The 64,918-nt window shown below is 38.1% G+C and overlaps 1 protein-coding gene across 1 annotated transcript; it reads left to right on the top strand.

The window, feature by feature from the left end:
* Positions 1-21,872: 21,872 nt before the first annotated feature.
* Positions 21,873-51,371, top strand: BET1 (Bet1 golgi vesicular membrane trafficking protein). Its single transcript, XM_006207630.4, has 4 exons — positions 21,873-22,033; positions 26,545-26,669; positions 29,342-29,398; positions 50,192-51,371. Exons 1-4 carry the CDS (start codon positions 22,015-22,017, stop codon positions 50,345-50,347), a joined length of 357 nt encoding a protein of 118 aa, XP_006207692.1. The 5' UTR covers positions 21,873-22,014; the 3' UTR covers positions 50,348-51,371.
* Positions 51,372-64,918: the final 13,547 nt, after the last annotated feature.

A 64,918-nucleotide genomic window follows, 5' to 3' on the forward strand; every position in this document is an offset into this window, starting at 1 on the left:
ATTAGCCTGGTGAACTAAAAATCGTAAGTATTAAATTGCATATCTATGTTCTAAAAATTGTAACAGGAAATCTAACACCCTGTGTTTCTGCTATATGGTTAATTTTGCAACCACAGCTCCAAAAAATGTTTGTTTTTCTTTTTCCCCTTTAGACCAAAAAAAAAAAAAAAAAAAGTCAAGTCATCCTATCCGGAAAAATCAAGTGGCCAAGTCTACCAGTTCCTACATAATTCTAGAAATGACAGCAAATCTGATCCTCAGATCAATCTTACAAGAAACTTTATACAGACACAATCAGGTAAGTCATGAAAGAAGTATTGGTAATTTGGCGCTGCAACATTTTAGAATTGTCATTTATCTCCTATTCTGTCACAAGGTAAGAGTGTTTCCTCTATTTTTCCACTGATGCCCTTTTGAATTCATTTCTAAACATCTTTTAGAAGTTGGGAAAATGTGTTTGCCAAGTTTATAATTTACTCATTTTCATGGTTATAAGTTTAAATCAGACTTGTCTTTTCTACATGATAATATTCTAATCCTAGCACATAGTTGAAAGGAAATTGCTAGATTTACCTATCCTCGGTATTCATGGAATATTAATGCACTGGATTTCTTCTCTGCGTTTCTCTTGAGTTCTCAGGAAAAGCAATGTGAACTTTAATCAGACCACATTGTATAGGAGGTATGAAAAATTTTCAACATTGAATGCTATTTGGTAGAGTTTATTCTTTTGCTTGGTGTAATATCTAAAATTGCATTTGGAAGCATAAACTCAAAACAAAGATATCTCAATAGTCACCCCACAAAAGGCAACAGTGTATTTTCTACAATCTAAAGATGGGAAAAAATATCCCCCAAAATGGAAGCTAAACCAAAAGACAAACCTTGACCTTGCAGTCCAGATATCTCTTCTTCCCTGTGCCACCTGAATATCCCTAATTGTATTAATTGGGGTTTTGCAGAAAACACAGAATAATATTTTATATGTATATAAATATAAATATGTGTGTGTATATATAGAAAGAGAGATTTTGAGAGTGAAAGCCATGTAATTATGGACTCTAAGAAGTCCCAGGACCTACAGCTGGCAATCTGGAGACCTAGGAGATCCAGTGAACCCAGGAATGCTGAAGGCAGGAGAAGTAGATGTCCCAGTTCAAAGACAGTCAAGCAAAGAGAATGAATTCTCCCTTACTCTGCTTTTTGTTCTATTCTGGCCTTCAACAGATTGGATGAGACCACCTCCCCACCCCATTGGGGAGGGCAATTTGCTTTACTCAGGGAATTTGGCAAATATCTGGGCACCCCGTGGCCCAATCAAGTTGACGTAAAATTAAGCATCATACTAATCAAATCATGGTAGGATGTAGGTTGTCACATACCTTACAAGCTACCTTGATATTTGGCCTCAGAAGAGTTCTAATGGGAGACAACTTACAAATCAAACTGGAGCATCTGTAATTTCTACCATGTAGCATACTTACCTTCTCTCTGATTCCTTGGAAAATACTTCCTCCATTCTGTATGTTTCTGACAGGATATCAGTTATGCTTTAGTAGTGGTCCATCCCAGTACTGCGTCCCCCTGGACACACTGAGGAGAAAGATAAGCACATAATGCAGGCAGGACCAAGGAGAGTCTTGCCTGGGGTTGATACACAGCTGTAGAGAACAACACTGCTTTCTTTTTACTGGTGGTCAAACCAGGATGGTACGTGGCTGTGGCTGCAAATGGCCATCTTCTCTGGGCACATGGAGGAAGCTGTAGCAAAAATAAAGAGCCTATCATGCAGAGAGAAGAGACCAACAGAAACATGACATGGAAGGGGAGAGAGACTGTGAAAGAGAATATTTGAGACTATGGATTTATACCTCCGCCAGCCTCTGAGAAATCAGCCAGTGTCTGATTTCATAGCTCTGTGCTGCAGGAGGGAGGGCCGAGGCTACATGATTAGTAAGCAAAGCTGTTACAATAGTTCTTTTGCTATCTAAAAAGGAAAAGAGGGGTTCTGAAAGGCATAGAATGGCATCTGGGTCCCAGGGGCGGGTCATTGCCTCTTGCCTCCGGCCCCTCTGCCCCACATCCCCTGCATCGTGGCGTGGCCTTCCATCACAGCACACACTTCTCCTTGTCCTGGTGTGACACCACACTACACCACATCCCGTGAAGGGGTCTTGGTCGGACTGTACTCGTCAGAAACTTAATACAACCAGAAAAGACATAGAAATAGCTGTATAATCTGAGGGGGTGGGAATAGTCATTCTATTCTGTCCTAGTATTAAAAACTGAAAAATGTTATCAAGATGGAAGTTAAAAATAAAGGAAAATGAGGAGCCTCATTCATGGAGTGACCAGCCTCCCATTACAGATTTTGCCTTCTCCCATCCTTTTTAAGTTTATTCCATGTCTCTGCCCAGAAGGTCCCTGTGTAGCCAGACTAAGGAATTCAAAGCTTTCCCATCTTCTAGATAATCCTAGGAAATATAATATAGTTACGTTAAAAAAAAGACACATCATTTAAAGTCAGATTTGGGCCAAGCATTTTTTTTTTCTGTGACTCGCATATTTTCTTGAATCCTTTAGATTCACTGAATAGCTAACCAGAACATAAGGCTCTCAGCCATGCCTCTCGAATGTACTAGCAAAATAAGCAATAATCACCCCACGCTCTGTAAGTTCATTGCAGCCCAACCCCCTGGATGTAGAGGGATGTCACGGGGAACACCACCTTTAACCCAGCAGCTCTTCCGACGCAGCACAGAGCTCTGGCTTCCACTCACCCCAGAGAGGTCCCTCAGCAAACCCCACAGAATCTACCAGACAGGGACTTTGAAGGAACGCTTCTTTAAGGATTACAATCAGTGATTTTAGGAGAGGTTTCTTCTGAAAACAGGAAGGTTTAGCTCCTAAAGATTTCATCTTCCTTTCTGTAAACCTCAGGATTTTCGTGTGGAAATAACCCATACAGATTTAATGTCCTCAGCATTTATTCATGTCTGTGGATTTCCTTCCAACTCCCACACACATTTCCCACATCCTGCTTCTCTTGAAAAGTAGAATATTCTAGGTCTGCTCAGAGTGGAGCATAATGGAATAATGGTTCCACAGTTCCCATAAACTCTGCTTTCAAGTGGGTCCTCAGACTCGCCCCTCAGTGGTGCAGCGCGTCGCGGTCTCCTGAGGTCCAGCTACACTCACATTCTTCCTCCCTCCTCTCACGTGGCCTGGTGCCTGGACCCTGTCCCCTGCCGTTGAAGGCTCCTCCTTCTCTTTTCTTGTATTTTCCAGTCATTCCTTATCCTGTTGGTCTTGATCGTTTGCCAGCTCGTCATGCTGGTGGAATTCTAATCCTCTCCAGATTTAAACTAATGAACGTGCTCTCTCTCTTACCACAGAGGAGAAATTATTTTTGCCTTGACATCAAATGCCTTAAATAGCTACTTCAGAAATCCAAAGGGATAAAGGTAAAAACCTAAGCCAAAAAAACTTCCCTGAAACCATCCCTCAAAAAACCCCCGAAAAATCCAGAAACGCTTACAAACAGCAAGGCAAGGGTCAAAAGGTTGACCCTCTCCTATTCAAACTTACCTGTCTCCCTATTTTCCCCATACATTTGAATGTAATTTGTTTTCCCTCCCAATGTAGTAGAGCTTTTCACGCTCGATGGAATTTACTTCTAAAATAATAGCATCAATGTTATCAAACGTTGCTAAGTCCTGCTTTATAGATTTTATATATATAATTGCATTTAATACATGTATATGATTCATAAATACTTCAGTAGACCCCAGACAAATACTCATTTATTCAACAAAATATGCACTGAAAACTCCAGATTCCAGAGGAAGAGGCAGTGACAAAAGGCCGACAATTTGGGATATTCTTTGAAAAGTGGCATATATGGTGCAAGAGGGGATATGTGTAAAATAATTAGAAAGCTGTTACAGTGTAGGTGAGATGGCGTGGACTACAGTGGGACTGGTCTTGGTGGTGAAGGAAGAGAGGAGAGGGATTGAGATTTAGGATGTAAAAACCTTAGTCTGTGTTGATAAATTGGATTTGGGGTTTGGGCAGGGTATAATTTCCAAAGTGTGAGGTGTAGGAACTCCTGAGTTTCTGGGTTTGTTAATTGGATGGATGAAAGTATACTGTTCATGAAATTAGGAAACAGTGGAAGAGAACATTCAGACAAGGTAGATTAGAAGTTTGGTTTTAGATGGGTTGAGTTTGAGATATGTCTGAATTATCCCAAAGGAGATATCAGATAGGCAGTTGGATAGACATGTCTGAAAGTCCAATGAGTGGACTGTTTTGGAAATACAAACATGGAAGTTGTCAGTGTGTGGCTGTTATCACCATGAAAATAGATGAGGTCCTCTGGCATGAAGTCACAGAATGATCAGAGTCCCTAGAAAAGTGCTTCCAAAAGGAGAAACTGTCAAGAGACTAAGAAGCTAGGACCATAAAGCTAGAAGGCATCCAGAGAGATTGCAATAAGACAGATAGTAAAACAGATGCTATCAACTTAAAAACAATGAAAATATGGCTAATGATACCAAGAAGTCACATAAGAGCTTTTTGTACTTACAGACATGGACTTAAAAGCTGCTTTGTGTATGTGTGCCATAAGTTTCAGAAAACTAGAAGGGACAGGTTGAGTGGAGGGGCTGAAGTATTCATGTGCCAGACAACTTCCAAGTGCTTTGCAGGCATAATCATATTTCATCCTCACAGGAACTCTTACAGATGAGGAAACTAAAGTTCAGAGAAGTAAGCCCCAAGCTCATGCAGTTCTGTGAGGCAGCAGAGCTAGAACTCAACACCTAGGCTTAAAGATATTTGATTGAATTTTGTTGTTGATAATTTCTCCTTTTGAAAAAGAATCAAGGATAAACTGTCTCTTTGTAAAAGTGAAAGAAGAATATATTTAAAAGTCACTTTTGAAATATTCAAAACAAAGAAAGAAAGCATCATAGTCTTTATTTGAAGGTGTTCCTTCTCATTTTATCAATGAACATGTTTTAAACGAGTCGTTATAAAGGCACTTGCACCCTGCCCCGTTCACCCACCCTGTTTCTACTCTGCAGAGCCATCGCTGTGAACACTTTCAGCTGTGTGGTTGCTCTTAGTGATGTTGTATTTATTTTCATATTTCTAACCGAAATGAGAGGTGGATATAGTCCTTTTACATACATATGCCCACTCCCCCTTCTCTTCCCGGCCAATATAATTACATCATGATTTCAGTTATAGAAAATCATGTTACACATTAGCAGTGCCTTGTAAGTATTGTTCATTAGAGACAGATGCATCATGTTTCTATATTCTCTTGAGTTCACAATTGCCTCATTTTAGCTTGTATGCTTTTTAATAAACCTGTTCTTAATTTCCCACCCTAATTACCTCCTTAGTGTCACCAAAAGCCAGACACTAGTTGTTTCAAAATGCCCAAGGTTGCCAGCTAAGCACCCCCGCCGTCTTCTGGCATCTTCATGCCTAGTTATGTTTTCATTCTCCCTCTGTTTTCTCTCTTCCCGTTTTCCCTGGAGCTGTGCTCTTCTCTTAGGCTCTCACCCCGTCCTCTTTCAAATGGAATCCGTTATCAGAGGGTGGGAAGCAATCTGATACCTGTCCCAGATCACTGCCACACTGAGCGTCAGATCAACTGTGAAATGTAAGGCCTTGCTCCCTACAGAAGGCAGGTGAATCAAGGACAGAGAGATCCTATTTGCACCTTGAAGTCAGCCTAAGAGGCCACCACGTGTCACTGAGGTGTTGCCTCGTCCATCTCACAAGCTCTGGCATGTTGATTTAAGACGATAACTTAACTTTCCACCAGGACCCTCCACAAGACTGGTGTCACAGTCATTCTTAGTTACAGAAATACTCAAGTGAAGGCTGACTTCAAAACAATCTTTAAACTCTATACATTAATTAATTAATCTTTCATTAAACTGAATCATTCCTTAAAATGTAATTTGTGCTTAGTACATTGTTTTTCCTAGTTGTTAAAGCACATTATTAAATATTTTATAAGCAATTGCTGTCACTCTGTCAGAAATACAACATCAGGGAATTTTACATTCATTCTTAGGATAGTAATTATGCAGTAAATTTTAGAGCAAAGCAAACTGGTTTACAGTCACTATTTATTTTTGCAAGGCTTATGGCTATTTTAGAAAAATCAAGCAATTTTAACTTTGTACAGTTGAAAACTAGATACTCTTAGATATTTCTGTTGGATTGTTCAACCTAATTGCCAATCACTTTACTATAAATCCAAGCTGGACTTTATTAGGAGCCATGTTATCTTGCTCTGAAGACAGTGATAGCCTCTGGTTAAGGATGGCCATAAACCACAAAGCAGTAAGTGATGAAGCCTCTATAAGGTGTGGGATGTCTGCTGGCCCAGCTTCACAGACAGAAGTCCCCTGGCCTACCCACGGGCTAGGCCACTTACTCCCAGAGTGAGGTCCCAGCACTGGCAGCATCAGCATCTCTTACGAATTCATTAGGAAAGTTCTTAGGCCCCACTTGCTGTGAGCAAACTATACCATGACTTGAGTAAGAAGTGAAGAAGAATGTGATAAAAGAGGAGGATGGTGTTAAGGAGGTGGGGTCTCCAGAAGAAATAAGTTTGCAAACAAATTAACTAAGATTATCATTTTGGCAGAACAGACGAATGAAAACAAAAACAAGCCACTGGAAAGATGCTGGAGTCACACTAGAGCAAACATACCCCAAAACTTTTACCTACATAATGTGCAAACATATCCAACCCTCAATTTCAAAGTGAATATTTCACTTTGTAATAATGATTTATGTATTGCTGGAGATGCTTAAAGTTATACTCAGGTTTCCAAGATTTCTGCCAGAAACATCCGTAGAAGAAAGGTCACTGTTCTTGAAAGCTACATGATAGATGAAGAGCTTTTCGTAGGAGAAAGAAAAGTTTGCATGTTATCTTTCTTACCCAGGCAAACTAGTTTTTATCTATTTAATATGAGAATAATTTTTAAAGGATAATTTATCATTATAAGCAAACGTTACATGGAAATGGAAATGCAGAAATATGTTCTTTCTGGCATCTAAAATGTCCTGAGAGACACCCAGGAAGATCATTAGTACATAAGATAATTAATCTATTTTGCCCTTTGGAAGATGCCAGGAGGGACTAGTGTTCTGAGTCTCATGCAATTCTTGGTGCTGGAGCAGAGTCTCCCTTAAGCAGCCTGAAACTCCTGAAATCACCTACAAAGTTATCCACATAGGTCAATTTTCCAGGTCCATTTTTTTGACTGAGAAAGAGATAGTGGCTTTAATCAAAGAATTCTCTGATTATAAAATGCATACAATTTTTAGGGCAGTAAAACTCTTCTCTATAAGAATATAGTGGTAGATGGATGTCATTATACATTTGTCCAAACCCATAGAACGTACACCAGGAGTGAACCCTAATGTACATTACAGGCTTTGGCGGATAATGATGAGTCGACGTACGTTCAAAGAGGCATAAGCATGAAAGCACGAACACCATCATGACTGTTCACATTCTGGTAAATACCCCTCCAGATTCTGTCTCTCTGTCTTTACACACACTCACACGCTCACGCACACACACACGCACACATGTTAAATATATATATTTACATGTGAATAAATAATTTTTCATAGAATACTCCAAATATGTTATAAACATAGTTTTATGATGCTAGCACAATTTATATATGGTTAATCTCATGGATGTTACTTTTATTTTGATATTTTTAATATTGATGAAATGAACATTATGGTGGCTACATCCTTTTACACTTGTTTTCTCCTTGGGAAAAGTGTCAGGGTGTTATTTCTGCCTCAAAGCATAAAATCACTTAACATCTTATTTCAACATCAACAGCATATTTCTCTCATCAGTCAGCTCTGGATACTTTAATTAAGAATTTTTCCTTTGCTAATCTCATAGGCTATATATTATGCCCTGTTGTTAAGTCATGATTTTAATATCAGTAGTTAGTTTAAACATCATTGTTAACTTAATACCTTCTTTTGAGAGTTGCCTTTATTCTAATAATTATTGAAATATTTCCCTTTTATCAACTGAATCTTAAAGCTCATTTCAGATTGTAATAATTTGTACCTGTGGACAATATCTATTTTCAGTTTATAATTTTTTAACCGTTTGTATTAGCCAGTGTAGACTAAATTTTTATAATGACTAGACCTCTAAATTTATGATGGCTCATTCAGTGAAGTGGTTTTGAGACCCAGGTGCTTTGATCTTGTGGCTTTACTGTCAGCTCCTGCTTTGCGATCATCTACCTGCAGCTGGAGGTAGAAGAAGAGCATGGAGGTGGCGCACTGGCCTTGCTAAGCCTTGGCTCGGGTGTTAGCATGCTCTGCTTTCACTCATACTTCATTGGCCACACCTAGTGGCAAATGGGATGGGGAAATTTAGTCCCTGACTGGGCTGGTACTTCCCATCTACAACTGTTTACTATAGAAAAGATGAAGAAAATTTAAGAAACAGATATAATTTCTGATATAACTTGTTTGAACTATTTTGGCACGCAGAGGTTTTTAAGTTTTATCAGTCATTCCTTTTCTTGGCAAATTATTTTCTAATGCACTGCATAGGAGCATGGTGACTGAGCAGACAGTGGTCGCCTGGAACTTGCAGTAGTCTTCGCATTGGGCTGGGAGCTAGAAATTGGCGTTCAGAGCCTCAGGGCTTGAAGGACTGAGATCCCAGAAAAAAGGAGATCTGCAGAAAAGGAAGTCCACGCTTCTGTAGATAACCTGCCCTCAGTGCTGACACCTAACTCGTGCAAATGTGGTGAGAGGCTCTGAGAAACCATGCAGAAAGCAGCTTCAAAAGGGCTAAAACTTTAAGCAAAGAACACAGTGTTTAGATGGTGCCAGGAAGACAGAATTTTGAGTTCACCAGGGGGGAATGGCCCAGGTGCAGGAGGAATGAGAGCCCCAAGGGGCTATGCTCTAGGAGTCAGGGCAGGTCAGTAATAGAATCTCTTAACCGGATACAGCTGCCTCCTGGAGTAAAATCTCTTAAAAAATAATATCTGGTAATTCCACTAAAAAGCTCTCCGTATCTGTTTATGACTGGAGTGATAAACTCGTTACAGGCAACTGGAGTGATTCAGTATTTTCCCTTCTCCCTTCATCTTTTGGTTTTACTTGAAACACTGAAAAGAATTTTGGCTGGCTGCCTGCCTTAGAGATGTAAGTTTGTCATGATTAGTTTATTCGCTTTTTTTTTTTTTTAAGAGGATATGATTTGCTTTTCCTGCCATGAGGTAAGCAGCCTCGGTGGATTACTAGGAAAAAGTTTTTCTTTCTCTTCTTTTATCTCTTGTGGGCCATAGAAATCCTACAATTCTGGAATAGGTGAATAGATGATTCACATTAAACTTGGCTTTGGTTACAAATTGGAATTTGTACAAATGAAGAATTTATTACTGCCATTTTAAAACAGATTGTAAAACAAGTAATTGCTTTAGGTATTTGATATGGAAATATAGTTCTAACCCTTTATTTTAATATTACTATATAATTGGGGGCAAAAATACATTCTGCTTCTCAACTGTACGTGCTCCATACTTGTTCTCTGTCGTTAACACTAAACATGCTAATTACCTTATTATTAAATCACTTTTTTTAACTTAGAAAACTAATTTTTCTTACACTCTACAAATATCTTCCATTTAAAAATTTTACCAAAAAATCTAAAAAGGGAAAAGCCTTCAAAGCTAAAACTTTTTATACTTCTACCAAATAAGAAGGGAATAAGCCCATCTGTACAAAATGTTTTAGAAGAAAATTAATTTCTAATTATATCTTGGTAAATAGACTTCATTTCTTGAGCAAAATGGGTCTTTAAGAAGTGCAATGTGAGATTCTGGCAATGGAGGGTGTAGCAACAGGAGCAGAAGCCTTTTGTGCCATTATATTGCCATCCCATTGTACTAAAGCTGTGTACAGTGTGTTACAATTACCTTGTGGGAGTGCGTGCACAAAAGCAAGGGTCCACTTTACAGTTTAAGTTCATTAGTGGCATCAAAACAAATTCTCTTGTCTGAAACAGAATCCTCCCCACCCCGCTCTCTGCCACACCCAGAAATTAGAATATCTAAGCATGTCAGATATAGCTTAAAATAGCTGGGCATTTATACAAAAATAAAAAGTATGTTCTGTAAAAGTGGACTAAGTCCTGTGGGGCATTTGGGGAGAAAATAACTACTTTTGCTCTATACTTCCACCTTAAGGATATTCGTGAAAGAGTTTTTTAATTTTGCATTTATTTGAAACATTTCATAATTAGTTTCTGAAAGAACTGTTAGATTCACCAAGAAGTGGAGAAAATAAATACATTTTTAAGCTCTGGATTTTTGCTGTGTTTAGATTTTAAAACTTTAATCAAAGTTTGCTAATATCACTCCATTCTTTTTGTAAAAGAACCAGTTCAGAAACTTGTGGTGGGTTCAGTTCCAGAATGGTTTTATTTTACCTGAACAGATTTCAATTTTATGGGTATTTTACTTTTCAAATGTGTGATAGATATGCTCTGTCTTTATACTAACTTATTCCATTTTAATTTTTTCTGAGACTCTCCTCTGTTTGCCTAAATCTTTGATGCTTCAGGCCCATGCATATTTCCAAGCAGAGCTCATTTTGTGCTTTAAAAGCATTGAACAAACCAGAAAATGCATCAGATCATATACTGAGATGGAGAGTGCTGAATTTGTGTGGGTTTTTTAGTAAAAAACGTTTTAAATTTTATGAAGTGACATTACGTATACTCTATAATTCATTAAGAGTTAATGAAGATGCTAAGAAACAAAGAGTAATGACTAAAAAGAGAGAAAAGACAATATAAACAGACCCATAGGGGATTCAGATAATGAACCCATACACTAGTAAACCATAAAGAATATTTTTAAGAAAATAGGTTAAAAAATCATCAGATCCCAATAGCTTCACCAATGAATTCTTCCAAATATGTAAGGAATTAGGTTAGCATAACCTTTACTCCAAAACCTTACAAGTCATTACAAGAAAGGAAAATTACAAGACAAACTTCCCTCACAAATAAAGATATATACATCTTTAACAAATGTTGTCAAATCAAAGTAAACAGTGTATAAAAAAGGAATACTAGATCATGATCAAGTTGAGTTTATTCTGGGAAGCAGAGTTGGTCTAACATTTGAAAATTAACTCACCACATTAAAAGATTTTAAAAGCTGATCATCTTAATAGATTTGGAAAAATAATATGATAAAATCCTATAACCATTAATGATTTTAAAAAGTCCTCTTGGCAAAATAGGAATATAAACTTCTTGAATCTGACAGTGTTTATAAACAGTATCTAAGAACACATTTATACTTAATGTTATAACACTGAAAGTTATCACCCTGATTTTGGAAATAAGTTCAACACTACTGGAGATCCTAGCCAGTACAATAAAGAAAAAAAATAATAGAACAAGAAAAAGGATTAGGGATTATAAATGAAGAAATTGTCTACTTTTTTATAGGTAATTTGCTTGAATCAGTGGATCATCTGTAAGAATTTACTTTTATTTCATTTTTAAATACCAGCAGCAGTTAAAAAATGAAATTCTCAAGGAAAATACCATTTATAATAATATCAAAAATATCAATACACAGGGATACATCTAGCAAAAATTTTGCCAGATCTCTACACAGAAAACTATAGAACATTATTGTGATAAATTGAGGAAACCCAGCATCATTAGAGGAATACACTGAGTTTAAGAATTAGAAAACTGTGTTGTAAAGGCATCATTGTTCCCCTAATGCAATGCAACCCCAGTCAAAATACGTATAGGATTTTTTTTAAGTGAAAACTTGACAAGTTGTTTCTAAAAGTTATATGGCAATGCAAAGGGGGCATAGTTAAGACGTTCTCGAAGAAGAACATTGTAGGAGAACTTGTTTTGTTGAATGCTAAGTCTTATTATAAAGCTATTTAAGAGTGTATTTATGAAACAAGGTTACAAGAATAGACCAGTGGAATAAATAGAGAGCTTACAAAAAGGCAACAGATACAGAGGTGCTTGGCGCGGGGGAAAGAACTGTAGTTTTAATAATAATGATAATGGAAAAATTGGGTCTTCATATAGGAGTAAAAATACAATTTGTTTACTATCTCATACCATCCACAAAAACTAATTACAGTTAAAATAGAGATATAAATTGAATGACAAAATACTAATAGAGTGCTGAAAAGATTCAGATGTCTACTACACTGTTCCTCAAAAGCATGACCACTGAAGACGGTACACAGCCACCACCTTTAGGGTATCTCCAGATGACTTCAGGGGAACTAAAACATAACTCTTCACCCCTCCTCCCAATCAACCATGCAGAATTCATCAAATGCCATTAAATAGTCGTAAGACAAAGTTCAAGTTCTGGAAATTTTAATCTGGTGTATTTGAGGGGAGTAGACCTGAAAGCAAGGAAATTAAGAAGCCTCAGCAAGATTTGAGGTGCTTGGAACTTATATGCTGATGTTGTTAGTTTTGAAATGAAAAGAAAGGCAAATCCAAAAGACATTTCAACAAGGCTTGGCAGTTGGGTTGATGTTGTTGTAAAGTGGGGAAAAGTCATATGACTCAGCGATTTTGAGGCTTAATGATATCACTAACAAAGATAGAACATCAGAAAGGCAAGCTGCTTTGGAGAGGAAATGATTGAATTTGAGCTGATGAGGGGTTATCCAAAGAGAAATGCTCAAAAGAATGGTAGGAATAAGCTACTGGAAGAAAAGAAAGGGGCCAGGCCTAGAGGGATAGACTAGGATGTCAGTAGTGTTGTGCATAAGTACACGTGGCTGGCTGTTCACCATCTACCCTGATTCTCTCACATCTGTTCATTGGGATACAGCTGCGGTGGCATCTGCATCTGGGTTGGTTTTGGAGGGGAGGGAAAAGGATGGTGCTGGTATTAGCAGAGACTGACAGTTCTTCAGAGCGCTGCCTGTGAGCGACTCTTAAGTCACACAGACACCGAGCAAAATTTGAACCAACTCCACTCCATTATTCTATTAACATTAGAATATGTGAGATACTTTGTTTCATCAGTTCAGTTAACCCTCACTTAGTACAATATTAGTGGGATATGAAGCCTCACCTGAAGACCAACCCACTGAATTCTTTCAGTTGAGCTGAGGAAGGACACCAGTCCCCAGGTACAGAAGAAAAGCCTCTTCCTATACTCTTTGCCCAGTCTCTCCAGTCCAGGGATAAGGCACCAGATAAATATTCATGGCCATGCGTGATGGATGTCATTGGCCACTATTCCTCTAATGGATGGCAAAAAAGGATTTAATGGAAGAAAGTTCTAAATGATCCAGATTTCAGAGCACTACACAATCATGAATATTTATGTAACCCATTATCATTTAAAAAACACTTTTTAAAATCTTTTCAAAGCTTTCTAATTGAGGAATGATAATGCACGCTAGCCTGGAACTAGGCATCCATGCTGTGGGCCCGGAGGTGCCGTATTAACACTGTAATACAGTTTGAGGGGCTGGGCTGTGACGGCAGGTTCTCTCTCCCCTGCTCCTATGAAATCGATTTTTCTAAGTTTCTCTGTAAGACTTCTAATTTCCACATCAGTCCTTGCTAATAGTTACTGCTCAGACTACGTTTCTGACCTTGAGGCCCTATTTATAGAGAATTTTAGTCAGGGGGAAAAGTTTGGCAAGAGAAGAAACAAATTCCTAGTGTTTCCCGTCTGGCAATAACAGCTTTAAAGGTGGGTGAACAATGAAACAAAGGTAACATTGACTTTATAACTGCAAAGAGTATAAATTATGACTCCATTGTTATGCCAGAAATGGTCTTCCTATATGGAAAAGAAAAAAGCAAACACTTGCTACAGAAGAAATTGAAATTAATGAAATGCCCTATTTCCTTCAAATGTGAGGATTTGACTTGATTTCTGAGTCTCTGTCACTCACGACGGGTTACTAAAGACACGTGAGGGAATGCTGACAGTCTGTGTGGAAGTCACAACTGAAACCTGACCTTCACGACAGGACAGGGAGTGTCAGGGAACTCAGTGTGCTTCAAACAAGATCAGGTCCTTATCCTTGCCTCCCAGAAGAAGATGGTCTTCTAACCCCAATAAAGAAAATTCAATAAAATAAACAGGAGGGAAGGCACATGGCCAAACTCACCTGGGTTAGGAGCACAAATCATTGCCCTAACAAAAGATAACTTTCATGGCCAGTGATAAAGACCTCAGTGATGTGAGTGAGCATATAGCCCTAAACTGTTCTGTGAAATCTTTATTGCTCACCACAGAGATCAAGAGCTTTTATGCAAATGGTCATATCGCACACATGCTTTAATGTACTCATCAGTAATCTTTTCCCCTGTCCCTGTGTCCACTTAGAGAATCTGCTTTGCCCAAAGGTCTGAAATCCCTATCCCTCAGCCTCAACTGATTGGCTCGACCAGGGATGGACCCCTTACCCACGTTTGACCAGATTTTCTCTTCCAGAACACTGAGATTGGGAAACAGTTTGCTACAGGGAACAAACTGGAAGGTCAAAGAAACATGGGGCAGAGGCTTTCATTCTGGAACAGTTATGGGAATCCCATGTTCAGAGAGAAGAGTAAAGTGGGTGAGAGATGCAGGGAGAAGACATCACGTAGCCCCAGAGGGACCAAATTGGCTGCATCAAGGCTTTCCACAAAGAAGCCAGGCTCTACTCTGTGCAACTGGATTCCTTGATGTCCACCTTGAAATTCTGTCTTTCTACTTGTCCATCCCAAAGGGCAAAAAACAAAAAGCCCTGCAAAAAATGTAAAATTATGCCAGCTTTACTCATTGGTAACTTTAGTGTTCATTAAAAAAAATTACCTTTTAAAGCAGTTTGTAAATTGGATACACTGGTTTCCAAAGTATTTCTGACCATGAAAGATTGTCAGTTCATCATAGTCAATTGCATGGGTTACTCTTAGTCTAAGTAATTCATGTGAAAGTAAATTACAAAAATCCTTTAAAAGTTGTATATGTAAAATACTTATTTAATGAAATTTTTTTGTGTTTTGATAGTGAAATGAGTATTGGATGTGAATATTTTTGAGGCGGGATAGAGCCTCTGAAATGAAGAGATTTGAGGACCTATGACGGTTTGGAAACTTCCCTGAAGATTTCAAGGCCCTCTCAGCTGGTGTGGTACCACAGGGAAGAATGCTGGGCCAGAAATGACATCTGAATGGTAGGTAACCCCGATTTCTGCTGTACATTTGCCACAGAACTTGAGTGAGTCACTTCCTCCTAATCGTTGGTTTCTTCATCTATGACATGAGATGGTTGGATGGACTGATACTGAAAGTCCCTTCCAGGTCTCCAGATAATTGAATTTCTATTAACTTGTTCACATATTCTGGGGAAATTTTGCTGGTTTTTAAGTTATTTGCCCCAAAGCAGTAGGTCCTAGACTCTACTTCCACCTTGCTCACTATCTCTGTGAGAAGAATGTGACTCTTGGGATAAAGAAAATTTAGGCCTGTTTCACTGGATATAATGATTAATGAGCACTTTTTTTGCAGAGTTCCTTTTTTTTTTTTAATTGAAGTAGAGATGATTTACAATGTTGTGTTAGTTTCTGGTGTACAGCATAGTGATTCAGTCATACATATACATTTTCTTTTTCATATTCTTCTTCATTATAGGTTATTACAAGATATTGAATATAGTTCCCTGTACTGTATGTAGGACCTTGCTGTTTATCTATTTTATATATAATAGTGTGTATCTGCTGTGATTAATGAGCTTTGATGATTCCTGTAGACCTGCATATCCAAATTAACTTTCTTTACTGTGCACACCTTCCAAACTGTACACCTTGATCCTCACACTGAGAAACACACACACACAAATCTCCTGTATCACACTTGCTTCTCTTTGTAGGTTCTCTCTCTCTCTCTGTGTATCTCTTGAAATCTTACTTTAACTCAGTACTCATATCCCCAGAAGAAACGCTGCAAACCTCCAATTATGTCTCAGTTGTGAAACCCTTAGTCTTCCTTATTACAACCAATAATTTCTTTGCATCAAGGCTTTATTTAATTAATTTTAATGTTTTCTTCTGGGATAATTGTTCCATTGCGGTTCTTCAAGTCAAATCATAGTGTCTCCAAAAACGTTCTGTGAGAAATGACACAGACACTTTTGTCCTGAGGGGCTGGCCCCACGCTGAAAGAAGAGTGGTAGACATGAAGCTGCTTCAGGACTGAAGGACTTACTTCCCTACGAGCCATCCGCCATCAGCCCTCTGGGGACATTGCCTTCAGTTTTCTAGTCTGAGTTCAGACCCACTCCCAAGGCAGCCCGTACCTAATTAATCATCATCAGGGATAACTTTAAAGAGTCAGGTCAGTTCCAATGCTCACTGTGTCCCCAGGATGACTGCATCACAGCTCAGCTTTTTCTCCCTCTGCTCAGTTCAACCTCCTCCCTTCATCCAGGGTAGCCCATCCCAGCAGCGCTGTCCAGAGAACTTCCTGCTGGCTCACCCCCAGCTTGGAGGTGGCTTCCCAGGGAACCTAACCAGGAGTGTGTTACAGATTGAGACATCGTTTGACATCTGTTGTCGAACAGATTGGAGAAAGCGGAAAAAACCATGGTTTTAATTACGGGAGCGATGACAGGCGAGGACAGTCTTTCAATTTACAACATTCAGATCACCGTTTTATAGTCAACCAGCTCTACACATCGCTGTCATCCAGCATTTGTCTGGTACAATCTGCTGATTTCTTCAAGACAGTTCCAGTAATATGTCCCTAGGCTGATTTAATTGGTCTGAGGTGAGACCCAAGCCTTACTAATTTTTTTCTTTTTTTTTTCCCTAAACTTTTGCATTGTTTATTTTGTACTCCATATTGACATAAGAAGCAGCTTAATCCTGGATTTCCTTTTAGTTAACTTTTTATCATAGCATAAATATACATACAAAATGTACACAAATGATAGGTGGACAGCTTAACGACTTCACAAGATTAATGCTCTATGTAACGTGCTGAAAATAGACATGCAGTACATTCATTACCAGTGCCCCAGAAGCTCCTTCTGCCACCTCCTAGTCGTTCTAAAAGCAGCCTATTTCCTGACTCTTGACACCTAAGTTAGTTTTGCCTGTCTTTGAACTTTGTATCAATGAAATCATATGTTCCAAATGCATTTTGTTTCCATCTACTTTCTTTCACTGAGTATTATATTTGTGAGATTCATCTCTGCTGTTGTATGCGCTATGAGGTTTTTCACTCATTCCATGAAATTCTGAAGTACACATTTACTATAGTTTATTTATCCATTTTTTTCTGTCAGTGGACAACTGCACTGTTTCTGGTTTGTAGCTTTTATGCATAGTACAATCATGACCGTTCTTTTGTGTATGTCTATACACCTTTCTGTTAGTATATGCCTAGGAACAGAAGTGCTGGTTCATGGGCACATATGTATATTTCAGCTTCAGTAGGTATTGTGAAACGGTGCCAAGGTGGTCATACCAATTTACACATCCATCAGCAGCACTGGGAGTTCTGGTTGCTCCACACCTCCATCAACACTTGGCTAGATGTATATCAAAGCTGAGATCTGTTGATATGATGATGTACGATAAAGCAAATCAAGAAGAAGAAGTCAGTATAAATCAGATACAGGAAAAAAGTCACCAAAAGCACAAATACCAGACTTGATTTGATCCTCCTGGAATGTGGATGTCAAACAACAATGATTCTTGGTACAATAATTAAATCATTTTAATGCTATCTAGTGCTCTGAAACCATTAAATTCATTCTGTAGGAATAAAAAGAACCAAATATTGAACATATACAAATTTTACCATCTCAGATAACTGTGAGATTTAACAGGCAAGGTGACAAATTGGGTTTTTGGGTCTCTGGCTGCAAAGTATTTCTGTGTAAATAAACTAAGGCAAACTGAGCTAAGACAACTTGGATACATCTGTGATATAGTCTTGGCCCAATTCTAGAAACCAAGAGTGGTAAGACCATTGTGGGTAATGAAGCCAAAAAATTAGGTGAAGGTCTCCTACATAAAAACAGATAACATATTTCATTGCCTGAAAAACTTGTTAAAATGTTTTCTCTCTCATATATACATAACTAATATGCACTATTGGGAAAAAACAAGTCAGTGAGTGGAGTAATAAAATACCATCTGTCCAGCTGTCTAACTCTGCTGTGCAAAAACAACTAAGTCGTGTTTCATTTCTCCTTTATACGGGATGTATCAATAGGTAATTTTGATACATCCTGAATAATAAATGCTATTAAAACAAAGTTATCAACTTGACTAAAGCAGTCTTGATTGAGAGGTAATCCAGAGCCTTTTAAAACATACAACACCAATATTTTCTAAACAGTGGAAATTAACCCTATTATCTTTAAAATGATGTTTTAGAAGTGTTAAAGATGTCTCTAAAATTGGAATATTAAAAGGCAGCCTATGCAAAGTACCCATTTTGAAATTTTGCTCTCCTCTGGGTCCAGATATTCAGAAAAAAAAAAATCAAAGCTCCCGATTAACTGACATTAAGAAAGGAGTCATTTCCCAGAATGAGGTCTTAGAAATACATCAAAATTGCCAGAAGAATGAAACATCTTGGAGTGAAACGCAAGAAAAAGCCTCATTCCTGAAATCACACCCTATCACACAGGTTTTCTGGGATCAAGCCCGCCTTGAGAAAATTTTTTCTACCGCCTGTACATGCCAAGTCACAAGAGTTTCACTCATCTATGGTTCATTAACCACTTACTGAGACAGAAACCAGCTGGGTGGTGGTTTGGGAGAACAGTGCAACCTAAAACCTCTTTCCTTCCTTCTTTCCTTTTGCTTAGGCCATCACATGCATACTCTAGTTTCTTGTTTCCCTATGACTTTCACTGCTCAGTTATTTCACCTTGATCAATCTCTCCCTGTGGATATATTTGTCCTCTCTATTCACTCACTCTCTTCATTTTCCTCTACCAAGTATGTCCCCATTACCTTGGAAGATTTCTCCCTGCAGGCTAGGACCAGGTTCGCTGGTGTGCAGTCTTTGCAGATGCATAGGACTCTTGGCTAGAAGAACACCATGTTTGGCTTAATGCTCTGTGGTCACTGTCTTGACATTCTTTATTTTATCTTTGAATTTGTGTTTTGTAAATGAAGTCTAGTGGAACTGTGGAGCATCCATATGAGTAGAGGAGATGTGTGCAGTCTGCATGTTTATCGTTCCCTGCCACCTCATTCCCATGCAACATCTGCGATGCCCCATGAGCACAGAATTCCAGTGGACTCAATGCATGGAAGTTCAGCAAAACTCAAAGTGAGTACAAGGTAAGTGTATTCAGTCTGCAATTGAGTAAGTGTGGGCTCTGAAAGACCACATGTTCTTGAACTAGAACTCCTTTTGCCAAAAAAAAAAAAATCCAAGGAATCTTATCATACTCTTTTTTGTATTAGCCAGTTATATGAAAATTGATGACATCTAAGGAAGGGAAAAATAGGGCAACCCAAAATTCCTTTTCTTTTCAGTTCCCCCTAACTTATCAGTAAGCTGAAGGTTAAGTGATGATACGGTGCATATCAAGATGCTGAATAAAAACAGTTGAGTTAATTTTGTGCCATTTCCACAAAAATACTCATTTATGAACTATGAAATTTGAATTGTGTAATTTTGGCGATTTCCCATATGAGTTAAATGTTTGCTTTTAAAATTGTCACTGCACAATCTGAAGAGTGAAATTCATGCTAATAATTTTTTTTTTCACTTAGAAGGACATTAAATAGCAAATAAAACACCATGACAAGTTGATGGGGAGAGATCATGACAAAGGAAAAAACTTTTTTACTACCTTCAGTTGCACTTATTTCCTGCTTTTCAAATGAGGAGTGTTGCATTTTCATTTTGCAGTGGGTTCCATAGATCACACAGCTGGCTCTGCTGAAGTCTCTTCAGCTAGAATTGTGTGCCTCATTTTTACTAATTATAAGAATATTACTAATCTTTGTTAGGTAAGAAGAGTTAGGGATTTTAATTTTAAAAAGAAAAGAAAAATAGAAAATGATAAAAATGAATTCCCTCTAGTCTCTCTGTCAGTTGTGGGCACATCAGATAATTATTTTTCTATGCATTAAATCCATCTTTCCACCTCATTTTTGAATGCAAAATCTTCTTGGATGAGATCATCCTAATTTGAGACTGGCAATGGAAGTAATAAACAACTGTTTGGATTTTTACTTTTATTTTTTTTCCTTTTTCAGTGTTATTAGGTAGAATTATTACAATCCAACTGCACATACACATATTGCATGTAAATGCATACATACTGTATACTGCACATTTTTTTTAGTTTATATGTATGTACTGATTATTGTTTCTAAGAACAGATTAGAGCTTTAGCTTTTTAAACTTACACTCTGAATTTTTAGCTCATAAGCTCAATATAAACCAGCTTTGCCTGTCTTGAGTTATATTCTTGGTACCCTTTATTACTTTATTTTCTTCCTTTAAGTTATATTTTATTACTATATTTCCTTACCATGTAAGCAAAGAAGATTATAAGAGGGTAAGTACTTTTGTAATTTAAATGGTTTATTTTGGTAAAATTAACATTAGATTTAAAAAACTACAATTATATGAGGAAGCCTTCGTTAAGGAAGATGATTTTTCTAATTATAGAACATGTGTACTTTTTACAAAAGAAGGGACTGTCGCAGATTGTAAGTTAAAAAGGGAATCCTTGGCATCATTTCTCTTACTGAACCTTCAGTGTTTATTTGCAATAATTGTCGCTGGTACAATCTTCACTTAATTCCAATGTTTTTAGAGAGGGTGGTTTATTTTTATGAAGAGTGTTTTCCTCTCAAAACGCTATTGGATTTAATTTATTTCCCAGGTTAATAGCTTTTATTAAAAAAACTTTTTGTGTGTGTATTTTACAAAAACAACCTTAGGGCAGAGATTTACTCTGTTGCTACTATAGTCAGTTTCATATTGGGAAACTATGAGGGAACCACTAAATGATCAGAGAGAGTATTTTCAGAAATCTCTAGTATGGAGATTATCCCACTGTTACAGCAGCAACCCCCACCCAAACTGCAAACACTCAGAGGTTTTTGAGCTCTACTAGGTATCAGATTTTTTTTTAAGTTATTTCATTTAATCCTCACGATAATCCTGTGAGATAAAATGAAATTCTAGGACTAACCCCGATTCCAGTACCACTCCACCCCCTCCAACAAATTTTTCAACTTTTAAATTCACATTACTATACGTAAACAGTATTTCGGTATCCTTCGTGTAAGTTAAAAAAGGTCTAAGTGGGAGGGACCTTATGGGTTCCTTCTGTCCCTTAACAACTAATAGCCATTGTTCTCTCTAGAAATGCTACCAATCCAGTAACAGGGAACTAAATCTTCAGTCTCATAAGATTTATGTGTGAGATCAGAAATTTTATCCAAGTTTTTTTTTTACTTTCCCTGAACTAACTCGAGGTGAGAGGCGGAATCGGGAAAGAGAAGTTAGTCATCCTCCCTAGGTCTGGGAAGGTTTAACTGGGTTAAACTCGGGGTCGGACAGCTGAGAGCAAGCCCCAGGGGGCGTAGCCCCAGACCCGAAGTCAGACGCGGCAGTCCGCGCTCCTCTCGCGGAAGCCCCGCCAGCTCCTGGAGCCAGGCTCACACCACGCCCCTGCCAGGCTCCCGACCTCAGCCTGGTACTACATTTCCCAGAATGCCATTCAAGCCGCCTCGCAGAGCGCCGATAAGCGCCTTGGGTGACGCCATCAACCAGCGCGATGTTTAGACGCCACTGATGTCGTGGCGTTTCGCGGGAAGAAGTTGGTGTTTCGCCGGGCCCTGGTAGTAGGACGCGGTCCGGGTGGCCTCTGGCCCTTTCCTACCCACTGCTCCGCCTGCCTTTTCTCCCGCTCCTCTAGCAGGATGAGGCGTACAGGCCTGGGTAAGAAGAGGGCAGAGATTCGAATTTCGGGGGCCCTAGAACTGGGGGTGCTGGGCGCGGGGACGGGGAAGGAAATCAGACCGGTCTCACGTTAATGAAATCTGAGCCAGAAAGCGGGGTGTATGGAGGTGTCTTAGGAGGCGGTGCCAAGTGGAAACACATTTGTCCCAGATCCTGGGGGTTTCCTTAAGTTTGGTTCAGTCCCAAGTTTGTAAGCCTAGTGGAGGAGGGGAGGGTACGTACAGGTGCCAATTTAGTAGTCGAGTTTGTTAGTATAGTTGACTGAGCATGATAGTGGAACTGCCGAGTTTCCCAAAGTCCGTCTTCGGTTTCTCTTTACTGGACCTGGACGTTAGTTTCTTCAGGAGTGAAATTTAAAGAGAGTGTTTCATGTGAAGCACACTAATAATAATCTTACTAGTCTGATAACAGCGAGTTACAAAGGTAAACGTACTTGTCATTACTGTTACAGGCCTTGGTATGTAATATCGGGGCCAAAGGCCATTTTACTCAGAACCTTTCTTATCTGAGCCTTTTTTCACTGTTAAGGCAGTAGAATGTGGTAATGCTTGGTGATTTAGCTTTTGTTCTTGACCTTTTGGCATAGTAGGCAGGTTCGACAAGCAGCAAGACTAAATTAGGCACAGGCACTTTTAATGGGCTGTTACAACAGCCCTTAAAACAGCATTTTTTGGTTCTGAAGCTATTAAGAGACAGTGGCGGGGAGGGAACCCTGCTAAATCAATATACCTGAGAAAATATATGAAATACTTGAAAAAAGTTAGTTACCTTTTTCAGTTCTTATAGTAAGATGGAAAAAGAAAAAGGTTTTCAAAAGTTTCAGGTGTTCAAAATGAATGAAAATTGCCAGTAACTCTAGGGACATACATTGATTGGTAGATTGCAGTATGAGAAACAGCTTTTGAAAAGTGTAGTTTTTATGAATACTTGGATCCTAGAAGGAAAGTTGGCCAAGTAAATTGTGGAGAAAAAAAGAACACATTTTGAGCAAGTTGAGTTTTATATGCTGAAATGTTTTTCCTTTTTATCAATACTAATGACAACAAACATTTATTGTGTACTTGCGTAAGCTCTAGGTATACAGTCGTCCATGGCCCTGTTGGTGCTCCCCAAAGCTTCCAGTCTTGTTGAGGAGTAGGAGCATGTACAAGTGGTGGCTAGACATCCAAATACCAGATAAGTTGCTACAGACAGGGAACGTCTCAGGGGTTTCCGAGACAGAGCACTCGGTACTCTGTGGAGAGTTGGTAACTTGAACTAAAACTTGAATAATGAAGAGTAGGAGAGGTAAATTCCAGTTGGAGGGATGACCCTGTCCGCCAACAACAACAACAACAACAGAAACAGTTGTAGGACTAGAATCTAGAATTATGAATGATGTGCTTAAGGGATTATGATTAAGCCAGTTTGGTTGAAGTGGGAGACAAGGAACCAAACCACATTGTGGAGACCTTTGAGTGCCAGGCCAAGCAGCGTGAGTCTCGTCAGTAGGTCCTTGGGCCCCTCTGAGTGTTTTTGCGCAGCAGTGTGCCGTGATAGAGTTCAGGAAGGGGCCTCAAGAAGTGGCGGTTCTCAGCTGACTGTACATTAGAATCACCTGGAAGCCTTTAAGGCAGTTGATACCCTGGCCCCAGTCCTGACTAATTAAATTCTCTAAGATTGAGTTTGTGCTTATTTTTAAAGCTCTTCTGTAGTGGAGAGGAAAGGTGATTACTTAAGTGGCTGCTGCTGCAATTTACCTTGGTATGATGTGACATGATGTGACAAGGGCTTTTTTCCCTTGCCTTTTATTTTATTTTTTTAAGTATCAGTATATATTGACCTGGAATTTTAAACTTGGAATTGTGAATCCAATAGTTGTTCATGTAGAGAAGCTTCCACTTTTCACATGACTCTAAATGATTTGGTTCAGGTATTCATAGAAACTATCCGGAAGTAGCATTTGTCTTATGGACCAGGGCTGAGGATCATCTTTGGCACTCATTAGCTTTCCCACAGCTCTTCATAGCAGTAAGTCACACAAATAGAAGTGGCTAAGTTTGGAATAACAACTCCTATTATTTTATTTATTTGTGTCTTTATTTACTATTGGAGGTGGATGATGGTGTGAGGGAAAATTGTCTATTCTCTATTAAATAGAAGAAATGTGCATTGAAAAATTTCGGGGCAATAAGTAAAATTAGAATTCAACTTTTAATACATGTAATAGTATGGAAGAACTCTAGAAATTAAAACAGGCCAAAAATAATGATAATAAAGGAAATAAAACAAATAGGCATTAATTTGAAAATAAAGTCCTTGGTGAAGTTGTCAGGTGATTCAAATCAGCCATTCAGTATGACTTAATTGGACAAGTGCTATATATGCAGAACCTTAGTCACATCAAACATGAAGACATTTTCTTTTAAGGATTTTGTTACTTATTAGAGTTTGTACAGAGAATCACTGATGAATACAGTGAGAATGCATTCTTTAAATGATTATTTTAATTGTGAAGTGAAGGAAAATATGTCTAGTGACTTGAGTCCTTTTCTAAAAGCACATTTCGAGAGCTTTGTGGATAGTGTGTCAGCAGTTGAGGCAAAATTTGAGGAATGTGACTCTCCTCAGGAACATACTTGTTGAACATCTTGTTGTGGTTTTTGTGGTGGTGGAGATTGTGTGTCCGGTACACGTAAAGTACTCATTAGGTACAGAGGGATCTAGAAAAGGATGAGACACTGCCTCTGCCCTCAGAGAAGCTTATGACTCCATTATTGACAAAGACAGGCACATTCAAAGTTGAATAACAGTAAATTCAGTTTCTGTTCATTAATAGGTATTTATTGAGTGTGTCTTACTGTGTGTATGTGTATGTTTCTGGGGGATATATAGCCATGAGCAGAATTTAGTTTTTGCCCTTTGAGTACAGTCTAGTGTGATATTAGTGTTATGTATAGTCACAGCTATAAGAATTCAAAGGTGAGAGTTTTACTTTTTAGAGAAAGTGAGACTTGTGCTGTGCCTTGAAAGAGCTTCAGTTTCACCCTCCTTCAGTAACCAGTGCTGCCTGCTACTTCCTGTCCTTCCATCTCTGTCACTGCCATCCATCCATCTTTTGAGTTTATGGAGACACTAGTTTCTGTATCATCCCTTTCCTCTATATTCTCAGGTTTCTGTTGACACTACTTCAATCCTTGTCCAGTCTAGTACCCACATTCCACATCTTCACCCATTCTTTTGGCAAGGAATCTGAATGTCTTGGGGCTCTGTTCTTCAGCAGCCCCAAAGCTGTAGACCTCCAACTCTCGATGAATCAGTCCAACCATCCAGCTTCTGGACTAACTCAAGCTCGTAAGTTCTTCTGCAGAAAAATCATGCATCTGGGAGAAAAATCACTCTACAGCATATTGCCTCAGCCAGGATTGTTTTATTCCTGTAGTAATCTTGTGTAGTCCTAGTCACTTTCCTCCGTTGTTCTCTTTACTGGTTTTTTTCCCCCCAAATGACCACCATTCTTCAAAGACAGGCTTTTCTTTTAATGAGAAAATTGATAGTTTCAGTTGTTTTTTAAAAATTGCAATTAGATAACACCCTCAAGTATGCTTTCCTCTCAGTCCTCCAGCATGTCAGCATTCACTGTTGAAAGCTCACTCCACCTGTTGGATTGCCTGATGAGTATCAAGTACCATATTGGGCAGTGGCTAGGACTATATTCCTGTACTCTCAATGCTGTGCCCTAGAAGATGAGCTCCAAAAAGTAGCACCTAGAAAGAACAATGAATGGATCTGATGCATGATAGCTTCTCAAATACTTGTTGAAGAATGAATGAATTGCCCTCTTAAGTCTCAGCTAATAGTCTCCATGAGTTATTCCAACTGTCTTATGTTTAAAAGGAGCAGATGCCAGTAAAGGACTCTCCCTTTGCCATGAGCTCCATCCCGCTATATTATCCTTATATTTTATTTATTATTTAATTATTTTATTTTGGTGGAGGGAGGTAACTAGGTTTACTTTTAGAGGAGTTGCTGGGGATTGAACCCAGGACCACATGCATGGTAAGCAAGCACTCTACCACTGGAGCTATACCCTCCCCCCATCCCACTATATTATCCTTTCTCCCTTTCCCTTCACAGCCAAGCTTCTTCCGTAGGTAGTTGATGTTAGTACTTTTAGATCTGTTAAAGGTTGTGTAGTTTTATGGAATAGGGAATGTATCCTGAGTATCCTTACATATCAGTGCCTGTTTCATTGTCTTGTGGGCAGTCAGTAAGCAGTCAATAAATGTGTTTTGAACTGAACTCAGTATTCTTTGCTTAAGAGATGGTATTAGAATTGTTCTGATCTCTATTTGGTTATGAATTTTTAAAGTTCATTTGGAGTGTGAATATTATAGACATACGTGCTGGTCTGCAACGCCCTCCAGGGGTCTTTTTCGGTTCTTTCCTGTCAGGGTTTCCAAAGTGGCATATTTTTTCTATAACTCTGCTTGTGACTCTGATCCTTGCAGGAGAAGGAGTACCTCCCGGCAACTATGGGAACTATGGCTATCCTAACAGTGGGTACAGTGCCTGTGAAGAAGAAAATGAGAGACTCACAGAAAGTCTGAGAAGCAAAGTAAATGCCATAAAATCTGTAAGTGTATAACATATACTTCTTAATTTATGTATTTATATACATATATATTTTATACTTAGAAGTTCATAACTTTTATTGGTATCATACTAAGAAGTACAGTTCCCCACATAGTGTAGTTCCCCAAAGTTAACAATTCAGAGATAATAAAGCAGCTATGGAACTAGATAGCCCAAGTCACCTGACTACTTTCTACAACTGCCATTCACACCGGGGAAGGAAATTTCCAGGAGAAAAATGCTTTCTTCTAACAAGGCACCTAAATTATCAATATTTTAGGTTAGGAAAAAAATCATTTAATCCTTTCCCTCTAAATGTTGTATTTTCTAATATTGCTTAGTTCGTAAATCAGTGCCTTTTGTTTAAAATGACCTTGAAAAACAGTACTCATTTCAGAATGTAACAGTCTCTGGACTGAACACAATTCCATTTTCCAAAGACTAATGAAATAGCAATTAAGGTTTAGCAACATGACTCAAAATTAGATATGATTTGAGCACAAGTTAGAAAATGTGGGCAATCAAAACATAGGGTATGCGGTTTTTAAACTGCAGCTGGTTCGAGTAGTGACAGTAACGTCCCAGAGCAGTCCTCCTCCCACCCCAAAGCAGCGCTGCTTCTGACTTTTCTTCCCGACTTGAAAGCTACAGATCTCAGTCTTTCATGTTTCTGCCTTTGTGCTTCATTCACATCAGCACCAAGTTCCAAGCTTCCTTCTTTCTACTCTTTCTATTTCTATCACCTGGTTGTCTTCGGTGAACTGTTGAGAAAGCCTGTTAACCTGTCTGTTCCTAATTTTTTGCACGTTCTGGTCTGAGCTGCACCCTGTGACCACAGTCGTCTTTTTAGAGTAATTTTTTAAATTGCATCCTATGCTCCCAGTAGTCTTCATTGGCCTCACATGATGTAAGAAATGAAGTTCACACTGTGTAGCGTGATCAAATAGGTTCTGCAGAGGTTGTCCCCCGCTTTTCAGACCTTACCTCCCACGCTTGCAGAATGTGGACATGCTTGCTTTCTGCCAGACAAATGAGAGTGCTCCTGTGTCCTGTGCACGCTGTCATTCTCCTGCTCCCGTAACTGGGGTCGTGCTGTCCCTTTGCTTTAGGTACCCTGTCCCCACTGACATCGGCTGAAGTCTTGCCCATCTGAAAGGCTCCTCCCCATTGCACCATCCCTTTTCTAGGCTTTACCTGATCACCACATTAAAGTGTCTTTTTCCTTATGAACATAAGACCATTTGTACCACTCTATAGTTCTTACTGTATAACGGTCTGCACTGGAATTATTTATGTGTAAAAGAAATTTACCAGAATGTAGGGTATTCTGTTGTACTTATTTTTATATTCTACATAGCACTAACGTAATTCCTTACAGTTATATATTGAGTTAGTATGTGTTAAATAAAGGAATCATCAAAAGATAATTCTAACAGTGATTATTGTGATTGAGTCTGCGTTGAAATAAACATGCTATATATACACTTAGAGAGCATTCAGTAGAAGCTTATGTTGCCAAAGCTTAGTTGGCATTTCATTAGTCTGTGGAAAACAGAATTGTATTCAGCCTGGAGACTGTTACATTCTGAGACGAGTCAAAGTCATATTAAATCAAAAGGAGTTGATCTATGAACTAACCACTAATGTATAATGTTAATCATTTAGAAAACATAACATTTAGAGGGAATTAACAATTGAAAGATTTTTTTTAAAAAATGTAACACTGATAATTTAGCCTCCTTTTTAAAAGAAAGCTTTTTCTTCCCTGAAAATGTCTTTCGTTGGCACGAATGACAGTTGTAGAAATAGGTGATTTGGGCTGTCTAGCTTTATAGTTGCTTTACTTTCTCTGAATTGCTAAATCTTGGGGAGAAGCTCATATTCTGATCTATAGAATTTTAGTACGTCTTTGTGTCGGTATTATCCCATATGCTTTCCGCATAAAGTAAGTTGAGGACAGTATTTGCAATGGTATGCCAAGATTTTTAGTAGTGTTACTTATTCAGATATCTTAGATGTGAAGCCTTTGATGAATTTGTCATATAAAATATTAGATAGGTTTTGGTTTGAATAGCAGCTGTAATCATTTATAGTATTTCATTCAGATTCAGCCTCTTTCCTGCATAGATTCAAGATGTGGATAGCACTAACTCGTAATTTTTTTTCTAATTTATTATCATATTTTAAAGAAAAATAGCTTTAGAACTTAAACAAATAAGCAATTTAGGTATATACTCAAAGTTAATGTCACATTTCATTAGGAAAATACTACTTATATCTGGATCTGAATTGATAATATGGCAATTTTTATACATCTTTTAAAATGTAAAGGGGGAGAGATACAAACAAATGCTATTGTGTGAATAATAGAGAGAAAAAAGACTGCAAGGGTAAGAGAATCAGAGAGAAGTATGTACCAAAATTGAAAGATGGAATTGAATATTAAGATGAAATCAAAATGAAGAGCAGGGCATGTCCATAGTTGGGAAGGAATAGAAATTCTTAACTTTATTTTCCATTAATTTCAGTGGGAAAAGCATCAGAATAAGAGAGTATATTTTATATTTTTTGAATACAGTTTTATTTGAGAAAATGTTTATGCTTAGAGTGGCATTTTTTTTTTACTTTAACACTTAAATACATTTATATAATTATATGCTTTCTTCTTTGCAGCTTTCTATTGAAATAGGCCATGAAGTTAAACATCAAAATAAATTATTAGCTGAAATGGTAAGTGGTTAAGATTTTAACTTTAACAAACTTGATCTGTTTATCTTTTTTTGTTAAGAGGGTTAACAAACTTGATCTGATGTTCTCAAATTTAGTCTGTTACTAAGGAATAAGTTTTAACTTTTATCCATATTGAAATAGATTTAAAAATCGTAAGTCTTGGATTCCTATCCATTTATTAATTGGTTTGAAATAGCTCTTGAGATTAATTCTTGCCATATTTTTTACATTTTGCGTCTTGCCTAACACATACAAGTAGGAGGAGGATGTGGAAGCCACTGTATCTTTAATCCTGAGTTTAGAAGCGCTGTTAGAGCTCAGGACAAATGACTGTTTTGAGCCTTGTTAAAGGTCTCAGTGGACATAGACTGCCAGGTAATCAAAAGCACTTTACATTCAACCAGCCAAATGTCTTTCACTTAATGTAAACCTGTTTCTTTTGCTTGATCTCCTAAGGATCACTTGGAACAAGTCAGTAAGATTTGAACATAGTAACATCCCCAAGCCTTTTTCTCTAGTCTAAACAAGCTCAGTAACGTACACCTTTTCTTGTTGGAGGCTCTTTCCATTCTCTAATGCTTATGTGGGATGTCAGACTCCTGAACCTTCCCTACTTTCTCGACATTCCTTTAGTATTGTACTATTCAAAAACAAATGGCACTGAAAGGAATCTCCTTGTGAAGGTCATGCATTAGAATCACTTGAGGAACTTTCTGAAAATATAGCTGGTTCTCACTCTAAATATCCTACGTCCCTCCCTCTATTTAGGGAGGGACCTAGGGATATGTATTTTGAAAAAAGCATCTGAGGTGATTCTGAGGTATAACTCCAGTAAGGTGATGCCTCATTCTAGTTTTGATTTGCATTTTTCTGATAATTAACTATATTGAGCATCTTTTTATGGGCCCCAGTTGGCCACCTGTAATGTCTTCTTTAAAGAAGTGTATATTTAGACATTTAGAAAAATGTTTTTGATATTAAGCTCTATGAGCTATTTGTATATTTGGGGTTTTTTTATTTTATTGAAGTATACTCAGTTGACAATGTTGTGACAATTTCTGGTGTACAGAACAATACTTCAAACATACATCAATATAAATATATTTATGTTCATATTCTTCACCATAAATTACTACAATACATTGAATATAGTTCCCTCTGCTATACAGTAGAAACTGGTTGTATATCTATTTTATGTATATTAGTTACTATCTGGAAAACTTGAAACTGATGCCTTCCCAACCCTTTCCCCATTGGTAACACTAAGTTTATTTTCTTTGTATATGAGACTGTTTCTGTTTGTAAATGAGTTTGGTTTCTTTTATTCCATTTATATGTGATATCAGATGGTATTTTTGTTTCCTTTTCTGGCTTACTTAACTTAGAATGACAATCTCCAGGTCTAATAATGTGCTGTTTCCTAGCTCTGTAGTAAGGTCTGAAGTCTGGGAGGGTTATTCCTCCAGCTTCACTCCTTTCCTTCAGTAATGCTTTGGCAATTCTGGGTCTCTTGTGATTCCATATAAATTTTACCACTATTTGTTCTCGTTCTGTAAAAAATGTCCTGGGTAAGTGGATAGGGATCGCGTAAAATGTGTAGATTGCTTTGGGTAGTATGGCCATTTTAAGAATGTTAATTCTTCCAATCCAAGAACATGGGATATCTTTCCGTTTCTTTAAGTCATCTTTAATTTCCTTGGTCAGTGTTCTGTAGTTCTCTGCATATAAGTCTTTCACTTCCTCAAGGGTCAGATTTATTCCTAAGTATTTTATTTTGGGGGATGTAATTTTAAAAGGGATTGTTGCTTTACGTTCCTTTTCAGATATTTCATTGTTAGTGTAAAGAAATGCCACTGATCTCTGTATGTTAATCTTGTATCCTCCTACCTGGCAGAATTCTTTTTTTTTTTAAGTTGAAGTACTGTCAGTTTACAATATTGTGTCAATTTCCATTGTACAGTGCAATTCTTCAGTCATACGTGAATATGTATATATTCATTTTCATATTTTTCACCCTAAGCTACTACAGGATATTGAATATGTTTCCCTGTGTTGTACAGTATAAACTTGTTAATCTATTTTATATATACCACTCAGTATCTGCAAATCTCAAACTCCTAGTTCATCCCTTCCCACCCCCGTGGCATCCTCAAGTCTGTATTCTATGTCTGTGAGTCTTTTTCTGTTGTATATATAAGTGCATTTCTCTTTTTTTAAGATTCCACATATGAGTGATATCATATGGTATTTTCCTTTCTCTTTCTGGATAACTTCACTTTGAATGACAGACTCCATGTCCCTCCATGTTGCTGCAAATGGCGTTATTTTATTACTTTTTAGGGCTGAGTAGCATTCCATTGTATAAATAGACCACAGTGTCTTTATCCAGTCATGTGTCGATGGACATTTAGGCTCTTCCCATGTCTTGTCTATTGTAAATAGTGCTGCTGTGAATGTTGGGGTGCGTATATCTTTTTGAATTACGGTTCCCTCTGGATAGATGGCCAGGGGTGGGATTGCTACATCATGTGATAAGTGTATACATAGTCTTCTGAGGAGTCTCCATGCAGTTTTTTATAATGGCTGCAGCAGACTACATTCCCACCCAGAGTGTAGGGGAGGGAAGGGGAGAAGTCCCTTTTCTGCACAGCCTCTCCAGCATTTATGGTTTGTGGACTTTAGAATGATGGCCATTCTGACTGGTGTGAGGTGGTAGTTTTGATTTGCATTTCTCCGATCGTTAGCAATATTGAGCATTTTTTCCTGTGCCTATTGGCCCTTGGTATGTCTTCATTGGGGAATTGCTTGTTTAAGTCTTCTGCCCATTTTTGGATTGGCTTGTTTTTTCCTTATTAAGTTGTATGAGCTGTTTATATATTCTGGAAATTAAGCCCTTGTCGGTCTCATCTTTTGCCAATATTTTCTCCCATTCCGTAGGTTGTCTTTTTGTTTTGCTTATGGTTTCCTTTGCTGTGCAAAAGCCTGTAAGTTGAATGAGGTCCCACTTGTTTATTTTTGCTTTTATTTTTATTGCCTGGGTAGACTGCCCTAGGAGAACACTGCTGAGATTTTATGTCAGAGAATGTTTTGCCTATGTTTTCTTCTGAGAGGGTTATAGTGTCTTGGCTTACGTCTAGGTCTTTAAGCCATTTTGAGGTTTTGTGTGTGCGTGTGTTTGTGCGTGGGCATGGGGGTATTAAGGAGTATTCTTAACTTCATTGATTTACATGCTGCTGTCCAATTTTCCCAACACCATTTGCTGAAGAGACTGTCTTTACTCTCCACTGTATGTTCTTGCCTCCTTTGTCAAAGAGTAATTGACCAAAAGTTGGTGGGTTTATTTCTGGGCTCTCTGTTCTGTTCCACTGACCCATATGTCTGTTTTTGTACCAATGCCATGCTGTTTCGTAGCTCTGTAGTAAGGTCTGAAGTCTGGGAGGGTTATTCCTCCAGCTTCATTCCTTTCCTTCAGTAATGCTTTGGCAATTCTGGGTCTCTTGTGATTCCATATAAATTTTACCACTATTTGTTCTCGTTCTGTAAAAAATGTCCTGGGTAAGTGGATAGGGATCGCGTAAAATGTGTAGATTGCTTTGGGTAGTATGGCCATTTTAAGAATGTTAATTCTTCCAATCCAAGAACATGGGATATCTTTCCGTTTCTTTAAGTCATCTTTAATTTCCTTGGTCAGTGTTCTGTAGTTCTCTGCATATAAGTCTTTCACTTCCTCAAGGGTCAGATTTATTCCTAAGTATTTTATTTTGGGGGATGTAATTTTAAAAGGGATTGTTGCTTTACGTTCCTTTTCAGATATTTCATTGTTAGTGTAAAGAAATGCCACTGGTTTCTATATGTTAACCTAGTATCCTGCTACCTGGCCGAATTCTTTCATTAGCTCTAGTATTTGTTGTATATAGCCTTTAGGGTTTCCTGTATGTAGTATCATGTCATCTGCATATAATGACAGTTTTTCCTCTTCTCTTCCATTGTGCATCCCTTTTGTTTCTTTTCCTGGTCTGATTGCTGTGGCTTGGATTTCCAGTACTTTATTTAACAGAAGTGGTGAGAGTGAGCATCTTTGTCTTATTTGTGATTTTAGCACCAAAGCTTTCAGCTTTTCATCATTGCGTATGATATTAGCTGTGAGCTTTTGATATATCTCCTTCATTATGTTGAGGTAGGCTCCCTCAAGCCCACTTTCTGGAGAGCTTTTTCATTCATTCTGTTGAATTTTATCAGGAGCTTTTTCTGCATCTATTGAGATGACAGTATGTTTTTACTTAATTTGTTAATGTAGTTGATCACATTGATTGATTTTCAGATATTAAAAATATTCTTCCATCCCTGGGATAAATCCCACTTGATCATGGTGTAGGATCCTTTTCTTTTCTTTTTTTTTTGCAATTGAGGTTCAGGTGATTGTACGTGTTACCTTACATATGCTAAAATCACTGAGCTATATACCCACTCCTCTGTGATCCTTTTAATATTTAGTTGTTGTCAGTTTGCTAGTATATTGTTGAGGATTTTTGCATCTCTGTTCTTAAGTGATACTGGCCTGTAATTTTGTTTTTTGGTAGTATCTTTCTTTGGTTTGGTATCAGGGCGATGGTAGCCTCATTGAATGAGTTCAGAAGTGTTCCTTCCTTGGCAGTTTTTTGGAATAGTTTCCAAATGACAGGTGTTAACTCTTCTCTAAATGTTTGGTAGGAGTCATTTGTGAAGCCACCTAATCCTGGACTTCTGTTTGTTGGGCATTTACTGATTCAGTTTCAGTACTGCTGACTGGTCTGTTCATATTTTCTATTCATGATTCAATCTTTGGAGATTGTACCTTTCTATGTATTCGGACAATTTTTCAAGGTTTTCCATTTTATTGCTGTATAGTTGCTCATAGTAGTCTCTTATGATACTTTGTTATTTCTTTGGTGTCAGCTATGACTTTTTAATTTCTGATTTTATTTTGGGTTTTTCCCCTTTTTTGTTGGTGAATCTAGCTAAAGGTTTATCAATTTTATCTTTTCCCAAACAAGCTTTCAATTGCATTGATTCTTTTCTTTTCTTTTTATGTCTCTATTTCATTTATTTTTTTCTGATTTCTTTCCTTCTACAAACTTTTTAAATTTATTTATTTAACATTTTATTGATTTATACTCATTTTACAATGTTGTGTCAAATTCCACTGTAGAGCACAATTTTTCAATTATACATGAACATATATATATTCATTGTCAACATTACTTTCTCTGTGAGCTACCATAAGATCTTGTATATATTTCCCTGTGCTATACAGTACAATACTGTTTATCTGTTCTACAATTTTGAAATCCCAGTCTATCTCTTCTGACCCTCCACCCCTTTGGCAACCACAAGTCTGTATTCTATGTCTATGAGTCTATTTCTGTTCTGTATTTATGCCTTTTTTTTTTTTTTTTTTTAGATTCCCCATATGAGTGATCTCATATGGTATTTTTCTTTCTCTTTCTGGCTTACTTCACTTAGAATGACATTCTCCAGGAGCATCCATGTTGCTGCAAATGGCGTTATATTGTCGGTTTTTATGGCTGAGTAGTATTCCATTGTATAAATATACCACATCTTCTTTATCCAGTCATCTGTTGATGGACATTTAGGTTGTTTCCATGTGTTGCCTATTGTAAATAATGCTGCTATGAACACTGGGGTGCAGGTGTCATCCTCAAGTAGGGTTCCTTCTGGATATATACCCAGGAGCAGGATTCCTGGGTCATATGGTAAGTCTATTCTTTGTCTTTTGAGGAATCTCCATACTGTTTTCCACAGTGGCTGCACCAAACTGCATTCCCACCAGCAGTGTAGGAGGGTTCCCCTTTCTCCACAGCCTCTCCAGCATTTGTCATTTGTGGACTTTTGAATGACGGCCATTCTGACTGGTGTGAGGTGATACCTCATTGTTGTTCTGATTTGCATTTCTCTGATAATTAGTGATACTGAGCATTTTTTCATGTGCTTTTTGATCATTTGTATGTCTTCCTTGGAGAATTGCTTGTTGAGGTCTTCTGCCCATTTTTGGATTGGGTTGTTTATTTTCTTCTTATTGAGTCATATGAGCTGCTTATATATTCTGGAGATCAAGTCTTTGTTGGTTTCATTTGCAAAACTTTTCTCCCATTCTGTAGGTTGTCTTTTTGTTTTACTTATGGTTTCCTTGGCTGTGCGGAAGCTTTTAAGTTTCATTAAGTCCCATTTGTTTAATTTTGCTTTTATTTCTTCTAGGAGAAAAATTTTGAGATGTATGTCAGATAATGTTTTGCCTATGTTTTCCTCTAGGAGGTTTATTGTATCTTGTCTTATGTTTAAGTCTTTGATCCATTTTGAGTTTATTTTTGTGTGTGGTGTAAGGGAGTGTTCTAGCTTCATTGTTTTACATGCTGCTGTCCAGTTTTCCCAACACTATTTGCTGAAGAGACTGTCTTTATTCCATTGTATATTCTTGCCTCCTTTGTCGAAGATGAGTTGACCAAAAGTTTGTGGGTTCATTTCTGGGCTCTCTGTTCTGTTCCATTAGTCCATATGTCTGTTTTTGTATCAATACCATGCTGTCTTGATGACTGTAGCTCTATAGTATTGTCTGAAGTCTGTGGGAGTTATTCCTCCAGCCTCTTTCTTTCTCTTCAGTAATGCTTTGGCAATTCTAGGTCTTTGATGGTTCCATACAAATTTTATTATGATTTGTTCTAGTTCTGTGAAATATGTCCTGGGTAATTGGATAGGGATTGCATTAAATCTGTAGATTGCCTTGGGCAGTGTGGCCATTTTAACAGTATTGATTCTTCCAATCCAAGAGCATGGGATATCTTTCCATTTTTTAAATTCTTCTTTAATTTCCTTCATCAATGGTTTATACCTTTCTGTGTATAATTCTTTCACCTCCTTGGTTAGATTTATTCCCAGATATTTTATTACTTTGGGTGCTATTTTAAAGGGGATTGTTTCTTTGCTTTCTTTTTCTGTGGATTCATCATTAGTGTAAAGAAATGCAACTAATTTTTGAACGTTGATCTTGTAACCTGCTACCTTGCTGAATTCTTCGATCAGCTCTAGTAGTTTTTGTGTGGACCTTTTAGGGTTTTCTATATGTAGTAATATGTCGTCGGCATATAGTGACACTTTTACCTCTCCTTTTCCAATTTGGATCCCTTTTATTTCTCTCTCTTGCCTGATTGCTGCAGCTAGGACTTATAGGACTATGTTGAATAGGAGTGGTGATAGTGGGCATCCTTGTCTTGGCCCAGATTTTAGTGGGAAGCTTTTGAGTTTTTCACTGTTGAGTACTATGCTGGCTGTAGGTTTGTCATATATAGCTTTTATGATGTTGAGATATGTTCCCTCTATACCCCACTTTGGTGAGACTTTGTATCATAAATGGGCGTTGAATTTTATCAAATGCTTTTTCTGCATCTATTGAGATGATCATGTGGTTCTTGTCCTTTCTCTTGTTAATGTGATGTATTACATTGATTGATTTGCATATGTTGAACCACCCTTGTGTCCCTGGGATGAACCCCACTTGATCATGATGTATAATCTTTTTTACGTGTTGTTGGATTCTATTTGCTCATATTTTGGTGAGGATTCTGGACTCTATGTTCATCAGTGATATTGGCCGATAATTCTCTTTTTTGGTAGTGTCTTTGCCTGTGTGATGGTGGCTTTATAGAATGAGTTTGGGAGTATTCCCTCCTTTTCAATCATCTGGAAGAGTTTGAGAAGGACTGGTATGAGTTCTTCTTTGTATGTTTGGTAGAAATCCCCAGTGAAGCCATCTAGTCCTGGACTTTTATTTGTAGGGAGGTTTTTTTATTGCTATTTCGATTTCATTTCTAGTGATTGGTTTGTTCAAGTGGTCAGTTTCTTCTTGATTCAGTCTCGGTGGACAATATGTTTCCAGAAACTTGTCCATCTCCTCTAGGTTATCCAGTTTGATTCCATATAGTTTTTCATAATATTCTTTGTATGACATTGTGTATTTTTATTTTATTTGTTGTAATTTCTTCATTTTCCTTTCTTATTTTGCTAATTTGTGCTCTCTCTTTTTTCTTCTTTGTGAGTTTGGCCAGAGGTTTGTCGATTTTATTTACTTTTTCAAAAAACCATCTTTTGGTTTGGTTGATTTTTTCTATGGTCTTGTTAATCTCTATTGTATTTATTTCCTCTCTAATCTTAATAATTTCCTTCCTTCTGCTGCCTTCTGGGGCATTTCTTCTTTTTCTAGTTGATTCAGCTGGTGGGTTAAATTGTTTATTTGAGATTGTTCTTTTTTGAGGAAGAGCTGTATCGCTGTAAACCTCCCTCTTAGCACTGCCTTTGCTGTGTCCCATAGATTTTGAGTGGTTGTGCTTTCATTGTCATTTGTTTCAAGGTATTTTTTAATTTCAGCTTTTATTTCCTCATTGACCCATTGTTTTTTTAATGACATATTGTTTAATTTCCATGCTTTCATTTTTTTCTCCTTTGTTTCTCTGTTGTTGATTTCTAGTTTCATGGCATTGTGGTCAGTAAAGATGCTTGAAATAATTTGTATCTTCTTAAAATTGTTGAGGTTTCTTTTGTGCCCAAGTACATGATCAACCCTGGAAAATGTTCCATGTGCACTTGAAAAGAATGTATATCCTATTTTTGGGGGTGTAATTCTCTGAAAATATCCACCAAATCTAATTTTTCTATTGTATTATTTAATTTCTCTGTTGCCTTATCTATTTTCTGTCTGGAAGATCTGTCTAGTGATTTTAATGCAGTGTTAAAATCTCCAGCTATGTTTGTATTCCCATCAATATCCCCCTTTATCTCTGTTAGTAATTGTTCTATGTACTTAGGTGCTCCCTTATTGGGTGCATGTATATAAACGAGTGTAATATTCTCATCTTGTATCACTCCATTAATCATTATAAAATGTCCTTCTTTATCTTTCTTTATGGCCTTTGTTTTAAAGTCTATTTTGTCTGTAGTCAGTACTGCAGCACATGCTTTTTTGGCTTTTCCATTTGCATGGAATATCCCTTTCCGTCCTTTCACTCTCAATCTATATGCGTCCTTCTCCCTAACGTGGGTCTCTTATATGCAGCATATTGAAGATTCTTGCTTTATCTGCCAGTCTGCCACTCTATATGTCTTTTGACTGAAGCATTTAGACATTAACATTTACATTAATTAATGATAGATGTGTGTTTATTGCCATTTTGAACCCACCTTTGCAGTTGATTTTGGTATTTCCTCTTTGTTCCTTTCTTCTTCCTTTTGTGGTTTAGTAATATTCCTTTGTGTTATCATGGATTTTATTTAGTTTTTGTGACTCCCTTGTAAGTTTTTGGCTTGTGGTTACCCTTTTTTGTAAATCTATTAGCCCATTACTATAACTTTTTAAAAAAATTTTTTAACATTTTTTATTGATTTATAATCATTTTACAATGTTGTGTCAAATTCCAGTGTTCAGCACAATTTTTCAGTCATACAGGGACATATACACACTCATTGTCACATTTTTTTCTCTGTGAGCTACCATAACATTTTGTGTATATTTCCCTGTGCTATACAGTATAATCTTGTTTATCTATTCTACAATTTTGAAATCCCAGTCTATCCCTTCCCACCCTCCACCCCCTGGCAACCACAAGTCTGTATTCTCTGTCTATGAGTCTATTTCTGTCATGTATTTACGCTTTGTTTTTGTTTGTTTTTTGTTTTTTTTTTTTTAGATTCCACATATGAGCGATCTCATATGGTATTTTTCTTTCTCTTTCTGGCTTACTTCACTTAGAATGACATTCTCCAGGAGCATCCATGTTGCTGCAAATGGCATTATGTTGTTGGTTTTTATGGCTGAGTAGTATTCCATTGTATAAATATACCACATCTTCTACTTTAACTGTTTTTATTAAAATGATAGTAACATGATCTCAAACCAATCCTACTGAGAACAAAATTTTTTTAACATTTTTTATTGATTTATAATCATTTTACAATGTTGTGTCAAATTCCAGTGTTCAGCACAATTTTTCAGTCATTCATGGACATATACACACTCATTGTCACATTTTCTTCTCTGTGATTTATCATAACATTTTGTGTATATTTCCCTGTGCTATACAGTGTAATCTTGTTTATCTATTCTACAATTTTGAAGTCCCAGTCTATCCCTTCCCACCCTCTACCCCCCTGGTAACCACAAGTCTGTATTCTCTGTCCATGAGTCTATTTCTGTCCTGTATTTATGCTTTGTTTTTGTTTGTTTGTTTTTGTTTTTTAGATTCCACATATGAGCTATCTCATATGGTATCTTTCTTTCTCTTTCTGGCTTACTTCACTTAGAATGACATTCTCCAGGAGCATCCATGTTGCTGCAAATGGCATTATGTTGTCGGTTTTTATGGCTGCGTAGTATTCCATTGTATAAATATATCACCTCTTCTTTATCCAGTCACCTGTTGATGGACATTTAGGCTGTTTCCATGTTTTGGCTATTGTAAATAATGCTGCTATGAACATTGGGGTGCAGGTGTCATCCTCAAGTAGATTTCCTTCTGGATACAAGCCCAGGAGTGGGATTCCTGGGTCATATGGTAAGTCTATTCTTTGTCTTTTGAGGAATCTCTGCACTGTTTTCCACAGTGGCTGTACCAAACTGCATTCCCACCAGCAGTGTAGGAGGGTTCCCCTTTCTCCACAGCCTCTCCAGCATTTGTCATTTTTGGATTTTTGAATGACGGCCATTCTGACTGGTGTGAGGTGATACCTCATTGTAGTTTTGATTTGCATTTCTCTGATAATTAGTGATATTGGACATTTTTTCATGTGCTTTTTGATCATTTGTATGTCTTCCTTGGAGAATTGCTTGTTGAGGTCTTCTGCCCATTTTTGGATTGGGTTGTTTATTTTCTTCTTATTGAGTCATATGAGCTGCTTATATATTCTGGAGATCAAGCCTTTGTCGGTTTCACTTACAAAAATTTTCTCCCATTCCGTAGGTTTTCTTCTTGTTTTACTTCTGGTTTCCTTTGCTCTGCAGAAGCTTGTAAGTTTCATTAGGTCCCATTTGTTTATTCTTGCTTTTACTTCTTCTAGGAGAAAATTTTTGAAATGTATGTCAGATAATGTTTTGCCTATGTTTTCCTCTAGGAGGTTTATTGTATCTTGTCTTATGTTTAAGTCTTTAATCCATTTTGAGTTGATTTTTGTATATGGTGTAAGGGAGTGTTCTAGCTTCATTGTTTTACATGCTGCTGTCCAGTTTTCCCAACCCCATTTGCTGAAGAGACTGTCTTTATTCCATTGTATATTCTTGCCTCCTTTGTCGAAGATGAGTTGACCAAAAGTTTGTGGGTTCATTTCTGGGCTCTCTATTCTGTTCCATTGGTCTATATGTCTGTTTTTGTATCAGTACCATGCTGTCTTGATGACTGTAGCTCTATAGTATTGTCTGAAGTCTGTGGGAGTTATTCCTCCAGCCTCTTTCTTTCTCTTCAGTAATGCTTTGGCAATTCTAGGTCTTTGATGGTTCCATATAAATTTTATTATGATTTGTTCTAGTTCTGTGAAATATGTCCTGGGTAATTGGATAGGGATTGCATTAAATCTGTAGATTGCCTTGGGCAGTGTGACCGTTTTAACAGTATTGATTCTTCCAATCCAAGAGCATGGAATATCTTTCCATTTTTTAAAGTCTTCTTTAATTTCCTTCATCAGTGGTTTATAGTTTCCTGTGTATAATTCTTTCCCCTCCTTGGTTAGATTTATTCCTAGGTATTTTATTACTTTGGGTGCTATTTTAAAGGGGATTGTTTCTTTGCTTTCTTTTTCTGTGGATTCATCATTAGTGTAAAGAATATGCAACTGATTTTTGAACATTAATCTTGTAACCTGCTACCTTGCTGAATTCTTCGATTATTTCTAGTAGTTTTTGTGTGGACCTTTTAGGGTATTCTATATATAGCATCATGTCATCAGCATATAGTGACACTTTTACCTCTTCTTTTCCAATTTGGATCCCTTTTATTTCTCTGTGTTGCCTGAATGCTGTGGCTAGGACTTCCAAGACTATGTTGAATAGGAGTGGTGATAGTGGGCGTCCTTGTCTTGTCCCAGATTTTAGTGGGAAGCTTTTGAGTTTTTCACTGTTATATATATAAATATATATAAATATATAAATATATATAAATAAATATAAATATATAAATATACCACATCTTCTACTATAACTGTTTTTATTAAAATGATAGTAACATGATCTCAAACCCATCCTACTGAGAACAAAAAATTTTTTAAAGGAAAAAAATATATTTCCCTGCCTCCCTCTCCCACTCTCAATGATTTGTATGTCTTCTTTTATAATTTCGTGTTTATTTGTAATTCATGAGTTATCACCTTTCCAGTTGTGAGTTTCTCATTGCTGTACACATCCTGCTGCTTTTCTATTTAGAGTAGACCTTTCAATATTTCTTTTAGCATGGGTTTAGTGTTGCTAAACTCCTGCGGCTTTTCCTTGTCTGTGAAATTCTTTCTCTCTCTTTCTATCCTAAAGGATAGCCTTGCTGGATAAAGTATCCTAGGCTGCGTCTTTTTTTTCATTCAGGACTTTGAATATATCTTGCCACTCCCTTCTGGCCTGTAGTGTTTGTGTAGAGACATCAGCTGAGAGCCTTATGGGGGTTCCCTTGTAACTTACTCTTCGCTTTTCTCTTGCTGCCTTTAGAATCATTTCTTTATCCTTGACTCTGGCCATCTTGATGATGATATGTCTTGGTGTGGGTCTATTTGGGTTCTTCCTGTTTGGGACCCTCTGAGCCTCCTGTACTTGGATATCTGATTCCTTCTTTAAGTTTGGGAAGTTTTCAGTCATGATTTCTTCAAAAACCTTTTCAATCCCCTTTGATCTTTCTTCCCCTTCTGGGACTTATGTGAAGATTGGCATGCTTTATATTATCCCATAGGTCCCTTATGCTATTTTTGTTTGTTTTTATTTATTTTGAAGCTCTTCTGATTGGGTGCTTTCTTTTGTCCTGTCTTCTAGGTCACTGATTCATTCCTCTGCATTATCTAGTCGGCTTTGCACAGCTTTTAGATCATTCTTCATCTCAGTCAAGAGTTTACCCATTCTACTTGGCTCTTCTTTGTAGGTTCAATTTCATTTTTGACATATTTTATATCTCTAAACACTATCTCTTTTAGTTTTTTCAGCATTTTGATCACTCCTTTTTTGAAATCTTGATCTAGTAGGCTATCAATTTCTATCTCATTGATCATTCTTTCAGGGGATTTCTCTTGTTCTTTTAATTGGGAATGGTTTCTCTGCTTCTTCATCTTGCTCATACCTCTCTGGCACTGTGGTTTATGGAGTATCAGTTATCTATTGTGGTCCTTAAGGAGTTTATCTAGTGCCTATGCAGGAATAGAACTTAAAAAAAGAGAGAGAGAGAAAGAATTTTAAAAGAAGGGAGAAAAAAAGGTTTGAAAACAGTATAAATGAATAATAGAAGAGCAAGTTGAAGCAGAATAGCAATCTGGTTGAGACGTCCTTTTAAAACCTTTAAAAAAGGGAAAAGATGAAAAGATGTATTTGATACCTGTGTCTAATCAATAACGGGACATCAAAACCCAAGAGAAATAAAAATGAATTAAGAAGTAAAAATTAAGAGGGTAATAGAAAATAGAACAGGTAGAAACAGATTTTAAAGGTGGGGTCGGTGTTCTTCTAGAGACTGTGTGCTTTTAATGTGAAGTCTTTCTGTCTTCCTGTTTTGGAAGCTCAGCTTGCTGTTTCCAGAGGCCCTCTGTTGGCGCCCTCGCCTGGGCTGCTCCCAGTGCCTGTCGGCAAGCAGATTGCACCCCCTCCCAACACTGGGTCAGGTGCAGCTCTCCTTTGCTGTGGGCGGGCAGGTCACTGCCCCTCCTGATGCCGCAGTCAGATGTTGCAGACTGGCCAGGGAGGAGGGCGGGTCGCGCCCCCTCCCAGCACCGCGGTCAGGGGCTGTGTTCCTGCGCCCATCCTCTCCTGGCGCCGGTCGCTCCGCCTCGGGTCGGCGCTCCGCAGGTGGGCTCCGGGAAGACCGAGGAACAGCCTTGTCCCTGCTTTGGGCCAGAACCCAGCTCCTTGTTTGTCTTGGCGGAGCAAGTTCTCTGAGAGACCAGGACGGAGGATCCTATCTGCCTCGGGCTGTAGACAAGTCTCTGTCTGGCCCTTGAGGCTGCTAAGCCCTTTGGTGCGGATGCAGGTTTCGCCCCCGCCCCCGCCTGGGTGCTCAGCGCCGGAGGATGTGGCGGCTGTGCCTGAGCCCTGCCTCTCTTCCCCTGAAAACTTTCCACGGGTTTTCAGAGATGGGGGTATGCACCCTTCCCCCGGGGCACATCAGCCTGTTTTAGGGAGGGCCCAGGTTGTTCTGCCCTGTGCACCCACAGCCACGGCGCGCAGCCCCCTGCAGTCCCCTGGGAATGCCTCAGTGCAGCCACCTCCCTGTCCTCTGCCCGGCTTCAGCAGCGTGTCCCGGCCCCCAGCTGCCGGGCTGTGTCTCGGGCTGGGTGTCGCGGGGACCCTCGGTGCCCGTTTAACTTAGTTCTGTCAGTCACGGGCTGCTCTGTACAGATCTGAGCCTCGGAGGCTCCCCTTCCGTCCCGCTGGCCTCTCAGTTGGAGAGGGGACACCCAGCGAACGGGTGCCCGTCCTCCTTTGCCGCTCCCTCCCCACGGGACTCGTCCTGCTCTGCTTTGCCTTTTCTTTCTTTTTTCCTTTTCTCCTACCAGATTTTTGGCGTCTCTATCTTTTGAAGAGGGCGATGTTCTGTCGGAGTTCCGCAGGTGCTCTGGTTGGCTGAGTGGGTCTGTGGATGTGAGTCTTGGTGCATTTGTGGGAGAGGGTGAGCTGCGAGCGTCCTTCTGCTCTGCCATCTTCTCTCTTCCTCCTTCTATGAACTTTGGGTTTTGTTTGTTCTTATTTTTCTTGGTGTTTTAAATGTAAAGTTAGGTTGCTTGAGATTTTTCTTGTTTCCTGAAGTAAGCTTATATCTATTTCCTGTTAGAACTGCTTTGCTGCATCCCATAGGTTTTGGATTGTTGTTTTCATTTATCTCTAGGTATTTTTTTTCATTTCTTCAGTAATCCATTGGTTTAGTAGCAAAAAATTTAGCATCCAAGTGTTTGTTTCTTGCAGTTTTCTTGTAGTTGAGTTGTAATCTTGTAGTGTTCTGGTCAGAAAATACTCTAGATATAATTTCAATTTTCTTATGTTTCTGAGGCTTGCTTTGTGACCCAGCATGTGACCTAACCTGTAGGATGTTTCTTGTACACTTGAAAAGAATGTGTGTTCTGCTGCTTTCAGATGGGATGCTCTAGAAATAGCGATTAAATCCATCTGACTGATGTGTTACTTAAAGGCCTGTTTCCTTATTTTCTATCTGGATGATTTACCCATTGATGTAGGGGGTGGGTGTTAAGTCCCTCACTATTCTTGTGTTACTATCAATTTCTCCCTTTATGTCTGTTAACATTTGCCTTATGTATTGAGGTGCACTTAGGTTGAGTGATAGAATTTTAAGTATCTATCTTCTTCCTAGATTGATCCCTTAAGTATTATGTAGTGTCCTTCTTTGTCTCTTCTAACAGTCTTTATTTTAAAGCCTGTTTTGTCTGATGTAAGTATTACCCTCATTTTCTTTTGATTGCCATTTGTGTGGAATGCCTTTTTCCATCTCCTCACTTTCAGTCTCTCTCTTTCTAGGTCTGAAGTTAATCTCTTGTAGGCAGAAAATATACAGGTCTTGTTTTTGTATCCATTCAGCCAGTTTGTCTTAAATCAGTTTACATTTAAGAAGATTATAGGTATGTACTTACTGCCATTTTTAATTGTTCTTTACCTTTTATTCTTCTGTTTTCTTTTGTAATTTGGTAACCTTTTAGTGCTATGTTTGGATTCCTTTTCTGTGAGTCTGTCTATTACAGATTTTTGGTTTCTGATTACCATGAGGTTTTGGTATAGGTGGCTGTGAATGATTAAAATTAAGAAATCAGTAACTGAAAACAAAGGAATTTTAAATATCCTACATTTATACTCTTCTCCCTTCATAAGTATTTGTTTTGACATCATATTCTTGAATACTCAAGGATATACAGGCTCCTGAATGGATTAAATACAGAAAACACCATTAAAAATGTAGTATAATATTAACTTACTTAAAAATGTACATATGGAGAATAGGTGAATGAAAAAATAGTCAATGTGAGAAAGAAAGGTAAATTTTTATTTGAGCCAATTTTGAGGATTATTTGAGCCAAATTTGAAGATTATATCCCAGGAAGAACATCTCAGAAAGCTGAGAACTGTTCCACCAGTTAGATAAGTTTTTCTGAGACAGGGCTGTACATCAAATGACATGTTTAGTGACAATTTACATGATCCGCATCTAAGCATCCCCGTGGGTCATGTGAGCAAGAAGGAATGTTCTCTCTTAAGGAGTTGCCTTGGTGCTGCCAGGAGAATGCTGCTTTTTATGGTTGAGCAGGTATTCCTGTGGAGGCGGGGTGCATAGTGCACAGCGAGGGGAGAGAAGAGGCTAAAGGGCAGAGAATTTTTTAAATTTTTCATATCTTGCCATAAAATAGGGATTTTGTTTCACAGTTTCTCCTTGTTGATTGATAATCTTTCCATAGAAAACATTAGGTGATCAAATGATTGGCCTCTCGAAACTAGGCTGGCTGCTTGCCTGATCCGGTGTCCCCCAGGTCCCTCAGTGCCCGATCCTCTTTTGGGGGGGTTATACTAGCGGAATGTTCGGCAAGGATTGACAGCCAGTTCTCCTTGAGTGTGCATTTTGTGTATGCCCATTCTTTTATAGAGAAATAAAAAGATGATTTGTAGCTTCCTTAATCTAGTATGAGCAGATGAAGCACAGCATTAGGAGGCAAGAACCTATCACCTTGTAAATTCCACAAACCCTAAGTCACAGGGGTAGTGGGAGTGATTGTCATTAGCAAAGATTTAAGCCAAAATCCTCCTGAACCAAACTATTTCCTAGTATTTCCCCTAAACTCGAAGGAAGATTGTTCAGAGCAGAAATTTGACTCTTCATGGGTTATGAGTTAACAGATTTTGTGGTCAGACCATTGGAAAACTGATAGAAGCCAGCGTGCCCACACTAAAGGCTGATTGACAGAGGCCGTTTCCAAGGCTGCCTGTAAGTGACCTTGTGCCCAAGGGAACCAACTGTGCATCTTCCTAACCAAGGTAATTAACTTGGTCTGTAAATCCATTGGGTCCTCTTAGGAGTTACCCAATATTCAACATCTAATTTGAAGGACTGTTTATGGCCAGAACGAGTATCATTAATTGGCTGGGTAAAGGGGGGGTCTCACTTAGTGATACTGGCAGTGCACGGTGCTAGGCTTGCTTTCTTTCAAAATAAAATTTCTAAGGACCACCCAGTTAGAGCCTTGGGGAGGTAATGTCCACCAGGGCAACCTGGGTGTGCTGGACATATGTAATTGACCATAAGCCTAGCAGTTGGGCTTTTTCAATCGTCCATGTGATTGAGCCCAAGAAATACATTTGGTTCACAAGCAAAACTATGAGCAACTACCAGAGTAAACAGTATACAGGTCTGGTCCAGCATCTTGAGTCACCTGTCTCCTCCTCGTCCTGGTCTGGTAGTGCCGGTCTTCGTTGAAGTCGCATGTCAGAAACAGGAGTTGCAGTGCGTTCAGGAGAGGCCTGGTATGATCCCTTCCACCGTGGCAGAGTCCTTTATCCGAAGTCTTTCTGGTTGCAGGCCATGGCAAATCCCATCTTCATCTAAGGTTAGATTACTGTGATGCACTTCAGAAACAAACTTAGTGTGTCCTTTTAAAACTAAACTTTATGAGGAGCTGTCTGGGAAGTCTTAGCCAGTAAATACAGACCTCAGCTAACAAGACTAGAATTTAATATTCACTGAAACAACCTTTTTGTCTTTAAAATTACCTCCATTTCTACCAAATATCTGGTAATGGACCATAGAGAGTCGTAAATTGGCTGTGCTGGAATTTCTCCTAAAAAATCTCAGGTTAAACTTTAGGAACTTCATGGCCAGGGAAGCCATACCAATAGTGTATCATATATTTTGACTGTGATACCTGTAGATTTGGGCAATGGATTTGGGAGAATTCCTCTCTCCTCAGCGTCCCCCAAATACCTGGAGGCTCCTGCACCTGTTAGGAGGTGGCCTTCCTTACCAACCTGAGAAGGCGGCTGGGAACCTAAGAGTTTTCCAAATTCTGGAGGGATCAGGTAGAGGGAAAAGATAAATGTTTCATTTTCAGTTCTACTTACAGAGGTGTAAGTACAGAGTGCTTTCTGTGAATCTTCTTAAAGGTGAACCATTCTTGCAAAAGCATCAGAGTACAACAGTAGTTTTCTATAAAGGACAAAAACTTAGTAAGTTGAGGTTAAAGACTTTGATTACAATGCAGCTGAAAAGAAACTTAGTTACTGCTGTGACATACGCTTCCATATGACTGATAACATTTACCAGGGCATCCCAGAATTTGGGGAGTTCCATATAATTTCTAGAATGTGTGTGTTAAGACTTAGATTGTATCATATTGAGTGTTATTATCACCACTCATTTGACAATGCTTCCCATGTAATTTTACGTACCAAATAAGCCTAACTAGTTGAATGTTCCTCTCTCTGAGATGGAGAGGAAATAAACATTTTGAGGTGTTCCAGTGACCCTTTGGAAAATCTCAAAGTTAGCTAGAGGTCAAGTGAAGTTCATTTAGAATTTGATCTTTGGGAATTTTGTCAAAAATACCAAAAGGGTAAAATACGTGGTCACATACAATCCTTTCAGGCAATAAAATAGAGCTCTTTTACAAATTAATTTTGTTAATGCCACATACATCTACAACACACGTGTAAGTACGTACAGACACACAAAGACCTCATAGTTTCTGTTCCAAAATTCAGCCATGATTCATGTACAGCGTAGAACCCGTCAGTTACAAAGAGGTTGGGTTTCTAGCAGATGGGACAAATCAGGGTCACCTGTCTAGATGGCTAAGTCCTTTTTACTAGTATTTAGGGAGAAGACACTTAAGATTGACAAGTCACTTTCCAAATTACCTTCCCTGTTCCTGAAATTTGCTTTTTAAAAAGATAGTAGAGACATGGGTTCCTGGAGAAGACCAGGTATCCAGTTGGCATCTCGAAGGCATGGGAGGAGGAAGCCAAGTTCCTCCTAGGATGGCTTTCTTCCTTAAGGCCAAAAAAAGTTTCTTTCCTCAGTACTTGGAAGCCTCTTAAGGTAAACAGGGGAGTTTTGGGATCCATGGAACTAGCCCAACAGACATTTCCTCTGCTAGTCTGATTTTAGAAAAGAGAAGAACACTTACACTGTTTGCAGTAGGCCGTACAGGCACAGAAGACTGCCAGCTTTTACTATGTGCTCAAAATTGGGATTCACAGTGTCGAAAGAATCCCAGCTTGGCCATTTCAGGGCCCAGTTCCTTTGGTTCCCAATTATCCAGTGTTCCCACGGGTGGCTGTTTGCCCAGGAGCTGCTTGGCCTTTGAGGTGGTTTCCCAGTATTAATTTTGTAGCCCAGTTCAGGTACGAGATACGATCTGAACAACTCTGAGGACAGTGTGGTGGATCACACGTGTGCTGCACCCGAGCCTAGCTCCCACATGAATTACCTTTGCGTCGGTTCGGCTTAGCTTCTCCCTAGGACGGCCTAAAGCCATCGGGGGGCTCGGAGCACTGGCTGCGCGCTGTCTGTCGGGCCCTCCCCTGGAGGAGCAGTGTTACATAGTGGGCGTGCTGGGGTCCCCTGAGGGACCGCTGCGTGTCGTGAGGAAGGATTGATCCTCAGTCGCCTGAGCATGCCAGGTGGCCGAGAGGAGCAAAATGTCCCTTTAGTCTTTGGAGCAACTAATTCAGCCTGTCATTTTCATTAGCAAAACTTTTGTTCAGACCATGTATCAACTCATATTTTTTTTTCCCCTAGTTTAAACCAGATTTAACAAAAACCTAGCCACCTATGTTTCTCTCGGCCTCTGAGCCAGACTCTCTAGGTCCTGGCCTAGGAAATGCATCAGTGTCCATTAAGACTCCAAATCTTGAGTGAAAACCAGCATGAACAAAGTTTTTAGGCTCATGGTCCCAACAGTGAGATCTGAGTATCGGGAGAACTCACCGGCACACCACAGGAGTGTTCGAGAAGCCGACGGGGCACAGGGGGGCCGTGCTGGTACGGAGTGCCAGTTCCAGGTAGACTCCAGGTGTCCTCTGGTGGGGGTCTCTGATATCCTACGGACTACACCAAGTATGTCGACAAAAAATTAGTCCATCTAAGAAAGAAATTTTTATTTGAGCCAAATTTGAAGATTATATCCTAGGAAGAACATCTCAGAAAGCTGAGAACTGTTCCACCAGTTAGAAATCAAGGCACAGTTAGATAAATTTTTCTGAGACAGGGCTGTACATCAAATGACATGTTTAGTGACAATTTACATGATGCATCTCAGCATCCCCGTGGGTCATGTGAGCAAGAAGGAATGTTCCCTCCTAAGGAGTTGCCTTGGTGCTGCCAGGAGAATGCTGCTCTTTATGGCTGAGCAGGTACTCCTGCCAGTTGGGGGGGTGGGGGACGCACGCCGGGGGAGAGAAGAGGCTCACGGGCAGAGAATAATTTTTTCTTAAAATTCCTATTTTATGGCAAGACAGGAAAAATTTAATTTCACAAACATTACAATCCAGCTATTCTACTTGGTTTTTTCCTTTTGTTCTCATAGGATTCACAGTTTGATTCTACAACTGGATTTCTTGGTAGAACTATGGGAAAACTGAAGATTTTATCCAAAGGGAGCCAAACAAAGCTGCTGTGCTACATGATGCTGTTCTCATTGTTTGTCTTTTTCGTCATTTATTGGATTATTAAACTGAGGTGATGCAAGTAAGTGTGAGATCGGAATTTGTTCCAACTTAACAGCTTGGGTTACCACTTCGATAAAAAATCAGCATCAAAACATTCCTAATTTTCAAGTACTATGGCTTTTTTCATTAAAGATTACTGAATTTTACTTGTTTTATAAATCACATTAGATAATACAGTGCTCTTTGCATACTGTTTCTTAATGGTTCATTTTTTGCCCCTATTTTCCAGGGGTATTGAGATGGTCTAAGGTCATTCTGTTCCTGACAATTTTTTTTCGTGGTTTTGCTGTCAGATTAAATAGCAGTACAATATTCTGTTGTTACAATAAATTTAGGTTTATGTTCCATGTAAAGAAACTTAGTAAGGAGAACAGCAGCCTGCCTGGGGAGCCTGGTGCTGAGCTCCTGCGGCAGAGGACGCGTCCTGATGGAGCGGGGAACGCATTTCCCCAAGTGGCAGTGACCCGGCTGATGTGCTGTCCTCCTTATTTGGTTAAAATTGTAGCTGATTTCTTTTTGCCTACAGTTTCCCTGATAATCTTTAGTGATACAACTCCTCCTCCTCCTCTGCCCAAGGACCCCATTCTTTAATAAAATTTGTTATCTTGGCTTATTTCTAGTAGGGTCCAAAACATATGTACCAGTATAGTGGTCATTTTATATTAAATTTATGCATACCATCAACTTACCTTAATAGTTTTAAGATGTTAGCTACTTAGATAGGCTATTTGGTTGTCATTTATGGCAGAATAATGTGAAGCTAAGGTAACTGCTAAGCTCTGAATGGAAATAAAATGCTCAAGAAAATTAACTGCCTGTGCTTTCTTATGTGCTCAGATATACACAGGATTAAAGAAACAATGCCTGAGTATTTCCAGAGTATTATTGCTTTAATCCTGTATATAGGTTTATAGAAAACAAAATGCAAAATGGACTGCTGAATTGAGAGGAATTAAAGTTGTTAAACACTCTGAATTGCTACTGTTTTGGAATTTGCCTATTTATGGGCTCTGTCCAAAATAAATTTTTTAAATGAAATATATTGACTTTGTTGCTTCTTTGTTCAAGTCTCTTTTTTTTCCCATAGAATCTGAGAAATAGTTCTGAAAACTGAGAAATTCAGGAAAGCTTAATACAATTGTATCATTTCAGAACTTGCTTCAAAGAAATGCAATAAATCATGACTACAGTTTTAAAAATATCTGATGAGTAAAAATTTAAAGAACTACAATCTATTATCTTTAGATTTGCTGAGTTTGCAGTCCTTTTGCTCATCCCTAATTACCTATCAGTTTAGGCTTATCTTTTCTGGCCCCATTAGTTATCATTTGGGCCTCTACTTAACAGGTAAAAACACCAGAACTGAGAGGGCTAAGTGACAGCGTGTAAGGGACGGGCCTACCGTATGAGGTGAGGGACGCTGGTTTGAGGTGGATGACCTGGATTCCAATCTCCATTCCTTCACTTGTCTTCACTTGTTCAGTGTTTGTGGCCTGTTTTGTCAATAAATCACCTATTTCATAGGATTGCTGTGAGAGGAAGGTAACACACTGGAAAGTGCTTGACACAGGATAATCACTCAATGAAAGTTCTCCATATCATTAACAGACACATCAGGAAAGGGAGTTAATTTAAGGGCAATACAGTGAGTTTGACATCATGTGACCTCCAAGTGGAAATTTCTATCAAACAAGAGATTGATTTGTTTTTCAAAAATTATTTAACTGTGTACTCTGTGCCAACTATGTGACATTAGAGCTCAGGGAAGACTCAGAAATCACTGTCAATAATTAAAATCTCAAAAAAGGGAAGGCTAAAAAAAATGGAAGGTGGAAACAGAGAATGGAAATAGGTGAGATCAAAGCCTTAGAAAAAACACTCATGGCAAGAAAAGGATGGATTTCCAGATTTGGCTATTATATGAAAGGACTTTGTAAAGTACTAAAACAGTATTTCAGGGTTGAGTATTATCAAGGAGGGGAAGATTTCAGGAAAAAGGGTTTATGGTGATGTAAACGTGATTCTCATCACTGCGTTATCCAGCATTTCCAATTTTACAGTTCTTTTTAAGAACTGTCTAAAACAGGTCCCTAACCAGGATTTCATATCACCCCTTCTCACTGCTGCCTTTGCTGAAATTCCTGGCAGTCAGGGAACTCCTCTGGAAGGGTCCGTCCTTGCCCCATCAGGGGTCCTCCTGCCAGCACCCCGTTCTTCCTTCTGCTTGGGGGCCCCTAGGAAAAGTTACTTCAGCAATAAAATTTGGGGGAAACATGAAATAGGGAAAAGTCCTAATTATTTATAATCCTACACAAGCTCATTGCTAAATCTGAGAAGGACTTTATTGCTGTTGATGTCTGGGAGGTTGACTGGAATAATCAACAATCAAAATAGTCATCAGTTTTTACTCAAGCAACGTAAGATTTTTCGGAAGTTTGGGTGGTGGGTGACACACTATAAATCCTATATTTTAAGTGGTAAAACAGATTCAGAAAACAATTTATAAAAATCCCAAATGTCCAAATTTTTTTCTGCAAAATATCTAGTCACTTCATTTCACTAGGAGTTGGTCCCAGGAAGTGTGCTGACATTTGCAAATGATAGAAGATTTAACTTACCTTCTCCTTTCCTTACAGATACCAGGCATAGGTCTCTACAATGAAGAAAGGGGAAATTAGACATAGCATTGATAGAATTTAAGTTAGATACTACTTGAGCAGAGAATAGTTGTTATGTCCAAAACACTTTCACAGAACTAGAACAAATAATCCTAAAGTTTATATGGAATCACAAAAAAACCCAGAATTGCCAAAGCAATACTGAAGAAAAAGAGCAAAGCTGGAGGCATAACCCTCCCAGACTTCAGACAAGACTACAAAACTGTAGTAATCAAAATGGCATGGTATTGGCACAAAAACAGACATGGATCAGTGGAACACAATAGAGAGCCCAGAAATAAACACACACATCTACAGTCAGTTAATCTTCAACAAAGGAGGCAAGAATATACAATTGAGAAAAAGACAGTCTCTTCAATAAGTTGTTTTGGGATAACTAGACAGCCGCATGTCAATCAGTGAAGTTAGAACACTCCCTCACACCACACACGAAAGTAAACTCAAAATGGCTTAAAGACTTAAACATGAGACAGGACACCATAATCTCCTAGAAGAGAACATAGGCAAAACATTCTCTGGCATAAATCATAGCAATGTGTTCCTTGGTCAGTCTACCAAGGCAATAGAAGTACATGCAAAAATAAATGAATGGGACCTAATTAAACTTACAAGCTTTTGTACAGCAAAGGAAACCATAAACAAAACGAAAAGACAACCTACAGATTGGGAGAAAGTATTTGCAAATGATGCAACTAACAAGCTTTTAATGTCCAGAATATATAAACAGCTCATACAACTCAGTAACAAAAAAACCCAATTAAAAAAAAGAAGGGCAGAAGACCTAAACGGACATTTCTCCAACGACATACAGATGGCCAACAGGCACATGAAAAGATGCTCAATATTGTTAATTGTCAGAGTAATGCAAATTAAAACTACAATGAGTTATCACTTCACACCAGTCAGAATGGCCATCAAAAAGTCCCCCAAACAATAAATGCTGGAGACCCTCCTACAGTGTTGGTAGGAATGTAGTTTGGTGCAGCCTTTATGGGAAGCAGTACAGAGATTCCTTGAAAAACCAAAAATAGTTACCATATATGATCCAACAATCCCACTCCTGGGCATATATCTATAATATAACTATAATTCAAAAAGATTCATGTACCCAGCATTCATAGCAACATTATTTACAATAGCCAAGACAAGGAAGCAACCAAAATGTCCATGGACAGATGACTGGATAAAGAAGTTGTGATATATAGATATATATATATACACACACACACACACACACAATAGAATACCACTCAGCTGTAAAAAAAAAAAAAAAAAAGAATGAAATAATGCCATTTGCAGCAACATGAATGGACCTAAAGATATACCAAGTGAAGTCAAGTCAGGCCGAGAAAGACAAAATATCATATGATATCACATATGTGGAATTGAAAAAAATGACAAATAATTTACAAATTCAGACATAGAAAGCAAACTTATACTGAATATATTTCTGTACATGCATGACTGGGACACTGTGCTGTACACCAGAAACTGACACATTGTAACTGACTGTACTTCAATTAAAAAAAGAAAAGAAAAGAAACGTATGGTTACCAAAGGGGAAGGGCAGTGGGGAAAGGATAAATTAGGAGTTTAGGATTTGCAGATACAAACTACTATATATAAAGTAGATAAACAATAAGGTCCTACTTCATAGCAGAGGGAACTATATTCAATATCTTGTAATAACCTATAATGAAAAAGAATATATATATATACACATACATGTATAACTGAATCACTATGCTGTACACAACCAGAAACTAACAGCATTGTAAATAAACCATACTTCAATTAAATAAATGAACCAAATGTGCAACATTTAAGCATCAGAATTCTGAAACAAAATCCTAACACCTGCACCCATAAAAAGCTCCTGTTTCTATCAAATAAACTAGTTTTCCTAACTTTTCAGTTCTCTTAAACTTCTAATTACATGTATTGAATGTGATTCCTTGCAGAGGAAAATGGGAAGTGCGCTTGGTAATTGGGGTTCTTTCAGTCAGTAAGTAACTGTATCAGCCTGTATTGATGAATAGACTTTGACTCAATATTTACTGTGAAGCAGAATAGCTTTGTAGCGAAGACTGAGAGCTATGAAGTCACACCGCCTGAGCATGAATCCTGGCTCCGTTATTCACATTATAACTTTGGGCTGATGACCTTTCCACCTCAGTTACTTTATTTGTAAAACAAGACTAAAAATTGTAAGTAGGTAGCAGTAAGACACTCAGGGTTATTGTGACGAATAAATGATATTACAAAGAACTTAGAATGGGTTCCTCGCACCCAATGATGGTTGTTGCCTTTGTGGCTCCGTGGATGGGCACGTGGGAACTTTAGGACTTTTCATGTCACACTACCCCACATGCTGCTGCGAAAATTCTGGCTTCTTTCTCCCCCTCCCCCAATCCTACCAGAGATAAAAGCAGCTGCTTGTCTTTTCTGGGAAGGGTTCATCATTTTCTGGAATTTAGCTCATTCACATTTCTTTGTATCCTTAGCAATCTAATGGGATTTTGAGTGTATCTGGCTTGAGTTATTAGAGTGAGGAGAAAGTAATTTTCAACTTTCTGGAAACATAACTTTGAAGGGAGAGAACTTAGAAAGTCTTCTATCTGTAGAGGTTTGATAAAATTGATAGTGTATTTCCTTTTACTTTCCCCATAGCTCTATTTTTAATTTTCTTCTACTTTGAAATAATGATTTATGGTGTGAGGCAAGGGGTACAAATAATTTTCTTTTAAATTTACAAGCACCAACCAGTTATTCTCACAGTAAATATTAACTTTTCTCCCCGTCTCCTAATATGTTGCTATAGTATATGATAGGGGTTTTTTTCTTGTTTTCTTGCCAACACATCTATTCAACTTATTCTTTCTGATAAACTTCAAAATACTTTGATAATATTTTAATAAAACATAGTGGGTTTCAATGAGAATCACATTAGTCTTTTATAATCCTCTGAAAAAAAGGACCTAAAATGTTTCCCTGTTGGAAAATCAGTTTTTGACTCCAAGTAACTTGCACATTTTCTTTCCTTATATGTTTATATTTAATGATATAGAGTGGTAAACCAGCCGTTCTGAGGGTGCTGGGGAGGTGGGCGGTGGTGATTTGTAGTAATTTTTCATTTCTGTGGTATGAATATTCCCATCACACTTGATTTCAAGCGGAGTTTGAACAGAGTTGTGAAAACATGTGCACCTGGTTCTAACAAGCTGGTACCAGTGAGTCTAGTGCGCCACTGAGGATATTCTTTCAAAAAATATACAAGTTATTTGTTTCCTAAATGACAGTCTTTCACTTAAATTTTAATAGAAGAATCTCGGGCAACATGAACTGAAATTGGTAAATTAACCACAATAATACTTCAGTGGCACATGTCAACTTTTTTCCTCCATCTTTATGGGTAAATTCATGTTATATTTATTGATCACCCATCTTCTAGTTGTTCCAATACTGTATACAAATCATACATTTAAAGGGGTGGATGATTATTGTTATTCCCTATGCTTTTCCCCCCAGTTAAATATTCAAACAGAGTGCAGAGATTGTGCTGTATATTTTATAAAGCTTTTCTCTCTACAAATACACTGGCATCTAAAGGTTATCTTGGAGTTCAACTGACTGGGTCTTGTCTGTACACTCTTTGAGAAGTTTTCCACAGGCCTTTAAAGGACTACCATATACACTGAAGAGAACTGCAAAGTGCCAAGTCCAGGTCTTAAAGTCGTCTTTCCTAATCTTCAAAATGAACAGAAACATTGAAATACACATAAAATGTTTTGGACCAAAAAAATCATCTATATATTAGGTGTGAGACATGAAAATTTACAGAAGCTTAACTACCTTGAATAAAAGATAATGCAAAATACAACCACATTACCCACTGTGAATGTTAGTATTCTACAAAGCGTTTCTGATACTTAAAAAGAAAAACTAATGCTTAATGGTTTCTTTTTACTAATTAAGTCAACTTTTGCAGCTTTAACAAGTGTCAGTGTTATATATCTAATTGTATAACAATTGTTTCTACCGTGCATTAAGGATCTGCAATCATGGTGTGATTCACATGAGAGCAAACAGCTCAATCTAATTTTCAGTATTTATGATTTTTCTCATGCCTGTAATCAATTTGGAAATGAGCAGAAAAATCATAGCATAGCTGAAAAAGTCTACATAAAACATATTAATGTATAATAAAAAACTTTCCTAAATCATATTTTACATAGCTATTTAAAATTATTCCCCTCGACTTTATCTCATTAATGAATAAATAGTCCTGTAGTTGAGAATTTATTAAGATCTCTGTATTAAATTATCTACTGGCTTTAAAGTACACAAGGTAAGTTCTCTTTCAAGGAGCCAGAAGTGTAATTGTTATGTAAGATAAACTGTTTCAGAAAATTTACTGGAATGAACTGCTTTAGTCTGCTTATAGACAGATTTAATACTTGTGTCTTCAAAACCTTCTTTCAAATCATTTGAATCTCACATTAATGCATATTTTAAATTAAACATTATTTCAAACTGTTTAAAAGGTAAGTGGAGTTTGTTTTATTTGTACGCATCCCCTCCTCCAATTCTACGGAGAACAAATACATTGTGATTTTCTTACAAAGATCCTTCAATAATTAATTCATTTTCTTCTAGGTTATTACTTGAAAGACAAGCAAATTTCTGAATGGTGTATGCTACTCTGCTCCCTTAAACTCTCTTTACTATGTCTGCCTTTACTTCTAATAATTAAATAATTTAAATGTTATGCTAGTTCTAAAATAGTTTCCAGTATTCACACAGCTTTTCAAGGGAGAGCAATGAGTATGCTTTTTTTTAAAATTAATTACACACTGTTTTCTCCTCAAAATTGCGACAAAATTACCTTTTTCAAAGACTTGGTGGAAACAGTGCAGAGGACTTGGTGTCCACCACTGTTAGAGACCTTTGTCAAACAGCTGTGTTTTCCCCAGAGCACTAGGCAGAAAAGTACATCACAGGAAGCGTACGGTGCATAAGCTGATGTTTCCTACTAGATAACTGATTTTTTTTTTTAACTATATCTCACTAAAATTCCAGTGCTGGAACCATAGAAAGCCCTTCATAAAAAGGGGTGTCATGATTAATACAATTCCAACTCCAGTTGCAAGCTGAGCTTCTATGACTATTGAAGGCACAATGCTGTGGCCATTAGGTTAATTATGGGTCCAAAATTATTGATAATTTAAAATTCTTTCATAATTTTCACTTTATAAAGCTGACATGACATGGGCTGAAACTGAAGGCTCTACATGAAAGATCAAGAAGACATGCAACTCATTTCTTTACACTAACAATAAAATATCAGAAAAGGAAAGCAAAGAAACAATCACTTTTGAAATTCCTTCCAAAAAACTAAAATATGGAGGAATAAATCTGAAGAAGGAAGTGAAAGACTTATACCCAGAGAAATACAAAACACGGACAAAGAAAATTAAACATTACTTAAAAAAGGATATCCCATGTTGTTTGATAGGAAGAATTAATATTATTTAAATGCCCATATAACCCAACGCAATCTACAGATTTACTGCAACTCTTATCCAATTACCCAGGACATCTTTCACAGAACTAAAACAAATAATGGTAAAATGTATAATGAATCACAAAAGACCCAGAATTGCCAAAGCATTACTGAAGAAAAAGAATGAACCTAGAAGAATAACCCTCGCAGACTTCAGGCAATACTACAGCTAAAACACACAACGATTTTGGTAGAAAAACAGACGTACAGAACAATGGAACAGAATAGAGACCCCAGAAATAAACTCACAAAATTTAGTCAATTAATCTTTGACAAGGGAGGCGAGTGCATGGAGAAAACACAGTCTTTCCAGCAACTGAGGGCTGGGAAACCTGGAGAGCTGCATGTAAATCAATGAACTTAGAACACTCACCCACACTGTACACAAAAGTACACTAAAACTGGCTGAAAGACTTAAACGAAAGACATTATAAACATCTTAGAAGAAAACATAGGCAAAACATTATCTGACATACAAGCCAGAAATGTGTCCGGCAATAAAAATGAAAGCAAAAATAGAGAAACCAAACCTAATTAAACTTACACGTTTTTGCAAGGAAAGGAAAACATAACTAAAACAAAAAGACAACCTAAGGAATCAAAGAGAGAATCTGCAGAAGGTAAGACTGACAAGGGCTTAATTTCCAGGATATATAAACAGCTTAAGAAGTTGAAAAAAAAATTGAAAAATACGCAGAAAACCAAGTAATTCTCCCATGAAGACAGACAAATCTCCAAAAGACACCAAAAAAATCCCCAATATCACCAGTTATCAGGGAAATGCAAATCAAACCTATACTGAGGTATTACTTCACACCAGGCAGAATCACACAAAAGTCGCAAATGATAAATGCTGGAGAGGCTGTGCAGAGAACAGAACCTACACTCCTGGTGGGAATGTACTTTGGTCCAGACTTTCTGGAAAACAGTATGCAGATTCCTCAAAAGACTCAACACAGACTTACCATGGGATCCAGCAATTCAACTCTTTGGGATATATCCAGGGAGTCACTTAGTTCAAAAACTACATGCACCCCAACGTTCGTAGCAGCCCTACTTACAGTAGCCAAGACGTGGAAACAACCTAAATGTCCATCAACAGATAACTGGATAAAGACGCTCTGGTATATATAAATATATATATATATATAAAACATATAAATATATAAAAATATATATATAATAAATATATATAATATATACTATATAGTATATATAAATAGATAGTATATATAAAACTTCTGTTTACAATGTAGGACTCTTGAGCCAGAGAAAAACAGTAAAATGCCATTGGCAGCACCATGGATGGACCTGGAGGTTGCCATTCTAAGTGAAGGAAGCCAGAATGAGAAAAAAAATTACCATGGTATCACTTAAATGTAGAATCTACGAAAAGAAAAAAGCCAAACGAACTTATTCACGAAGCAGAAACAGACTCAAACAGAGAAAACAAACTACGGTTATCAGCGGGGAAGGGGTGGGGAGGTAAAACTGGGAGTCAGGGATTTGCAGATACTAACTAGTATACATAAAACAGATACAGAACAAGTTTCTACTGCAGAGCACAGGGAACTACAGTCAAAGTCCTGTAGTAACTAACGGTGAAAAAGTACATGAGAACATGTCCCTGTGTGGCTGAAGCCTGCTGCACACCAGACACTGACACAATATTGTGAATTGACTATACTTCAACAACAACAAAAAAAGGAATACTCCCTCACACCGTTCAGAAAAATACACTCAAAAGAGCGCAAAGATTTAAACCTACGACAAGACACTACAGTGGGGCAGGGTACAGCCCAAGTGGTAGAGGGCAGGCTTAGCATGCGTGAGGTCCTGGTTTCAGTCGCCAGTGCCTCCTCTAAGAATATTAAATGAGAAAGGAAATAAATAAATAAATACACACACACACACACACACACACACAATCAAACCAACCAACCTAAATTCCTCCCCCTAGTAAATATATGAATAAAACGATGTATATAAATTTTTTTAATGTAAGGAGAGTTTTTTTTCAAAAATACAAGACCCTATAAACCTCTAAGAAAACATAGGCAAAGCATTATCTGACATACATCCCAGCAATGTTCTCCTAGGGCAGGGTATTCAGGTAATAGGAATAAAAGCAAAAATAGAGAAATGGACCTAATGAAACATAAGTTTTACACAGCTAAGGAAACCATAACTAAAACAAAAAGACAACCTAAGGAATCAAAGAGAGTATCTGCAAAAGGTAAGACTGACAAGGGCTCAATTTCCAGGATAGATAAACAGCTCATACAACTTTGGAAGACAAGAACAAACAATCCAATTGAAAATAGGCAGGAGACCGAGCAATTCTCCCAGGAAGACAGACAAATCTCCAACAGACACGCACACAAAAATGCTCAGTATCACCAGTTATCAGGGAAATGCAAATCAAACCTACACTGAGGGATCGCCTCACACCAGGCAGAATCATTCAAAGTCACAAATGATAAATGCTAGAGAGAATGTGCAGAGAAGGGAACGTGCCTACATTCCTGGTGGGAATGTACTTTGGTCCAGACTTTCTGGAAAACGGTATGCAAATTCCTCAAAAGACTCCACATAGAGAAATTATATGGTCTAGCATTTCCATCTTTGGCATATATCCAGAGGGCAATTTAATTAAAGAAATACATGCACCCCGACGTTCGTAGCAGCCCTATTTACAGTAGCCAAGACATGGAAACCACCTAAATATTCATCAATAAATGACTGGATAAAGAAGTTGTGGTATTTTATATATATTTTTATATATATATATAAAATGGAACACTACTGAGCCAAAAAAAAGAATAAAATAATGCCACTGAGAGTAACAGGATAGACCTGGATATTGTCATTCCAAGTGAAATAAGCCAGAAAGGAGAAATACCATATGATATCACTTACCAGTCGAATCTAAAAACAAAGGCAAATGAACTTATTTACAAAACAGAAACGGATTCAGAGATGGAGAAACAATCTTGTGGTTACTGGTGGAGAGTGGACCCGAAGGAAGAAATTGTGAGTTTCAGATTTGCAGCTACTAATATATATAAAATATATAAATAATGATTTCATATTGTATGGCACAGGGAACTATATTCCGTATCTTGTAGAAACTTACGGTACAAGAGAATATGAACACTAATATATGTATGTTCCTATATGACTGAAGCATTGTGCTGTACACCAGAAATTGACACAATTTTGTAAACTGAGTATATTTCAATAAAAGATATACATACAAAAAAAAGGAAAAAGCTAGGATCAAAAAAAAAAAGAAAAAAAAGGTCATTTTTTTATCAGGCATAGGCCTAAGAGGAGTTGAAGAAAGCCATTTAATATTCTCCCTCTTCCACAATCACATTTGAAAACAAAATATTTATTGACATGTCTGACCCTAGTTGATCAGGTAGATAGGCATTGTATTTCAGAAACCCAGTTTTTTTTTTAAAGAATTTTTTTTTCCTGTTTCTAAGGAATTAGACTTGACTTCTGTCCTTTACCAAGATGTCTCCATGTCTTTCAAAGCCCAACAGAAAGATATGCAATCCACTGAGTCATTAGTCTAAGTGGTGGCTTCTCATTTACCAGCAAACTTCATTGACACTCAGGTCAGGGACTTACTCAGGCCAGTGATGGGGGCATCACATACTGGTGTAGGCAGTTAGGCACAGCCAGTCAGCAGAGCATTCCTTGGTTGTCCACATTCAGCTGCCACTGACAATACAGTCATCAGCTTTCTACACATCAGTTACCTTGATATCTGTTGGAAAAGGCAATGGGAGGAAACAGAATCTTTATCTTGTGTCTTTTGGAACAGTCAGTCCATTCTCATTCATAAAAGGCAAGTGACAAATACTAACTAGCAACTTAGTAACTCAGCTCTTTAAGTCTACCATATATTTTCAAGGCTAGAAATTTCTGGTGTTCATACAGGATTATAGAATTTATAATGATTTGTTAAGTGAGGATTCCAACATAGAATATTCCCAGAGAAAATGGAAATGAGGTGGTTTTGAAGATAATAAATGAAAAGTCTCCAGCACTGAAGAACCCGAATTCTCAGATTGATATGCCACACTATGATGCAAACAGGAAAAGAATATGAGAAAAGAGCAGCAAGAGAGAAAAGTAAAGCAAAGCCCCGCAGCTGGGCACAGCTTACGACAAGCGTAAAGCATTAGAGAGGAAGAAACAAAGTCTTCAATGCATTTCTTCAGTAAGAAGGAAATTGAACAGAGAAAAGACAATGAACATTAGGGGAAAATTTTAAAACCAAAAAGGAACCTAATTTATCAGGGCATATTCTTGCAAATATGAACTGTTCCTTGCCTTATCCTCAGGTCTTACAGACTAAGAAAAATGGGGTAAATGGCTTGTGGAATAAGAACTCCATGATGGAGCCTGAAGTAGCCCACTCCAGACACACTGGTGAGGACTAATGGGAACGTGGTCACAGAGGCACGGAGCTTAAATTAATGCCCAGGCTCGTGTAACTGTCACATGTGCTCTAGAACAAGGAGAGAGCATGGCCTGCAGTGTACTGCTCCTTTCAAAGCCTTGTCCCGCCTAGTGCAAGGGACACAGTCTTTAAAAAATAGTAATAAACGTAACTGGAAAGTCAGATCTGGGAAAAACACATGGGATTAGGGTAGTTTAAGAAGACTTGTTCACTTTTAACGTCAGACCCTCTATCCGTTTCACTGATGCCCAGACAAGCAGTAAAAGCTCCAGCAACAGATGGAAAAGACTCTACTGCTTAAGTCCTTCACTCCCTTGCCTGAAGCTGAGGGATCAAACAAGATTAAAACTGGGCATCATTATAGGAAGAGTAGATGATCAGTTCCCTGAGAATCAGGGCTGACTGATGTGTGCCCTGGTCTATTCCCAGCACTCAGGTACTCTATAAATATTTACTAAAGGAATGAATGTAATCTGAAACATAAAGGAAGACATAACGTTATTAGGCAATCCAAATAACTCTGAAATACATCATACCTTCTCCAGATTAAAAAAAAAAAAAAGAATCTAGCTACTGATTTTTTGTGCCATTATATTTAGGAGAACAAGTCTATGAAAAATAAGATTATTTTAAGCTGAAGTTCACCAACTTATGACATGATACGTAAGGGAAAATTCCACTATTTTCAAGCAATAAAAGTATATTTAAAAATATATATATATTTATAATGCATCTTTCAGTTAGTTGTTTGTCCTTGCCGTTGCACTGAAAATTGGCACAGCGAAGCTTTCATGGTGGACATCGGTTGTGTTTATGTAACTAGCACCCAGGAACTACTTATTACAGGGCATTCTCTGCTTGTTTAAGTGTGGCTTCCCACCCCAGAATCCAAAGTAGCTGTAGACACTCTCTTCTTGCCCTCCTGGTAGCCTGGCTAGAGGCTCAGAATCCAGGCTTGACCAGTTGGGTCCTTCCAACCAAGACTTCAAAAGATGCTGGCAGCTGAGAAACTACCAATGGCAGAAGCCTCGGCATCAGCTGTTGAACAGAGACAGACGTGGAGCCCGTGGCAGCAGCCTGAGCGTCCCTGCTCAAAGGTTTGGCAGAGACAATAAAACAAGAGCCCTGGTAACCACTAGGGGCAGTGCCGGTGGCAAACCAACCAAAGTACTCTTGAGTCATGACTGGCTGTGCTTCCTGCTCTCCAGCCAACTTTCATTTTGTTCTTGATCACCCATTGATCACCCAGCTTCCAGAATGATTATATGGGAAACCTTCAACCAGATTCCTTTCTCTTCAAGGTAGCCAAGGCTATTTTCTAGCCAAGGCTATTTTCTTAGCATAAAACTCTTAGTGACATACTTTGCCATTTGTGAGACAAGTCCATATATTGTGGGGTGACTTAATTAAGAAGTATTTCTAACTTGAATTGGTGCTGTTACATAAACCAGTATCTATGCAGACAGCAATGCAGACCATAACAGCTGCAGACAACTCTATATTCAACTCAAAATCTGACTATGCTACGTCACACACTTTGTCTTTCAGGTAATGCGTCCTTATTACAGAGGCAGGTTTCACTTCTGACTAGGTGGCCTACCTCCTGGGAGTATGACATTGATGATGTTCTTAGCCTATACACTGATGTTACTTTCCTATGAGTACTAAATAGCAGCTGATTAGGGACGTGCTGATGCTAATTCTTCATTTGAATATCCTTCTGGGTCATACACAAACACATAACAGACTAACTTATATATGCTAAAGTAATTTAAAAGGCCACATCATCATAGAGTTCTGGAGGAAGAATACTGGATGCTATTCTAAAAGGTCTTTGCTGAAGAAGAGGAAAAAAAGGGAAAAAATT

The sequence above is a fragment of the Vicugna pacos genome, chromosome 7 (assembly GCF_048564905.1).
Source record: "Vicugna pacos chromosome 7, VicPac4, whole genome shotgun sequence".
Taxonomy (NCBI): Eukaryota; Metazoa; Chordata; class Mammalia; order Artiodactyla; family Camelidae; genus Vicugna; species Vicugna pacos.

Coding starts and splice junctions, on each gene's coding strand:
- BET1 (XM_006207630.4), top strand. Junction 26,670..29,341: donor AAGTAAATGCCATAAAATCT/GTAAGTGTATAA, acceptor TCTTCTTTGCAG/CTTTCTATTGAAATAGGCCA. Junction 29,399..50,191: donor ATAAATTATTAGCTGAAATG/GTAAGTGGTTAA, acceptor TTGTTCTCATAG/GATTCACAGTTTGATTCTAC.